At 35.4% G+C, this 69,373-nt stretch overlaps 7 protein-coding genes and 1 long non-coding RNA gene across 9 annotated transcripts; 3 read left to right on the plus strand and 5 right to left on the minus strand.

The window, feature by feature from the left end:
- Window positions 1–2,397: 2,397 nt before the first annotated feature.
- LOC136803368 (protein SPEC3-like) lies at window positions 2,398–8,464 on the minus strand. The gene is made up of 5 exons (XM_067060092.1): window positions 8,429–8,464; window positions 8,140–8,240; window positions 4,113–4,357; window positions 3,646–3,822; window positions 2,398–3,012 (listed from the first exon to the last, which is right to left on the minus strand). Exons 2-5 carry the CDS (start codon window positions 8,150–8,152, stop codon window positions 2,842–2,844), a joined length of 606 nt encoding a protein of 201 aa, XP_066916193.1. The 5' UTR covers window positions 8,153–8,240; window positions 8,429–8,464; the 3' UTR covers window positions 2,398–2,841.
- Window positions 8,465–13,679: 5,215 nt separating this feature from the next.
- Window positions 13,680–20,397, minus strand: LOC136803369 (proline rich transmembrane protein 1B-like). Of its 2 annotated transcripts, none has more exons than XM_067060093.1 (4): window positions 19,345–19,473; window positions 15,182–15,399; window positions 14,663–14,836; window positions 13,680–14,232 (listed from the first exon to the last, which is right to left on the minus strand). In XM_067060093.1, exons 1-4 carry the CDS (start codon window positions 19,358–19,360, stop codon window positions 14,065–14,067), a joined length of 576 nt encoding a protein of 191 aa, XP_066916194.1. In that variant the 5' UTR covers window positions 19,361–19,473; the 3' UTR covers window positions 13,680–14,064. The 2 variants fall into 2 exon arrangements, with proteins under 2 accessions (XP_066916194.1, XP_066916195.1); XM_067060094.1 differs by lacking the exon at window positions 19,345–19,473 and adding an exon at window positions 20,265–20,397 and having other exon boundaries at window positions 13,967–14,232.
- A 5,857-nt stretch (window positions 20,398–26,254) lies between these two features.
- On the minus strand, window positions 26,255–28,485 carry LOC136803395 (proline-rich transmembrane protein 1-like). Its single transcript, XM_067060115.1, has 4 exons — window positions 28,327–28,485; window positions 27,556–27,905; window positions 26,895–27,077; window positions 26,255–26,421 (listed from the first exon to the last, which is right to left on the minus strand). Exons 1-4 carry the CDS (start codon window positions 28,346–28,348, stop codon window positions 26,287–26,289), a joined length of 690 nt encoding a protein of 229 aa, XP_066916216.1. The 5' UTR covers window positions 28,349–28,485; the 3' UTR covers window positions 26,255–26,286.
- Window positions 28,486–29,796: 1,311 nt separating this feature from the next.
- On the plus strand, window positions 29,797–32,779 carry LOC136803370 (uncharacterized). Its single transcript, XM_067060095.1, has 2 exons — window positions 29,797–30,756; window positions 31,459–32,779. Exons 1-2 carry the CDS (start codon window positions 30,270–30,272, stop codon window positions 32,499–32,501), a joined length of 1,530 nt encoding a protein of 509 aa, XP_066916196.1. The 5' UTR covers window positions 29,797–30,269; the 3' UTR covers window positions 32,502–32,779.
- A 77-nt stretch (window positions 32,780–32,856) lies between these two features.
- On the minus strand, window positions 32,857–36,861 carry LOC136803371 (hatching enzyme 1.2-like). Its single transcript, XM_067060096.1, has 6 exons — window positions 36,675–36,861; window positions 36,204–36,323; window positions 35,276–35,411; window positions 34,409–34,669; window positions 33,830–34,089; window positions 32,857–33,473 (listed from the first exon to the last, which is right to left on the minus strand). Exons 1-6 carry the CDS (start codon window positions 36,790–36,792, stop codon window positions 33,208–33,210), a joined length of 1,161 nt encoding a protein of 386 aa, XP_066916197.1. The 5' UTR covers window positions 36,793–36,861; the 3' UTR covers window positions 32,857–33,207.
- An 8,821-nt stretch (window positions 36,862–45,682) lies between these two features.
- On the plus strand, window positions 45,683–57,884 carry LOC136803372 (fumarylacetoacetase-like). The gene is made up of 15 exons (XM_067060097.1): window positions 45,683–45,871; window positions 48,384–48,494; window positions 48,727–48,813; window positions 49,069–49,103; window positions 49,450–49,499; window positions 49,894–49,984; window positions 50,783–50,877; window positions 51,109–51,161; window positions 51,510–51,563; window positions 51,750–51,795; window positions 52,176–52,309; window positions 52,884–52,959; window positions 53,323–53,369; window positions 56,264–56,365; window positions 57,357–57,884. The coding sequence occupies exons 1-15, from the start codon at window positions 45,791–45,793 to the stop codon at window positions 57,549–57,551; spliced, it is 1,257 nt and encodes a 418-aa protein (XP_066916198.1). The 5' UTR covers window positions 45,683–45,790; the 3' UTR covers window positions 57,552–57,884.
- Window positions 57,885–62,466: 4,582 nt separating this feature from the next.
- Window positions 62,467–64,281, plus strand: LOC136803376 (protein phosphatase 1 regulatory subunit 3B-like). The gene has a single exon (XM_067060100.1). It carries the CDS (start codon window positions 62,758–62,760, stop codon window positions 63,844–63,846), a length of 1,089 nt encoding a protein of 362 aa, XP_066916201.1. The 5' UTR covers window positions 62,467–62,757; the 3' UTR covers window positions 63,847–64,281.
- Window positions 64,282–67,498: 3,217 nt separating this feature from the next.
- On the minus strand, window positions 67,499–69,051 carry LOC136803377 (uncharacterized). The gene is made up of 3 exons (XR_010846140.1): window positions 68,933–69,051; window positions 68,414–68,514; window positions 67,499–68,087 (listed from the first exon to the last, which is right to left on the minus strand). It is a non-coding gene; the product is annotated as an uncharacterized lncRNA (long non-coding RNA).
- Window positions 69,052–69,373: the final 322 nt, after the last annotated feature.

A 69,373-nucleotide genomic window follows, 5' to 3' on the forward strand; every position in this document is an offset into this window, starting at 1 on the left:
CGGCAACGAACAAAGTAACACAAAAATATGCTGGTGGCTAACCTTGTTTGATAATCGATCTCGCCGATTCATCGCTCTGGTTCTCTTTTGACATGCGCATTCCGATAAAAAAAAATAATTCGAAATTTTCCTTATCTTTAAATATTCAAAATATTTTCAATTACAGATTCAAATTATTCCGTTGCGTGCAAATTCATACAAATTCATTCGAATTCAGTTTATTCAGCATTTAACAATAAAAACTTTTTTTTAGAAACACAATTTCAACACATTCAGCAAGTCAAAAGATGATCATGCTTCTCGATTACCTCGAGCATTCACACTTCCACTCAAGAGATATTACCGAGTTTATGTATCGAATGATATCGAGGGCGACGGTAAGTGAAATGATACAAAACAAAGTCGATAGTTGCTGTAAGGCTCTATATCGCCTTTGCTCACCTTAACAGATGACGGTACTTTGGTGTTTTTACCGTCGTCGAATACATAAACTCGCTATTGATAGGGGGTCGGCGAATATGACAAATTTTCTAGGTAGTCCCCTAATTAAAAGCCTATTTTAAATGAAATATGAAATACACTTTAAACACCTCTGCCACTGCTTACTCCACCCCGGGCTAACCACCGTTTTCAAATTTATCCCGCCTCCTAAACTATTCCCTTTTTAGTGGTCTTCTGTAGACGATAGGATCACCTATTCAAAATAATAAAGTTGACGCTCTATAATTCAATTTTCAAGGGGAATTGGAATCTATCGGATAAAGCTTATCGAATAAGGTAGCGTCGTTTATGAGAGTTTCTTGCAACCTCGTCCCCGTGTATCGTTCCAGGCTTTATCTACGTTACTGATTGACGGCAGAGAGATATCTAGCGCTATCAGTAAGAATCAAAAAGCTGATAATACGCAGAGAACGAGGTTGAGTTTCTTGTTGACGGGGACTTCAAATTTCATCGAATAAGGGAGCCTATCAAATAGTAGAACGTCGAATTAGAGAGCGCCAACTGTACACCACTCTCAATAATTTTCCCTCGACTGCTTTATAATACACCTTTCCCGTAATTTGTAAAACAGTTGCTCGCGCATAATTTGTTGCTCTCCGCCGTTTGGTCTCTGGAAGGTAAACAAACCCGTTTTTACCTGCGTTTCCTTAGGGAAATTTGACTTTGTGAGCTTTTCTTATGTTCTGTCGAACAGGATCCTCTCAAATTTTGATGTGTTCTTTTTATTTATGATATTATACTACCTGGAAAGTTTTTTCCCAAAAAATATCGGTATCAGGAGAAATGAAGCTGAAAATCCATCACTTTCCCCCTAACCTTTTGCCGGCCGCCTGTTTACCTCCTAAACAATTTTTTACACAATAGTGGAGCGTGCTATTTTCCGCGCCATTTCTGAGAAGTTGGAATTACGGGAAATTGTATTATCTTAGATTCAGCCTTTACTACATATTAAAACTTCTCAAAAATCCGTGATTTTCAATGAAAGTTTCAACAGTTTACTACTGAAAAATGATATTTTAATGTAAATTGAAGCATAAAAAGCCATTCTAGCAAATTTTGGCGTTATTTACGGCCCTAATTGGCGTAAGCCCAAAATCAGGCTGTGGCGTAATAAGGGCCGGCGTAAAAGGGGCCGACGTTAAATTAGGGCCAGCGTAAAAAGGGCCAATAAGGTAACATAATAAGTTTAAAAAATTCTCTCCCCGAAAGTGGTTGATATCGAAATAATAGGGGTGTGGTAACTAAAAGTTATTTTTCTCACTTTTTCTTCTTCGAAAACCCTATTTTTCCAAGAAACAAAACTTTCGGTCAATTCTCACTGTGGAAAACACGATAATATATATCTAAACTAGAAACCACTGGGATTCGTCAAGGGTGCATTTTTGACTGAGTTTACCTAGATGATGAAATTGGGCTATGTCAATGGTCAATTTATAAGATTAACGGGTTTGAGATTTCCCTTTTATCTTTTGTTGTTCCGTTATCTGATATTCCAATGGTGGATAAGTGGCCGCCCACGTTAAAGCTCTAAAGGTGTGAGTCAATTTCGCACCGAGAGGAAAGGTAGTCGGCTTTTGATTTTCTTCATCCCCAGTCGGTTTAAACTACCCTTTAGACATGAACCCGGAAATTTTGGTTGGACCGAACAGTTCCCGGAGATGGGATATGGTACAGGCATCCTGCTGCAAATTCCGTGACACGGCTTGCTGAAATTCCGTAATTCAAACCTTTTTTCCAAATTTCCCGACCTTTTAGCGTGTCTGAGAAAGTTTTCTTCATCCGTACAAGATATGTTTTCCCCAGGCTTATCTTGTTACCTACCCTTGGCACCAAGACAGTGGCCTTGCCAATACTTTGACAGTCGAATACCTGAGCCTTTAGAAGAAGACGAATCTATTTAAAAAAATATTTTTCTTTTGTAAGATGTTTCTTTCAGAAAAAATAACAACAAAAAGCAAATCCTTAATACTTAAAATTATCCCAAAAATTAAGTGTTTAAAATATTTACAAGTGAAATCCACTTTTATAAGCAGTTAAAATAGTAGCAGATTTTTATGGTTAAAAAAAATTATCCTTGATTATATCGAAACAAAAAAGGAACAAATTATACTTACAGTCTGTAATTCTTTAAGAAAAGTGACAGGAAAAATGACGAATACGATTAAAATACAATTGAAACCACTTTGACGCTTTCGATTGAAAACGAGGATAGAGAAATTTAAAGTTCTCTCTTTGATTACAAGAAATTCAAAGATGCTCTATTATGCTCTAATGTATATATCATTAATAAACTATAAATGATTTTTATATACTCCATAAAAACACCAAGTATCGTCCACATTATTTGCTATAGTAGCTCGAAGAAGTCGAATTCACGATAACAGTGAAACGTATCACAATGATAACAATAATGATAATTCCACAGACCAGACCAGCTATTCCCAGACCCTTTGCTCGTGATGATTGACTTTGTGCTTCAGCATAGTTGCCAACTGCTACGGCCGAATCAACCTGTAAAAACAACAGAAGTAATGTTTTGATGTTTTGAAGCAATTTCAATTTGACACTCATGTGTCGCAGGGGTGCGCACCCACTGGAAAAATTAGCAGAAATTCCGTTCTCGGTGAGACAAATACCCTACAATTTCAGCCCTATTAGCAGTATTTCCATCCCTATTTGAAATTCAAAATAAATAAAAAACATGTAGAATTTTCGATCTGTGAGACATGTGATGGTGTAATTTACCATCCCTGTTACAACACCCATCGTTTGACGTTTTAAAGACCTTAACTTGGGGATCCTAATTTTTGCCAGTGACATAACGTTAGAACTGAGTGAAAATAAAGAACCATGGTTTAACTCATTAAGGATAAATTACGTCTGCTTAGTGGATGAAATAATTTAGTGAGTCAAACCATAATGCATTTCATTAGCTTAATAAGTACATTGCATGATTTGCCGTGACCGGGAATAAAATTGCGACACGTTTGGCAAAACTTTTTGAAGCCATCATTTGTCAAGTTTATATTTTAAATTTTTTACATAGGGTTTAGCAAAAAGCTTTGCATCCTCAGAGCTAGGCTTTCATTAGTTTTCATCAATTAACAAACAGTGACCGCATCTTTGTTACATTTGTTGACTTACCCTCGAGGAAGCCATAATGGCAGCGATACCAATTGGCCAACAACAGAATAAACAGACAATCCATGATAAAGCCATGTAATTTGGTGGTGCCGCTTGGTGCACAATTTGCGGTTGTGGAGCCATACCGCCAGCCATGATGACAGTGGTTGAATTGGTGGTCATACTATTCTGTTGATGCTATAGAGAAAAAGGATTATTAGATTTTAAACTAGAGAAAAAACCACAGGCTTGGGCACACAACGTTTAACACTTTATATTGGATTCTTAGTGAGGTAAACGGCTAACTTTCATGTCACATGCCTCATTGCAGGTGAAAGTGACAAAAATGAATATTGTGATGGTTTGATATCAAACAGATCCTTGCTCTGGCTTTAACCCATTCTAACTTACTATCTAGCCCTAGGAAAAAGAAAAATGAAGCACTGAAGTACTACACAACAGAAAATGGTAAAAAAGTTTCTACTTACATGTTGTTGGGGCATGGGTTGTTGAGCGGTATACCCTGGTGGTGGTTCAGGGTATTTTCCACTGGGTGGTGGTTGCTGGTGTGGTGGGTACCCATATCCTGGTTGAGAGGTGGGTGGGTACTGCGGTTGAGAAGTGGGTGGGTAGTAGGGTTGAGAGGTTGGTGGATATTGAGGCTGAGACGTTGGTGGGTAGGGTTGTGAGGTGGGTGGGTACTGTGGTGCTGCTGCAGGGTTGTATGGTGGTGCTAAAAAAGAAAATAATGTTTTTTAGTGAATGGTTCAGTGTGGGCTGTTTTGAGGGAAAAGATCTTGCCTAAGGTAAAATCTTCATAATTTCATGGAAAAAATACTTCTTTATTCAATAGAATTCCCAGGGGTAAAAAAAATGGTAACCAACTTGGGACTCGTTTTTTGGGAAAATTTTTTCCAAAATTTGCGAAAAAGTGGCCCTGACTGGGACTGAAATTCCAAAGTTTTATTAAGTTTAACTCTATTTTCTAAATTTTCCCAAAAAGGCAGCCTACGACCGGCTGCTTTTTCTATTTTGGCGTTTTTGTGACCCTACCTGGGACTGATGGAGATGAAAATGGTACACTGACCAGCGGTACATCTCTGTACCCCTTTTTGCCCAAATAAACCCCCCCCCCCTTCTGGGCCTCTGTGAAATTCCAGTTCCTACTTCGTTTATAAAAAATGGTACAAATAAAATGATTACATCATAAAAAGTAGCACAATTATTACGAATTTTTATTGATAAATTCTCTGTCGATTTTCCGGACACACTGTAGTAAAATGTATGAAATACAGTTGACTCTCGCGAATTCGAACTCGGGCGGGGATCTTATTTCATCAATTTACAGAGAGATTCAAATTCTAGAAAGTATTTTAGAGGGTTTCTCCTTGACAGGGACTGGGAATAAGTTCGAATTATAGAAAGATTCAAATGATAGAAGTTCAAATAAGTGGGAGTTGACTGTACAAAGAAAACGCCTTTAATTATTTCCAATTAACGTTAGAGGTGATTACTTTGCATTTAAAATTCTACGAAAATTATTCTTAGCAAGTAATTTATAACATCCTTTCTGTCAAGACTAATGTGTTGATGCTTGCATGCAAATCGTTCTATAGTAAGAGACATATTACTAAGGTAATGTTTGCTCCCTCATTTTTTTAAAATGCTGAAAAAGTAAGTTTAGGCGAAGAAATGTGCGATTTTTTGAAAATGTATTATTTATTTTAAGCTAAAAATTGACAGATTCTCCCAAAGTATTTTTTCTAACTTTTTACACCCTTACAGTGTACTTTCTCTCATTTCAACCCTTGATGAAGAGCACTTTCGAAAACGGACATATAATGATAATGATAATGATAAGTTAAAATAAGCGAATAACGTTTTATAGAATATTTGTATTAGCAGAAAAATTATATAAAAATTACAAAGAATTTTCAAGGTTGGTTAAGAAAAGGTCAATGCAAGAACTTCGTGGTGCTTAAAACTATCCTGGAGATCCATGCTATGATTTCTTATTCTATATACTGATGGCGAAATATATAGCATGGTATGGGCTGACAGTTTGAATTTCCCAGATCCTAATAACGGTTGAAAACATAGCCAATCAAATTTTGTTTTTCTTTTACTGGTCACACTTTCTTAGAGAAAGCGCAAGTTCCGAAATTTGTTTTCTATTTTAGTAATTGAGGACAGCGCTAAATTCGAATTTCCCACTGTAAATTTTTTGAGGCACAAATCTGCCTAACAGGTCATACCCGTCCTGTATACATCAGATTATAAAAATACAGGACGGGTTTCCTGGCTAGCTTAAAACATGTCGAAGATGTTGACATGTAAGAAAGACCAGCAGCTTTGAATTTGGTTTTGAGTCGGCTAATTCTCTTGCTGTGCCATTCACGAAACAAAATAGCACTAATGAACTATTGACAATATTCTTTACATCTCATTACATTATGTTGGCCTATGTTCGAATTTCTAACCTTTCGTGTAATGAACTACTCATTATATCCAAATTCTGATCATTAAAAGCCACAATTAATGAACATAAACTCGATCACCCAGTAAACAAGGAAATGTAAGGAGAGCTCTAACGCAATTTTATAGGGGAAAGAAATATTTTAGATTTCTGAATATTTCTACACTAGTAGTCCTTCTTATGACTTTATGGATAAACTTTGAGCAACAAGGAAATGTAAAACATAACGAAAAAAATTTCCCCTAACCCTAGACTAGTAAACTAGTCGGTTATTACTTATAACCTTATAATAAAACTGTCAATCAAATAATTTAAACACTAATTAAATATTCAGCGCGCATGAGAGAAAAGGAAAATAACCGACTAGAAGCTACTTCCAACGCCTTTTTTTCTTCACCTAAAATCGTAAGGAGAGACATACAGATTTCTGTATGTCTGACCCGTGCGGAATTGCATTTATTTTTCTTTCTGTTTATTGCGTTTTTAGAAATTCTCATTTATTTATATGTTCTCATGTTCAATGCTACTATGAAATATCATTTAGTCAAAAAAGTTGGATGGATTCTCAAAAACCTAAAAAAAGTTGTAAAATTAAACAACGTTTTTTGAGGGAAGTAGCTTCTAGTCGTTGAAATTCAGAAAAGAGACGCAACTTCACTGTTTCGATTCTTTTTATTTGGAGCTTGATTTTTTGTATATGGGTCTGTTTTCAACGACTAGTTTACTAGTCTACCCTAACCCACGCAAAAGTCATTCAATTGTAGTATAATTCTAAAAACGATCAATTACTTTGATTGTTGCAAGTCATCTTAAGGTTTACCAAAGAATTTCACAATTGACTCTCTCTATGTCGATCTTCAGAGGGACCAAGAATTTTCTTCAAATTAAAGAAAGATTCGAAATACAGAAAGCATTTTATACTAATTTCTAGCTGGAAGGACCAATATTTTAGTTCAAATTACAAAAAGAGTTTTATTTTTATCCTCATAGGCATTAACTTTTTACGACCATTTCAATAACTTAACTTTAAACTTGTCATATTTGATCAGTTTATGAAATTTTTCAATTCACTATTTTCACAACTGATGATTGTAGATGTAGAAACATGAAACTCAGAGTCTTGTGACAAAAAAAATTTGTCTTTTTTTATTGATTTTAGTTCAAATTATAGAAAGATTCGATTAGTAGAGGTTCGAATTAGGGAGAGTTGACTATGTAAATCATTCCCAGCTGGCACACATCGTTGTTTCAACGTTCATCTAACGTTATATGGATGTTGTGAACGTTAGATAAACGTCGAAAAACAACGTTGTGTGTCAGCTGGGTTCCTACACCCCTGTCTCACAGCCCCGGTGAAACCTTTGCTTTATACAGCAGGGATAAAAATTTTGATTGAAATCTCAATGGGGATAAAAATTGTGCCAAGGTTAAAAAATCCAATGGTGATGGTTTTGGGATGCAATCTCTAAACAATGAATTTCTAATGGGGATGAAATCAAAGTCAATTTCTCAGTGGGCAGAAATTCTAGGGTATGTGTGACTTTTAGAAATTTCGATTGAAATCTCAATGGGGATAAAAATTGTTCCAAGGTTAAAAAATCCAATGGATATGGTTTTGTAATGCAATCTCTAAATAATGAATTTCTAATGGGGATGAAATCAAAGTCAATTTCTCAGTGGGCAGAAATTCTAGGGTATGTGTGACCCTGGTGACCCTGGTTTTCCTAGCTTTCGTCGTCGGGCCGGGCTTTGTAAAACTCTCCAGACAGATTATGAAGATTATGAAAATTATGGAGACTCAGCTGTATTTGTCCCATTGGTGTTACTTTTCGTTAATTCTTAAAACCCTGTCTGAATTTACGAGCTTATGTTAAACTACATAATTTGAAATCACACGACGTTAAAACGTTAAAACAGAGAGATGTTATAACAAGCAATCTTTTATCCCCACTGGTATCAAACTTTAACATTCCACCCCACTAAAAAATCACCGGTTTATTGAGACAGGGCTGTTCGTTAATTAAGCATTAAACATTCACCTTGACTACCCATAATTCTTCTTTATATCTCTTTCTTTGCCAACAAAAAAACCAAACTCTTTTTCTTCTTGGATTTTTCTTCTTCTTTAGTAATAGTTTACCTAAAAAATGTATGCACAAACATAGTTCAATAAAAACACTTCTAAGCATCAAATTTTCATACATCAAACAAAAGAAATATTTCTCAAAAAAGATTTTTGTTTAAAAAATTCGACCGTTTTGAATTTTACGAAATCTCAGTCGAAAAATATAAATCACAGACTAACGACGTTGTAAAAGTGAAACCTACCTCCCTTTAAACTACACGTTTTTTTTCAACTGACTGAACAAGTAAAGTCAATACTGGAACAAACAAAAAGTATTATTTTATGATGAGGTTTACTTTTAGAAATTCTTTCTCAAAACAATGCTCTATGGTCATTACAAAATCACCATTTTTTATAAGAATATTTCTTACTCCCATTTTAAATTTATTAACCATTTGAATGAGAGTTTTAGAGGTCGATCATGTACTACTATCATTTCTCGATTTTGATCGGTATCGATCAATATCGATAACATGGTTATCGAATGCGACCGTCTGGTTTGAGATTCGATTCTTAATCGTTAAAAAGACAGTAGTGATATCGGACGCCCCATCCCTGTCTCCGATATTTCTATCAACCGAATGAATATTTTTTGATGGGAATCTTCCAAAACATTATTAATCACTATACCATTATAACCGCTGGGGCCCAAAATGATTTCATCATCAAATACACCCCTGTCTCAAAGAACTGCATCGACCCAAGCCAACCCCACTTGAAAATTTCTATCCTCATTAGAATTTCAATAGGAATGTTTATCCACACTGAGGAAAAAAAATCCATCGGGGCTGTGAGACAGGGGTGTTAAAACTATAAGGCTTATGTTATGAACTTCAGGACGTCAGCCATTCACAAAATTACAGTATTTCTAGAATTTTGGAAATCTTGATTGATTAAAATTGCTATATCAGACTTTTAAAGATTTTGGTTGTTTTTACATTATAGCCATCAATGGGTTGCCAAAGCTACGGATGCATTGATGCAAGTAAACCAGGTTGCAAAACAACACACAAGAATCCAAATCAAAAATACCCAGGTACAGTAGACTGCCGCTTATTCGAACTTCTAATATTCGAATCTTTCTTTAATTCGAACTTATTTTTAATTACCGTGAAAGAGAAACCCACGTAAAATACTTTCTATAATTCGAATCTTCTAATTCGTACAAATAAAATTCCCCGTCAAAGCTCGAATTAGCTCACGTCGACTGTAGCTTGCTCGTTCACGTGGATGTTACAAACTATAAGAACTGTTTGTATTCTTATATGAAATATTACACAGTGCAAATATTAGCAATTCAATACTCGTCACTTCGTCACAAAGTGGTTGAAAAAGGGTATTCAAATCTGGTCTATTGTTTTATCGAATAATTACTGTAATTCATCAAACACACAGCTCTAAGCTTCCTATTGTATTATGAGTTTAAGTTATTCTAAGAAAAAAGTTTTTTGCTTTCATCAAAAATGCTTTGATCAGCGAGGATGTGCTGAAAGAGTTTCAACATAAGAAAATTCCTTTTTTTGTGTGTGCTGTCCCAATTAATTGCAATATAGTGTAATCCGACCTTTGTCCTTGAAATCAAAAGAAGCTATGCATACACTTTACATAAATCAATCTTTAGATTTTAAATCATCTTATCTTATTGAATTTTAATCGGATAAAAACATATTATAGTTGACGTTTTGTGAAAAAAGTTCATACATTTTTATTTTGGTTCAGAAGGGATTGGCCCTATTTAAGTACGGTATTTGACAAAAAATGAGACGGGAAAACGGTATTTTAAAATCAGACGGTGACGGTATTTAAAGTCTGTCCAGATATAATTGGCAGTGGAAACAAGAATGCCTGTAACTTTTGATAGTCAAATATAATTATGGAAATTTTTTTTGCTTGTTTTAGAGAATCAAAAGCGCTATATTTGAATGTATTTTTGGTTGAAAAATTCGCGATTTTTAGCGGTTTAATTTGCGATTGTAAAAATTGAGCTTTTTTTCTACTTAAGCTATAACGTTCATTTTTACACCAGTGGTAGTTCAACCTTAGGTTAAGAAGTTTGTTAAATTTCAAGGCAAACAGAAAAGTCCTTCGGAAGATATGGGACCCGAAATACCCCTTGGTAGCACTTTTCTGTGAAATATCAAATCTCCAACTTATTACTAAAAACGGGGGTAGTGATATGATTGATGAAACAGTTTTTCGATCATATAACACATTTTACAATCTCTTTAATGACCTCATAGCCAAACTGTGTTTAGTGTTTTGGGAATTAGCAAAATTCTTTAATGACTTAAAAATAACAAAGGCAATATAAGTTCATGCTTATCCTTTCAATAAAAACAATTATACTGTATGATTTCACTTCGTTTCGAAACAATCAATGATACCAATAATTCCAATGCACCAACACTTATAACATTTTCCAACTTTTAATTGCAATGTTCAAAAAAGATAACATAGCCCCCGTTTTTAGTAATAAGTTGGATATTTGATATTTCACAGAAAAGTGCTACCAAGGGGTATTTCGGGTCCCATATCTTCCGAAGGACTTTTCTGTTTGCCTTGAAATTTAACAAACTTCTTAACCTAAGGTTGAACTACCACTGGTGTAAAAATGAACGTTATAGCATAAGTAGAAAAAAAGCTCAATTTTTACAATCGCAAATTAAACCGCTAAAAATCGCGAATTTTTCAACCAAAAATACATTCAAATATAGCGCTTTTGATTCTATAAAACAAACAAAAAAAATTTTCATAATTATATTTGACTATCAAAAGTTACAGGCATTCTTGTTTCCACTGCCAATTATATCTGGACAGACTTTAGTGTTATTTTTTGTCATCATGCCGGTATTTTAACCTCTACAAACCGGTGTGCCGGTGTTATTATTTTTTTCAATTTTCGGGATTCCGGGATTCAGCAAAAATTTTGATGGGGAAACGGTACAAACCCCTACAACCCCCCCCTTAATTTAGGGTCACATGCTGCCGAGACTAAGTAACGGAGTTTGAGGTGGATTACAATCAGGGGAGGATAGTGAAACCTAGCTTTTGAAAACCAGGGCCGATAAACGATTCTGCGACGCAAAGAGGTCAGTTTCTTGAATTTAGATGTATCGTTTTGATGTTCCCCTTAAAAACAAGTACATCAGAATCATCAAAATATCGTCCCCGGTGGGAAATTATCCTCAAATTTTTGTTCTCACTGATAATAATCAAATAAACCAATCCTCACTGCAAAATATTTGATATTTTTCCCATCCCCACTGAATTTTCTGACCAGAAAACAAAAGAATATCAATCCCAAGCCATAAAAAATATGGGAATATCAATCCCCATCGAGTTTCAGTCCGTTATTTTCATCCCCACTGGATGGAATAATCCTACCGGGTCTGTGAGAAGGAGGTGTGATAAGCCCCCTGGGTTCGAGGGTGCAGATTTCATAAGATTTTTACAATCCTTTAGTGGGATTCTGATGGACTAAAAAAACAGCCTTCAGAACGGGTACGATACCCTTAAATTAAAAATTTATAAAGGGTATTTCTTTTAACCAGCGCCCTCAATACCAGGGCGAACATCGGTTTTTTTTAGATGTTATCTGATAATGATTAAGCTGTTTTTGTTTAGGTAATGGCAGGGGTTAATCGACAAATAAATAAATAAATAAATAGATAGAGCATGGGAACGAGGTTGGCTGTTAACAAGATTACTAATCCTTCGCTTAATCGCTTGAGATTCGCCAATGACTTTTATATACCATTCTTACACATACTCTAGCAGCATGACTCCGGAAAGCCTTTAAGTCCTTTAAGCTAATAGATCGCATTTATCATAATACACCTTTCAATCGTAGCCGCCAATTGCCGCGCGGGCATTCTTTGTCCGCTTTATTCCACTAAAACCGTCCCAGTCCTTTTTTCGCACCTAAAGACAATAGAAAAATGTGTCAAAAAAGGATTGGATCGAGTTTAGAGGGATAATTAAATAATTTGAGTGATAAAAATAGATTGGCTGACTGGTACAGACTAATAGGAACCCTGCCAATCTTTTAACCGTTTGTTTTTATAGCCATTCTGATCTGATGATGTTGTAATGAGCTGTTTTTCTTACTCTATTTCATTAAAAGGCCTAGTCAATGTTCGCGTCTTTTTTATAAGAAAAAACTGTATATAAGAACATTATGGGTTCGATGGCTTATCAAGAACAAGTTAAAAAAAAATTAAGGCTTAAGTAAAATGCCCAATATTTTAGGAAATTGGGCAAAAAAACTCTCAAAATGGTGAAAATAAAGAATATTTTAAGAACATTTGTAGGCTTGTTACTCAAAAAGTGAAGAACATCCGAAAGCTTCAAATTTTTTGAACATTCTTATAAAAAAAACGTGTATGTAAGATCACTAGTTGAAAGCTAAGCTCGGAGAAATAGGAAACTCTAATCGGCTGTAATTGAAAAACAACCTTTTTGCTGACATCATCAAAAGTCATGATGAATTTCAAAGAAAAATTTAATGATGTCATCTGAGATGCAATTGATCGGCATTAGGTTTTTGCTGAATAAGTACTTGCGTAATGTTTTGTTAACCTCAAACCAAAGTGATGCTTTTGCTTTCAATATTTTGATGATTAAGCATTTTTTTGACTTGTTGTGTTTTTAGAAATAGCATGTCTATAATAATTCCATGGCAGTACCGGAAACGTTAAAAATCAACCTATCAAATTTTTAATTTAAATTTGGCAATCGCAATAGCCTTTACATGAAGAGCATTTTTCAATAACTAAACACGTAAATTTTGAAACTGAAGGGTCGAAAGGGTTTAAAAGGCTCAAAATCAATTTAATTTACTTTTACCGAAATTTTCCTCAGATCTTTGGTTCTAGACTGGATAAAGTTTATGTACCTCGAAACCCATATTTGATGTATTTTTATCAATTTTATAAGATTTTTTGGCCTTTTTCGACGAATTTTCTTCCTTTCATTAAAATTCAACCTTCCTTTATATAATAAAAGGTCATTTAGACAGCTAATTATCATTTTTAATGACTGAAACGAAGATAATGATGTATCATGTAAGTCTATCTTTCTTCTTTCCAATGAAATAGGAATGGTTCTTTTAAAATTTTTATTTCGAGAAAATTAGTTTTAAAGAGAGAAACCTTTTTGTGGCGCACCCGGTAGTGCAGTCTCTTGAACCTTACAATGCCTTGTAAACCTTACTCCATAACTCGAGAACTTAAATAATTTTGCGTTCTCCGGCGTGTTTGAGTTATAGAGACTCCACTGTATTTCCATGGAGTAAATTTGATCCCAATTTCCTCAATAGATGCTTGAATCACCCTCGAGGCTTGAATCTACTGATTGAATTCATTGCACTGGTAAATCTGTTAAATAGCATAACGGGTTTCATTGTATAAATGGTTCTAGGAAGTCGTGAAAATGGATAGCCAGATTCTAAATTGTTCAAACTTATAGATGAAGCGATTTTTATTACACAAAAACTTGTTTTGATATTTTGAATCTACACATACAAATCACAGTCAATATAATACCTGTTTTTGTATGTATGCTGTCGTTTAGAAAATATTTACAAAGCTAACGAAAAAAATGACGGAAAAATTTAAAAAAACAAAATATTCCTTGACCAAATCAATTATACATGATAAATTCTTTGATGGTGAAATTTCAATGGGTACCAACGGGGTCAGTGATGCAAGAGTCTTTTAAATACCATAAAATCAGCTAGTGCATAGTTGTTTTTTACGAATTACATAAATCAAAGTAAGCCTTGTTTTCTTATAAAAAAAAACTGTGTAAATCTAGTCCCAATTTTTATGTTTTTAAGCTTTTAATTATAGTAATTATCTGAGTAGACAGACACCAAAACAGTGAATCTTATGATGACCAAAGTGATGATGACAATTCCACAGACCAGACCAGCTATTCCCAGACCCTTTGCGCGGTTTGATTGTGCTTTAGCTTCGGCGAAATTACCAACGGCAACTGCAGTGTCGACCTAAAAAATTAATCGAATGTGTGAATGATCTCGTTAATTACAATTATACAAGCCCAAAATACTCTTTGACTAATCGATATAAGAATAATTTTTTCTAATAGACCTTTTCATAAATTACGCCACGAACATCACTTGCCTCGTTTTGAAATTATTGCCATGGTGATTAACTCCCAGCGGATTTTATTAAAACTACTTTCTTTTTATAAGAAAATCATTTACTGTCTCAAGCGACATAATCACCATGGTAATTGTTTGAAAACGAGGCAAGTGATGTCCGTGACGTAATTTATGAAAAAGTTTATCGCAAATGTCTCAAACAGCTGTCTTTTAGCACCATATGAATGAATCCTTAGAGCTCTAATCCAATAAATAAAACTAGATAAATTAAATTTTTAACAAAGTGTATGTATTTCCCTTAATAGGCGCTTACCCTTGATGAAGCCATAATGGCGGCAATACCGATTGGCCAACAACAGAACAGACAGACAATCCATGATAAGGCCATATAATTTGAAGGGACTTCACGGATAATTTGTGTTTGTGGTTGTGGGGCGGTCATACCGCCCGCCATGATAACGGTGGTGTTGTTAGATGACATTTGACTCTAATAGGTGAGAAATTTATTTGTAGAAAGCCGCACTGTTGGATGTGTGACAGTATCTGTCTCAGGGAGATTTTGTAGAGGGTTTATAGGTCATTAGTCAGGCCTGGCGGAACAACTGTTTAGGTGGGGAGACTGAATGCTTAAAATGAGCTAGGAATTTGAGAAAAGAATCTCATTTGCTCAAAAGTGGGGAGGACTAATCTACTTTGTGAGGTCAGGTGTTTTTGTTTTTTTTTCTAAGATTATGAGCTTGGATTCCCAGGCTAGGTCTAAACGAATGACTTTGTTTGGTCAAAAAATGGAAAAGAAAAAAAAGAAGAAAGCTCGCAATTATGATCGATATACCTGTTGCATAGGTTGTTGTACAGGTGCGTAGCCTGGTGGTTGTGGTGGGTATTTCACATCCATGGGCGGTGGGTATCCGCCATACCCAGGTTGGGAGGTGGGTGGATACTGCGGTTGAGAGGTAGGTGGGTACTGCGGTTGAGAGGTGGGTGGGTAGTAGGGTTGAGATGTTGGTGGATATTGAGGCTCAGATGTCGGTGGGTAGTATGGCGGTGCTTCTAGATATGAAATAAAGGTTAAATGAAGCGATGTTTACACCGCAGTTACAATAAAAAATTACTACCGCAATCGAGAGATTTCCTTGACTTGCTATGGGACAGGGGTAATCGGGTCGTTAGCTAATAGGTCAGTTTGAACCTGCTTGGGATTGGTTGTTAACTATGTAGATTAATACAGTACTTCAAATTTACAGTTTTATTAGAAAACTGAGGCTTAAGATCGCCAAAAAAAATAAGAACAATTTAAGAACAATACTTACTGAGCCTGGAATTACTAAATTTCAAGCAATTTAGGAGTAAAAGAAGTAAAGATTGGGTTTAAATCCTAGAATACCTTAATTTCACATTATAAATAAGAACAGGATAAGAACAATTTAATGCTTCAAGTTACAAAAAAAAATAAGAACAGTCGAGCCTCAAATTTACTGGTTTGTATAAAAAAAGTGTATTGATTCGAAAAAATCACCAAATTATTGAGGCCTATAGAAATTTTTGCTTTTTTCCCTTTTTATTTAAGTTTTTTTTTAATCTCGTGATCTCATCTTCTGTAATCAAAGAAGGAAATTCTTGAACCGCCCTTGGAGATCGAATTAGAGAGATATACATAATCAAAAAGTTATTTAATTAATCGAAAAGTTCTAAAAGTTTTGGATTTAACACAGGTTAAATCGCGGTTTAACTTTTATTTGATAAGCGCTACATCATTCTAATGGTGGTTGCCCTCCCCCAACTGAGTCTACTTTGCTCATAACCACGTGACGTCATGTTCATAATGGCCATCGCAACCTTGCTCAAGTCACCTTTGTAACTGAAAGCTGAAAGCATAAAATATTTTTTGCCTCCCTCCCTCCCTGTAGTTATGGTTGTAGGTGATCCTCACATATGTTAATATTGTATTTATTGAGACAAATTTTCCCCAAAATCTATTATTCGAGGATTAGCCATACTTTTGCGTCAAACTTACTGAACTTATATCTACCGACTCACATTCATTTTTCAGCCGACTTACTACTTGATTGTCTTCTAACCCTAATCTAAGTCACAGTCAAATGAAAAGTTAAATAAACCAGCCGAGGCTGGAAGGTCAGCCAAAAGAGCTAAGAGGGTTAAGGGTTAGAGGGTCAAAGGGGTGAAAGGGATAATTTTGATGAGATGCGAGCAAATGTTAGATCAGCGTTCGATACAATTGCAATTAGCTGCCGGTTGTAAAACCCAGGAACCTCGCTCGTTTGGGATGTTAGTTAGTCTAGTGTAATTAAACTTTTTGTTCATTTTAGTCAGTTTTTTAGCTGTTTCTCTTCTTAATTTTATTTTATTATTTAGTTTGTTTATGTGTTTGGAACTGCGGGTCGGTTTTAGATATTGCCTAAGGGAGACTGAGTGTTGGGTACCCGTAACATGTGTAAAGTCGCTTTGAACCCGGTCACAAATCCGGGACTTCAGGCATAGTTTTTGTTTTCTATTTATATATGTGTGTTGAGAGTTGTTATTTGGTGGTTTTGTGTTTCTTATTCTTTTAAATAGACCTTTTCGCCTTTCCATCCGCCATATTGAATTGTATGCAAAAATTATGGTTGCCGAATTGCCGTGGTGAAATTCCCTTAGAAAGTATGCAAAACATATGCAAAAAGAAAGTATTAAATAAAAACTTACATGCATAATTGGCATTACATTAAAGTGTAATCTTGTAGAAGAAAGATTAAATTTGCTTCTCTTGAAAACTAAAAACAATTATATTCACTCATCTCTTAGAACAAGCACTTCAAAAGACTATAACATTAGACAGAAACTCAAACTGAAAAATCACCCGCGAAGGTAAAAAACAATCCTTATTCGGCTGACGGCAAATTATTCTCCTGGGAATAGAGCCGCCAAATGATCAAATCAAAACATTGATAAAGTGTGACGTCATAATTACTGCTTTCAGTTTGCGTGTTTTGAAAGTTTGATGTGTGTACTCCGTCTTCGTGGAATTTTTTAATGGCATGAAAACAGAATATGCAATGTCTTTAAGAACAAATTCCTAAAAGGCTCTTGTTGTTCTGTAGATATTTCCTTTTTGATTGAGAAATTCCATCTTTTATTGTTCTAATGATTATAATATTTATTTATAAGATGCTTTGTTGTCTTTTTAATCTTTGTGTAAACTTGCATATGTTTTGCATACATTCCAACTAAATCCAACCACGGCATTTTCGTTCCTGTATTTTTGCATACAATTCAATATGGCGGACGCAAAGGCGAAAAGGTCTATTGACCATCTCTCTTTTGTTTCAAAGTCAATTTTTCTTATTGTATTTTTCATCTGATATTGGAATGATTTCAAAAAAATAATAAATCAAAAAATGTATACTTCAAAAATACAAAAACATTCTTGTCATTTTAATTTAGATCTTTTTAAGCTGCTTATATATCAAATCTTTTCCTTTCCTTAAAATGACTGATATTACATCTTCAGTATATATATAACTTTGTGAGAAATATTTTTATCCTTCATAAATTTCTAAAGCAGGAACAATTTTAGTCTGTATACTTTACCAAATTCCAATATATAACACCTTGTCACAGGGTTTGAAATAACGGTCGGACATGTAGTCCAGCAGAAAAACAATGATAAAACCATGCATAATTATTACAATATGCATGATACAGTAATTATGCATCGCTCTATCATTGTTTTTATGGCTGGAGTACATAATTATTCAACAGGACGTCCTTTTTAAAAAAAGGTCTATTCCATATCAATCGGTAGATACTCTACCTGCTGCCGTGGTACAGTAAGTCTGAAAGCTTTTCCGCTGCTTTACTGGATTCCCAATGTCAACCTCTGCACGCTCTGTGTTTACAAGTTTTCAAATCGAAGTAGCGAGCCGCGTGCTAAGGGAGAGTAAACCGAAAACCAGTTTACCCACGGTTGACGGTTTCTCAATTTTTTAATTCGGACAAGTCCACGCCGATTCCCTTTCAACAAGATGTAGCTGCTTCTTTAATAGAAAAATATTTTCGATCGACTGACCGGACGACCCACTTTTTAAAGTAGAAATGACGGGAACCAAACAATTTTTTGCAATACGCCTTATATAATATGACTGAAGCCACAACCTTGCCGATACACAGGACATTCCGGTGCAGTTTGCCAGGTGCGCAAATATATGGATAAATCACTGGACAAAAGTTCCGGTTTAGTGTCTGGTGTACTTTGTTTCCTCCGAGAGAAAAATGTACCAGACAGTCCGGTGTAGTCCTGTGTGCACTTTTGAAAATTTAATGAAGAAAATACCAGACAAAAGATACAGTAACGCCGGAATGTACGGTGTATCGGCAGGGTCGTCTGAAGCCAACGTCCAAGTCCAAAAAAACACGATTGCATCCAGTCTTTATCAAATTTAGACAGTAGCTGTACTTTTGTATACTTTATCAAATTCCAATAGCATTATAACACCATCAATCCCCCCTCTAGAGGCAAACAAGAATAATATGTTTTTATTGCAAAAAAACTAGCTACAGAAAATTCAACATAAACAAAAACTTGAGCAAACGGCTTTAAACCTTCAAAAGATGTAGAAAAAGAATCCCCTTGATGAAAATAATGTGTTTGATTTGCCGAGTTAGAAAAATAAATGACAGAAATTGAAGCTTGCAACAGACAAACAGATTCACACTTGAAATACTTTGGAACAACACTTTATCGGCTTGAGCCGCCATCTTGAAACACCACTATGATCGTTAAAAACAACACACGCTAAAAGTACCCAAAAAGTTAGCCCGATCGGAAGAAAGTTTAGAAATCAACGTGAGATCGGTAATCGGATTTCGGAAATCGGTTTTAAAAGTTTCAAAATTTTGATCCAGAGCTTCACCAGCGGGAAAAAAATCGCGGAACCGATTTGAAGGGTCACCGAGGCTGACCAATTAATAGTTTGATAGTTAAATAGTATATCTTACCTCCTTTTTGATCCATTTTTTAAAATTTATTTTTGTCTGCTCAAAGTTTGTTTTGAACGTTTAAGAGTCGCTAGAATAAGACTTTTGAACTAATCGTGTTACATCGTGAAGAATCAACGAATTTGTTCTATTTGTTTTTTGTTGAAAAAGTATTTACACAATAGTTTACTTTATAAACAACATTTTAAGGACCTGAATCTACTCATAAGAATCATCTTGCCTTTTTTTACTAAGAAAGTAATTTATGTAAGTGAAATCGGGTTACACCTCAATATTTTATCCCAAACGCCCCCCGGGGGGGGGGGCAGTCAGGCAAATTGACCGAGCGACGGGTATGTGCGGCGGTTAAGGGTATGTTTTTCAAAATATCATAAATGCACTGTAAGGGTGGGCTTTTGATAAATGCACTGTATGGGTGGAAATTTCAGCAAATCTAGGAAAAATTGCTAATTTTTGCTCAAAAATCTTGATTTTTTTTGCTCTAAAAGAGTTTAAAATTTGAAAGAATACACTGTAAGGGTATGAATTTCACCGATTTTTTTCTGCACTGTAAAGGTGCAATTCTAAAAGCCATTTTTTTCCTCAGTTGGTAAACTGACGGTATGGTGCGCAAGGTGCGCAAGGTTAAAGGTTCGATCCCCGGCCGGATCATACCAAAGATGGTATTACAAATGGTACTTGATGCCTTGTTGCTTGATGCTCAGCAACCAAAGAGAAGAATCATTGGTAAGTGGGACCATCTAGGGAGAATGAGTGGCGCCCTCCCTAACTTTGGGTAGATAGCTAGTCGGGTCACCCTCGACTGGCCTCGACTGTGGTCTTACTTAATAGATTCCCGACCGCCATAAAATTAGCCTAGGTGTTCCTCGTTAGCGTTCTTTGACGTCAATTTTAAAAGAGCTTCTGCCAGGTTAACATACCTTCATCCCTTGTGATGTTGACAGCTGGAAACTTGGATAAATGCATTTGTAATAGTAAGTCACAATTAAAACCACCTCTGAATAGTTTTATGGTATTGTTAAGATTTTTCCTAAGAAAAGAATAGGAACGGGATCTATATTCTTGTAGAAAAATAGATTCCTATGTAAAGTACATACGAATTCTATGAATAAGTGGGGAGGTATCATGTTACAAAAAGTACCATAGACAGACTGTTTATTAGTGCTGATTTTAATATTGAGCAATACCCTATATATTAGAAAGACTTTATCACGACTGCGATGGAGTCCGAAAAGTTATCAAAGCGTTCCTTATACGGAAGAATATATTCTTTCTTGTGGAGGATTTTTTGGAAGATTTTCACTTCGTGTCATCATGTCAAGTCACGTGAAGGGAACGACTCAATCTCGTGTGCAAAATACACGAAGACTCTCTTAAAGTTTTGCCTAGTTATTCATTTTGTAAGAGTACAGAAAATAGCTTTCGCTTAACAAATTTCTCCAAATAAGTCTCAAAACTAGTGGAAAAACACCCTTGTCAATTTTCAAGACGATTTTTATAAAAAGTGCCTGCTCAAACAAACCTATTGTAAATTTCCTCCTTTCTCTCAGTTATTGCCGACCCCAAAAAAATATAAGTGTTTTGATTGGTCGAGAGCATCGAAATATCTGCGATATTTAATATTTCACATGTGCGAAATATGACCGCGTTGACTTTTGGGAGACTGGGTAAGCGGCGGGAGAAAAATCAAAACAAAACAGCTGAAAATAACTGAATGGGAGTCAAAGGGAAAATGCAACAAAAATTCCATAAAAGACACTAAAATCAAATCTGATGAACTGTAAAGAAATGTGTGATAACCAGACAGTTTTTTCATAAAATATTTCTCGTATTGCACTCAAAGTCATGCGATAACTAGCACATACCACGAGTAGAACGTTTTTATTTCATATTTCTAACTTATCTTTATACCGGGTGGTTCAGAAAAAACATGTCGAAAATTAATTTTTAAATTACACAAAGAGTTTTTTATGTAGGTCTACCAAAATTTGCACAGTTAAAATTTGGGCATATTTAAAACTTCGTGCAAAAAACTGGGCTTAAAGGATCAAAATTGAGAGAACTGCAAGTATTTTAAGAAATAGTACAATTTTTCTATTGCAGGAAAATGAAAAATTGACGTCAAAAAATGAAAATAGATCTGATAAATCCAAGTTTAACAAATCAGCAAATTGAAACTTTCATTCAGCAATTATTAATTAGTGACATTTTAACAAATAGAATAATACCATTATAATAATGTTCATTTAAAAGTCATTTTGATGCAATTTCCTTCTTTCTCAGCAACCTGCTTCAAGCGAGGCACAAATTGTTTTAAGGCCTTACGAATTTCAACAACATCACTAGCCATTTCATTCCAAACTCTCTTTATTCTTCTTTTCAGTTGTTTTTCATTTTCAAACGGTTCATTGAATCGATTTTCGTAAACCTTGACTTTAACTTTGTCCCAGAAATGGTAGTCTAACAGGTTGCAATCAGGTGACGCTGGGGGCCACTCATTTGACTTGACAAATCGCTTCCGTAGCTTTTCTTTCAAGTAACCTTGCACGAGATTCGACCTATGTGATGGAGCGCTATCTTGTATGTAAACCCAATCCTTTCTGCTAACCAAGTTATTAATTTCGGGAATGAGTTGTTTATCTAGATGTTTTTGATAAGATACAGCGTTCACCTTCATTCCATCATCACTCACGAAAAAAGGTTTCGTCGCACCGTACCATGAAACGCAAGCAGAAACCATGACTTTTTTACTTTGTTTGTTCTTTTGATGGAACAAGTTTTTATCAGGAACATCACTTTTCTTTCCTTTACCATACACACGACTATTTTGGCTATTAAAAGGAACTTCAAGTGTGAAATCCTTTTCATCCTGCCACACACAACGTTCGATACTCCTTTTGCTTTTTCCAAACCTTTCAGCCAAAGTAGCGGCTCTCTCTGCTCGTCGCTGTTTGGTTGCTGAATTTACTCGAGGAGTTTTCAATCGCTTGTACTGTTTATAACCATTTCTCTTTACCATTCTGATAACTGACGATCTCTTAATTCCAGTGTATTTCTCTATTTCCCGTGGTGACAAATGTGTACCAGGGTTGTCCTCTTGAGAACATATCAAATCATCAATTAAGGCTTCATTCTCAGGTGTTGTAACAGTTCTTAGTCTCCCAGATCCGGGTCTTCTGTCCATTGAACCATACTGCTTAAATCGATTGATTAAGTTTTGAACGGATGTTTTGTGCCATTTCTTTGTAGGGTGCTCGGTACAAATTCGATAAGCTGTCCATTGTTTTTCTTCGTAATCATTTTTGATAACAGCCTTGTCTTCGTCAGAAAAAACCATTTCAGCGTCAAAAAAGAGACTCCGATACCATCGATGTCAGCAGAGCTACTGATAAACGTTAAAGCCCAATGGAATGGCATCTTTTTTTTTAAAAGAAGACTTTACAATGTTATTCCAAAAATAGACCAGAGCTGACAGGACTTAAAAACAAAAGACAGTAAAAAATTCCTCTAAGATGTTATCATAGTCATAGTCATAATTTGACTTTTTGGTATTTCTTAATCTGTATTTTTATTTTGTTATTGTATCTAATCTTCCATTTTGTGGGTAGTTTATTAAAATATCTACGTGATGAAACTTTTATATTTCCTCTATTTAAAATCCAAAGTTATATCACAAGCTGTATCGGCTACAATCATCTTTAAAAATTGTGAGATATTTTTGCCCCATTCCCTAAATCAATAGCGAGTTTATAATTTCAAAGGTGATATAGAGCCGTACATCAACCATCGACTCCGATACATAAATTCGGTAATTCTACTTTCATAAGGTGTAATCTTCCTCTGCAAGGTTGGTCTTATCCAACCAACACTGCCTTCGGGAGGCACATCTACACATCTTTCAACCTTGGCGTTCTAAATTTTAGCAGAAAAGAAAATTAGAAACTTTTAGCTTTAAAAAACGGAGACATGTTGTATATTTTTGGAAAGCTCTCAAAAAATTAAGATTAGAGATATATTGCGAGTATAGGTGATTTCTGTACTAAACTCGAGATATTAACCCTTAAAAACAGTGTTTTCAGCCAGAAACAGTTGTTGTGTCCAATTTTTGCGCTTTGCGAAATCACCTATACTCGCAATATATCTCTAATCTTAATTTTTTGAGAACATGTTTGCATGTGACGGTTCCGTTTCGCTCCGAAATGAAATGAAGCCATTCTATTGGTTGCATTCAAGTGTTACGTCACTTCTAACCAATAGAATAGCTTCGTTTCGTTTCGGAGCGAAACAGAACCGTCACGTGTGAACATGGTCTGAGAGCTTTTCAAAAATATACAAGAAGCCGTACCAGCAATGTTGGCGGGACTAATTTCGGGCGTTTTTGGGTCTTGCGAAAAGTACCAAATTTATACTCTCGAAGCACAAAAATGAAAAGCCAAAAAACTTTGCCGAACTAAATATCAAAACAAAAGGATGCGCTAAAAGGTCAGCAATGGTCAATGAATGCGAGTTTAGTGTGAAATGATGGATATGACCAGAAGAGTATTACAAAACAAAAAAAAACAAAAAAGCTATGCTATTACATGCCAATATTATGTACAAAATAAATTCATTTTATAATTTGATACTACCGTCAAAGTGCAAAGATTTTGCAAAGATTCCTTTTCCGTAATCATTCCGCTAATTTTCCTGGGTATACTGGCAATCATAATTGCTAGAAATGGAACAGAAAAGCTTCTGTCTGACCATCTAAATTTCTAGATTTCCTTCTTTGGCTATCCAAAATTTTTTGATCTTTTTCCGTTTTCAAGTGGCAAATGCAAAGTTCAGGAACTGGAATTTTATGCACTTTGGCGCAGTGCCGTAGGAAGCATTTCGATATTAGGGGGGCTTAAGTTTATTGACCGGGAATTTTGAAATTTGGAGCCTTAGATTTGCTAGAAAACTCACTCAAAAAACTAAAATCATTCGAATAAAGGCATAATTTAAAGGCAAAATATTCAATTTCAGGAAAAAATCACTTCCAAAAAATTATTGGGGGTGCCGGTAGCTACGGCACTGTGACGGTAATATGAAAGAAAAATGGTTAGTAAATTCAAGCTTCCCATGTCACTGACCTTCAAAATGATCAAGAAAGGATCATCATTTTCACACGCTAGAATCATGAAAAATGTTTCAATCTTATTCAATTTAACACATAAGCTGCATTTTAGTATCCGTTAACAAATTTAAGAATTAGTTTACTTGGAAAAATTCTGTGTCAAGTTTGAAAAATCCAGCCACCGGCCGTTAAATACGACAGATCCAGAAATGACCATTTTCACGCATAACACCATCAAAAACATTCCAATCTTTTTCAAATTTACACATGAGCTGCATTGTAGTATCCATTAACAAATTACAGAATCAGTTTACTTGGAAAAATTCTGTGTCAAGTTTGAAATGTATGTAAATTTCAATCCATCTTGAAAATAACCATGTTTTCACCATGTTTTCATTTCATCTCACAACCAAAAATAAAAGAAATTTGACCCCTTAGCTTTCCAAAAATGTATAACAAGTGCTTTGAGTAAAAAAATCGAGCGATTTTACAAATTTCTCCGTCGTAGAAAAACACACATACATAAAGTAGATATTGCCTCCAGGGGGAGGGGGAATGGCTCAGTCTTTTTTCAGCGGTAGAATGTCTTTGTTCTAGGAAGTCGATATGCAAAGTATTCCAACGCTATTTCGGATAAAAGCTAAAAGTGATTTTTCGACCCCTAATCAGTACAGTTGAAGTTTGAAATTAATCCGGTGAAATACATCTACAAATCTTTCAACCATGACGTTCTAAATCTTCTACGACTAAATTTCTTGCCCGTGCTATATTTTCTACTAGTTGTAAAATGAAGTCTTCAACAACTTAAAAATATTGATCACCTACAAAATCGAACTCACTGCAAGCTTATTAGGCAGGTAGATAGATAGGTGGTGAGACGGGGCTAGAGTTTGTTACATTGAAATTCTCATAGACACAGAATTTCGTCATTCCTTTCTGACACCCCTGTCTCACAGCCCCGGTGGAACTTTTTTCCTCAGTGGGGATTAAAAACTCCTATCTAAATTCAAGTAGGATATAAATTCTATTTTTGGTTAGCCCATTGACCTTTATATATCCCTGGACCAAGCTATATCCACCATCTTTGATTGAAGTTTTTTTTTGAATTGGTACCCGTAAAGAAGCCATTGCAGTGTTAAAAATAAACTTTCGCTACACCATCAAAAGTTTTCGAAGGAAAGTAGGTCTAGCGCTCTCGATGCATTTACACCGCTATTGAGTAGTGCCGCCATTTGGGTACCACTTTTCAAAAAACTCGATCAAAGAATTTGCTTGGCCGGGATTGACAAACTTGGTCCAGGGTATATAAAGGTCAATGGATTAGCCCTGTTGATATTGTTGATATTATTGAAATTCCCGGGTATTTCCTACCGGGGACGAAATTTTTGCCAAATTTTCCTGTGGGGCTGGGGTCCCAGCGGGTCTGTGACACATGGGTGTTTTCTGTTAAACTCATATCCAGTCACCTTATTCTTTAAGCGTGTAGGTGTGTCAAATTCACCAAGGAGAATCAGAAATACTCGAGATTTTATGAAATAGAAGGGAAAACTAACATTCTTTACATCAAGAAAGATTTTTTTAAAGTTAAAGAGACATTCGAATAATGATTTGAAGAATGACTATCAATATTATTCCTATGATCCCGATAATGATGGCAGCAGTTGAAAACTGTTTGGCGCGTTTTGAATTGAGTTCTGCTTCTATGTAATTGCCTTGTCCTACCGCAGTATCAACCTGCGGAAATAAAAGTAAAAGACACATAATTATTGCCACCGCAAGGAGCTTAAAGTGCAGAAATAAAAGTAACAGATATATAATTATATTTTTTATATTTCTATCTTGAATCATGCTTGTAATTGGATGGCTATTAATATTATTCCTATGATCCCGATAACGATGGCAACAGTTGAAAACTGTTTGGCACGTTTTGAATTGAGTTCTGCTTCGATGTAATTGCCTTGTCCTACTGCAGTATCAACCTGCGGAAATAAAAGTAAAATACATGTAATTATTGCCACCGCAGGGAGCCTAAGGTGCAGAAATAAAAGTAACAGATATATAATTATTGCCACTGCAAGGAGCCAAGTATCTCAATCTCAACGCTTTTGGCTTGTTCCGTCTTGGATGAGCTTCTGTAGTGTTTGGCTAACTTTTTTCTGTATGTAGTAGTTTTACATCATTAGTTAGCTCATTAAAACATATTCATGATGGCATTTAAATTATATCTAAAATCTGTGATTAAATATTGTGGCAAGAATTCCCTTCCCCCGCTAGTATCAATGTTGATTGGTGGAAAGGTTGCCACCATGCTCAGAAAGAGCTCATATCAACAGTGATATTAGGGGGAAGGGGCTTTTCAAAAAATTGCCACATACTCAATCACTATTTGACGAAGACCATTATTCATTCTCTTATAAAAAAGAGTGTATATAAATCAGCTGCATAACATTACCTTATATGAGTGCCAGACAGCAGCCAAACCAATGGGCCAAAAACACAATGCACAAGCAAGCCAGGAGCAAACTAAATGATTAGGCGGTGGCTGTACGGCAACACCTGCTTGACCAATAGGCTGCTGTTGAAGGGGTGTTCCGTTCTTGGGCATATTAAGTACCACGCCTTCTGGGCTAACTACCTATAATGGAAAAAAATTCAGCATTTTAGAGAAAATCCCGAAAATCTAGTTTTAAACAATCTTCAACTAAACCCCGACCAAACTAAAACCTATTTTGAAGTAAGATAAACTCGGTAAACAGCAATATTATGCAGACGTTTAGGTAGGGCTTTACAAGATTGAAAAATGTGTGGTTGAGAATGAGCATGAGATTATCATAAAAACAGTGAACACGTATAAAAATTGTTATCACAGGAATCCATTCCTTTCGTCCGTGCAGGGCCCACGCCATTAAATTGAAAGTGGGGGCAATGAATATAGAGTCTAAGGAGGCGCAACCAAAAATTTTTACTTTGCAAAAAAGGGGGGACAGGGCTCCCTAGCCTTCCCGGTGGCGTGGGCCCTGCTGTGGTGACTAACATTTAGCAACTCAAGAGAAAGGACAGGTCTTTGCAATAACGAGAAAAGTTCCCGATAAAAAATGAGATGAAGATATTACCTGTTGTTGGTGTGCCATTGGCTGTTGGGAAATGAACGCTGGCTGTGCAGGTGTTGGTGGCTGCTGGTAGCCGTAACCAAGAAGCTGTTGTTGCGGCTGTTGCTGTGGTGGGTAGTAGGGTTGTTGTGGATTGGGGGCAGGCTGTGGCTGAGGCTGAGGAGACGGTTGTTGCTGGAAAGTTTGGTGCTGAGGAGGTTGACTGACCATATTAGGGTCTTGTGTTGCCTGGTTATCAGCTATTTGAGTATATAGAGGAGTTGGTTGTGCTGTTACAGTATTGGGTTGTCCATTGTAGCCTTGTTGAGGGGTTGGATTGTTATACTGATAAGCTGTGGGATCTTGAGGTGGAGCTTTGGTAGAACAATTCAAAAGAATTTTAAGGTATTGTGGTGGTATAGTGGTTATTAACCCCGGTTGCTGCACATGTGACCGAGGTTCAATTCCCACCCGCTTGACAAGTGCGCGAACCTTTGCCTGACTGAATTTCGCTTCCTGATGATTTTGATGGAGCTGAGTCCAGTGAAGTATATACTAGATAAAGGATATCGATATCTTAATATTTTTTACTATCGGTTAAATCTGTTTGTTTTTCTCCAAAAAGGGACTGGATCTCGTGGAATAAATTCACTACGTGCTCAGAGCAAAGCCGAAAAAATGGAGTCTACCACATTACGCCGGGCCACTTGTATATTAAATAGCTATAAGTGGCCCCTGGGCTAAGTCAACCCAGGGTGCCGACGAGGTGCTCATCGAAAGCGTCAAGATACTGACCTTGTCCACCGTTGTTATCCATCTGGATTTGGTATTTTTGCAAAAAATTCAATCTTCAATGTAATGTGTCATCATTCTTCGGTAAGGGGTTACCTTTTCTGGCGATCGAACATTTTTCTCGCAACCATCTCTCCTATCGCCATATTTTTACAACGACATAAAATTATTTTACATTGTGACGTCACTTCATTTTCAGCACAATGTCTTCTTTCGAACCTCAGTTTTGACGTCGATTTTTTGGCGCCCCTTCTCGCATCGAAAACAGCGAGTTTATTTATTTGCACTTTTGAGGACGATAAAGTGACTGAAGCGATTTGGAATAACCTGCACGGTATTCATAAAGACAATCACGCAACTTTGTTGTCATTCCCAGTTCTTTTAAATGAACACGGTCCTTACGATTTATTTGAGATAGCATATTCGTCAAATTGTTATGTTTTCATCCATCCCTTTAGAGCTTCAGCGTGGTGGGCAGAAAACAATCACAATCTAATCTCAGGGTATGAATGTCTGAATTTAAGGGAATTTAAGGTTCTAAGTAGTATCATTAAAATGTCTCAATTTTATACTAAGTAAAGAATGAGAATAGTTTAAGGACTATTTGAGGCTTAAATCACCATCGAGGCTTAAATATTTCTCTTAGATTAAACTAGCCTTAGCTACGACATACTTGCTTCTTTTTTTATAAGAATGGTGTAAATACATTTCATCATGGCTATTCTTAACTTTTTTGGGAAAATCATCCTAAAATATTCTTACAGCATTCTTAGGATCCTAATTCAGACTAGATTTGACATTTAGTACATATGTCTCAAGCTTAAAATTGCATTTTCGTGAAAGGAGTGGGCCTTACTTGGGGTAATTGACAATTTAAAATTAATTGGAAATGCTCTAAAAATGACATTCTTAGCTTCAGTAGCCAATTTCCACGATCGTGGTATTCTTAGCATATTCTTAATTGGACATTCTAATAAAGTGAATACTTATAAAAAAAGCGTGTAGTCTTGACGTCTAGCCCTTTCCGTGCCAATGTCGTATATATCCGACATGCAAATTTTCACTCTACTTGCCAATGTCGGATATATCCGACATCAAATTTTTTTACCTAATTGCCGAGGCCTTTAAAAAAGAGGGAGCTCTGTCGTATGTTTTTATTGTTCGTAGAATTTGATAATCAAAGCCTTATGTTCTTACATAGTTTTTTCTTATAAAAAACCGTGTATCTGTGCTAAAAAAGCAAACGGGAAGATTTTGACAATTATCAATTAGCTTTTCTTTCCTTTGGTTTTTGTTTTTCAACAAAACATCTCTACTGTTGTGTGTTAATTTAACATTATTAGCCTGATTGTTGTGGGAAAAGGACACTCCACCCCCTAGTTTCTCTTAGTCGTCATTTATCAATAGACCTTATCGGAGTTTTTTATTTTTCTATAAAAGCGATGCATTGTGGGATTGTTTCGAATGTATTACAATAGAAATCTCTTAGAAATTCCTCGAGGGAATTCTATTGTAATACACTCGAAACAATCCCACAATGCATCGCTTATTTAGAAAAATAAAAAACTCCGATAAGGTTTATTATCAGGGTGTCTCGAAAAAATGTAAATAAAGAGTTATGGCGAAATCATAGCTTATAACAGTCATAAAGAGATGATTAAATTATAGAAAGTGGTATAAAGTTGAAGTTTTCATGTCTATTATAACAAAGAGCATAGCAGGGAATCATTTTTATAACATGTGGACAATCTTTTTAAAGTATTATACTATGGACTTTTGATATTGATATTATTTGCGTAGCCTGTGTGTGAGTTGCCTGAAGCTTGAAAGTTTTAACATTGAATCGTCAAGAGAGAAGACCCCGTCGGGAGAAGACATTTCAAAACGAAAGTCGTGGCAACAAATATACACTCTGAATCCAAAATAGTGAAACAGACTATATAATCATGGCAGACAATCTTGAAGAAATCTATATTAAACCTGTTGCCCACCGAGACAACAAGCGAACATTGTCGGCAACCGAATCTGTTTATCACCACAGTGCGTTATTGAATCCACCACAGTCTTTTGCAATCTTTGTTGTCATTTTGGAATCTTCGAATCCTATTCCTCCAGATATGGTTAGGAAGAGCTTGAACGAGGAATCCAAGAAACATATGTTGTTACGTTCCCGAATAAGAACCAATACGGATGGATATGATGAATTCCAGGAGATTGAAGATTTAGATATGGAAACAGGTCATTGGATTGATTTAGAATGTCAAACAAATGATAATATACAGGATTGGAATGTAGCGTTGAGAGATAATATCAAGAATAAGCCATTTGATTTTGCTGAAGGCCCTGTATGGAGAGCTCTCTGGATTGAATCAAATCTTACGGAAAATACTGATGATGTTGATGGGACGTATTCATACACCCTTGTTTTTATAAGTATGTCATATTAACGTATTAACTGGAATAGCTTTTTGACTTTCAAGGGGGTTGGACCATATTCCATACTGTTAGGAATCAAAGGAGTCACGTACTTTTGTTTAAAAACACCCCTGTGTCACAGACCCGTTTGGAACCCAGCCCCATACTGGATTTCGTCCCCGGTGGGAAAAAACCCTGTAATTTCAGCCCCACTGGGATATTGATTTTGATCTTATTCCCTTTAGACATTCAAAGTTTAAAAATTGCACTCCAAAACCATCCCCACTGGATTTGTTAACCTTGGAACAATGGAATTTCTATCCCCATTGGGATTTCGATAGGAGTTTTTATCCCCATCGAGGAAAAATGTTCCAGCGGGGCTGTGAGACAGGGTTGTTTGAAAATTCATGGTTGTCTAAAATGTATTAACAGAAAGACTATTAACACCAAACCAACCAAAATGTATGTACTGTCATTTGTTCGACAAAGGAAAATGTTTTGAATGAGATGAGATATATTGAGTAAATTTAGGAAAGTCCAAAACCTTTTGTCCAAAAGAAAATACTATTTGTTCTAAATGATAAAAACACCTTAAAAGTATAAATTTTCACCAATTTTTTTAATAGATTTGAAAATTTAGTTTTACACTACCTTTAAGGAAGGGGAAAGGAAAAGATTGTTCCAGTGTTCATAGATCTCAAAAACTTTTTTCATTGACAGGTAGTCATGCTATACTGGATGGTTTGTCCATATCTGATTTCGCATTTGCTCAATTCCTACCTACTCTAAACAATCTGCTGAATGGGGATGAACTAAGCATTAAGTCAATTGACCAATCAGATTCGATACAGCTTACGAAATCGACCACTGAGATTTATTCGAATCTAAAGGCACCGCAAGAATCATATCAACAATATCCAGTACCATTTTTGAAAGAAAAAGCTCTTGGTGTTGGAATCTCCTTGATCTCAATGTTGAATCTGAAACCTAAACCTCCACCAATGAGGGTCTTTGAAAACAAAAATAACAACGGTTGTACAGAGTTTCATCAATTTGAGATCGATGAAGAAACAGCATTTAATTTTCGCCGTGTTTGTAAAGAAAATTCACTATCCTTCCAAGCTATGTTGATGCTGTTGATTGGTAATGCTATGAAAGAATGCGAGAATCATTTTCCGCACTTTAAGGCTAATATACACGAGATACGATATCCAGTTGACGTTCGTCGCTTCAATAAGGCCCTGTCTACATCACCGTTACCGGTAGCAGTTCACGTTCAATCTGTGGCGCAGAAAATTCGACCACAACCAACAGAGAATGTAGCAGAGTTTCTCAAATATGCTCACGAAGTATCAGAAAGTGTTCGTAGTTTTAAGGGACCAGCTCCAGCCAGTGATCTGATTGACTCTGTAGTGATTCTTCAAAGAAACAATTTCTTCCAGAAAGGAATTCAGTATGCACCTCAAGGGATCCTTTTTAGCAATATTGGCAATTGCGATGGTTTCCAGAAACTACAGTCAACAGATATAGTAAAGGCCAAGCAATGCTATGCTACTAGTTTAACACATAATACAATTTTCGCAAGTGCTGCTGCCCTCAACAAGAAAATGTTTTGTGTTTTATCTTATAACAGTGAATGGTTAAACGCAGACTTTGCAAAAGTTGTGGAGAAAAATATGAGATCTTCAATGAAGACATTAGTGAAAGGCTTATCTGTTATGGCAACTAAAGGGCGTGGCATATTAAAGGTTTTTGACTTTTGAGCTTATAAAAAGACAAATATACCAATTATTTTTTTATAACAATATAATGACCGTTTCAAAAATGATTTTTTTGAGAATAAATAAAATAATGAAAATACTAAAAATTGCATGGTTTAAAAAATTCTAGAAAATATTAAAAATTTGAAAGATATCACAACTTTAAAAAGTATTATATTAAAAATATTAGAAATCTGGAAAATATTAATTAGTTGTATGGATAAAAGTTGTGAGCTTGAAAGTCATACTTTTTCATACTCAAGCCCTTCACTCATCTTTAACAGTTTTTTAAGGCTGAAAACAGATTTCCTGTTGTTTTTGTTTTAGGTTGGCCAAACCTTTGAAAAGCAAAAACTGCGTCGTAAAGAAAGACTACAAAAAATAATTTCTCGAGGATACTCAAATTCATTTCATCAAAGAACTCCTATTTTTTAATAAACGTGAATGTTAAAATGAATTTCAGAAACTTTCAATCTAATACACATTTTCGACCGTAGTCGCGCGGTCAGGCGCGTGTGACTTTATTATTTAATTATCCCCCTAAACTCGATCCAATCCTTTTTTATATTATTTTCTATCGTTCGTCTATAGTTGCGAAAAAAGACTAGGACGGTTTTAGGGTGGTAAAACGAACAAAAAATGCCCGCGCGATTAATGGCGGCTACGGTCGAAAATGTGTATCTAACCTTAAAGTTTCCTTATAACGTACTTATTTATAAAGCTCACCACGTTCGCAACATGTTCTTGGACAATCATTCTTCATTCTCCATTTTCGACGGTAATTACGGATTCGACATTCTCCTTTTTGTGATTTCCTCAAACAATTGTTTCGCTGGTCTTTCAAGTTCAAACATTTCTCATCTTCGGGCCCAGTACATTTTCTGCATGATCTTGGACAGAGAAAGGATAATCGAGTCCCGCAACGTCCCTGGTATCGGCGAGCACTGATACAAAATCCTGATTTGTCACCACAAACTACGAGTAGAATAGATTATTCATACAGTAAAAAGTAAGGTCTTTCTTTCTACTTTTACATTCTTACAGAAGAAGGGTCTGGAACGTCTTTTAAGAATTTTTCGTTGGGGAAGAATTTTTCAGCAAAAAGTTTTTTCCGATCTTATGATAAGTGAAATGTTCTTTCCTGTCGTCACCGAGATCGATTTTTGTTTATTTCCCATATACCATCTTGGTATGATGCTGTTTACGATTAAGGAAAGAAACAAAAGGAAGCTTTTGTTTGGGGTCTCAAATTTATTTTACCCTCGGAAAATATGACTTTGGATTATTGAGTGCGGTAAAGAATTTTCATTTGTTGATATTTGTTGACTTACCTTCAGTTGGAGGAGCTGTCGGTCTAACAGTGGATTTTGTGGGTCGGGTTGGTCGAGTTGTTGGTCGAGTTGATCGAGTTGTTGGTCGAGTTGGTCGAGTTTTTGTGGTACGAGTTGTAGTAGTTGTTACTGGTCCTTTACAGTACTTGAGATTGATTTGTTGTTTATCACTCGCTGTTAAAACTCGTCCACCAAGAGACATGGAAGGATCGGCTTTCCATTCAATCGTTTTCAATCCTCTGCTTTTGGCGAAAGCACCACTGTAAAGTTGAGAGGTAAGAATTAAGCTCTGTACAAGTTCCGTGTTCAACGAATCTTACTCTACCACCTTTTAATATTTTTTCCTGAATTTGTGTCTTCTACTCATCGCAAAAATATAAGCCAATGGAGAAAAATGAAATTCCGATATGGAAAAAGAAAATCTTGGTACTATAATATGTATGGAAATTTCACTTTCCATGGTTTGGAGATTAAAGAAACAGGGTTGCCCTTAAAAGCTCTTTGAAACCAACAATCTCATGGGATTTGCACACGCTTTTTATAAAAAAATTTTTTACGAGGTACGGTAAAATAATTTACTTTGAATAATGCATGACACTTTTCGGGTCATACTTGATACCAAGGCTGTTGATATTCTTCTGTATATTGAAATTATGTTCACGTCCTGATTGGATGTCCCCCCAATTGATTCGGATGTATGAATCACGATCAGGTCGACTCTGCTCATGATAGAATCCAATAGCGTGAAGAAATTCATGAATTATGGTACCAGTGTAAACACAACCATTACCTAACGATAAATCTTGTTGACGTCCTGTACGGCCAACCAATGACCAACATCTAAAAAATAGACACAGGTTAGAAATTTCTGTCTAAAACTTCATAATGATTATTATAAGAGTTGATTGGTGGTATCGAAATATTGGGACTTTAGGAGAGCCATGAGACGGAGAGGAGTAAATTTGTGATTGCAGGAGTTACCCGAGATAAGCGCAGATGATCCACGGACTTTTGGAAAGAATTAAAGAAAAAGTAATTATAAGAAATTATTTAGAAATTTGAATTATCAAAGGTTTGTAAGAAATGCAGGTTTGAGAGTTGAACTCAGGGACTCAGTGTTAGAGATGAGTAAATTAAAGAAGTCTGCTATGGTTTTAAACACAGATTTTAAAAATTGAGGGGCTAAACGTGTTGATTTAGTGCCTTCAAGGCTCAGAAATATTTTTTACCAAAATAGTGAGGGACTTAAGCTTTCTTGTTAATGCCTTCCCCTATTAGATTGGGCCTTCCATGTTTTCGACAACTCATCTCCCAAGCTCGAACACAGTCCCTTAGTTTGTTTTTTATAACTCTGATTGCGCGGACGATTATCTCCACGTCCATCATTGAAGTACAAAAAATTAGTGTAAGTGGCTCTGGGTATGAGACAGTTCACTGGTACCTTACCCTGAACTTTTGATGACTCGAACGTGGGCTGTTGGTACGTTTGATGCACCGACATTGAATTCTTGGAATGTAAGACATCTGGCAGCTTCCATGATATCATCTAATGCACTTCGAATTCTCTGCTTCTCATCCGATCCTACATATGATTGAAAATTAGCGATTTAATGACTAATCTCGAGCAGATCCTGATTTTTCCGCGTACACTCAAGCACGTATTCACAGTAAAGGCTCTATCTTGTAAGAGAATCTACCTAAATTGGTGGACGGCTTCGATGATTCTCATTTTCAGATTTGGGATACGTATTAGACGATCCTATCGTCTACAGAAGATCACTAAAAAAGGGAATAGTTTAGGAGACGCGTGATAAATTCGGGTGGAGTAAGCACTTTTTTCCCGTAAACCGCCCTGACGCCCGAACTTTTTCCCGCGTTTACTGACCTTTAAACGGGTGATAGCATCGTCTAGATACGTATTAGATAAGCTTATTAGTATTATTATCATCTGAAGCAAAACAATCACCACGCAACCAAACGACAAACATAAACATAGACATTAGAACTCAGTTTCTTAAAAATTGGTCTTTATTAAAGGGACATTACAGTAGTAAAATGTAAACATTGCGCGAACCACGTGTCATCAAAAGTTTTATTTTTCTGTTTAATATCAGACAGATAATTCATATCAGGCAGTGTCTGCCTATTGTTATACTGTGCTGATATAAGCGAAAAAATGTTTTTTTTTTTTTCATTTTTCTGACCAATCTTGCTCCACATCTGTGTCAATCAAATGTGAAAAAGCTTATGAATTAAAATTGATTAGTAAGCAAACGATATCACTCTTATTTAAAAACAAAAACCATTAAAGTGCTTAGAGCTTTGAACCAATTGTTTGCAAATATTATTCATTTTAACGAGCTATAAAACTTACCAAATTGATTAGATATGGTGTAAGGGACATAACCATCTTTCCAATAACGGTTGTATTTCTTGTCAACTGCGCCATCTTGAAGTATCATCATATCTCCTTGCTCAAGATCAATTGGGAGATCTATGGAAGAAAAACAGCAAGGTCATTGGAATTATGTAGAATTATAAATCTTTAAGTTAAGTTTAAGTTAAGTTTAAGTTCTTCCTGACTGACGAAGTCTTTAAGGTGACTCTTTCTCATAAAAAAAGTCTTAGGGTCAAGCCCGGTGTCACTTCACCAAGCCTTTGCCAATGGTTTAGCTTTTAGAGGTAGCATGTGAGACTTGTTTGCAAGGTAATCCTTAATGGTGCTGAAATTTCAGAATTTTCAAAATCAGCACAATACTGGCTCCGTAATTTAAAGCTTAATTGGTATGCAAAAATGATGGGAAAAAATCAAAAGCAAAAAATTCAAAAGATAAGATTTACAAACCTTGATTTGCTTTGTTGATATTTTCAAATGCTGATTCTTCTTCGCCCTGTTCCAAGGGATGACCATGGAGAAATGCAAAGACACAAAAAGTTGAAAAAATGTAGAATATACCCTTCATTTTCAAGATTGTTTCTTTAAAACTTTTACAAAGTTATTGCGTTCACCAAACTGAATAAGAATCGAATAAGAACAAGATTCGCACAAATGCGACTAAATATTTCCCCTTACACTTGCAGTTGGACTGCCTGATCGAAAAAAAAAACGTTTCAACTTGAGGCCGTCCAGGCTTGCACACCGCACTGGGCTCGACTTCAGTAACTTTCGAATTATTTATTATTTAAAGGTCTGATTGTAGCAGTTAAAGATTTTGAAAAAAATGAAAACTCGACCCCAGGCCCAAAAATCAAAATTTTCAAAAAAGAAATATGGTTTGTCTCTTAGCCAATCAGATTGCTTATATTTTTCAAGTTCAGGAAAGGAAAACAAAATTCGAGTTATGGAGCCAAAAAAGGGGAACATTCGATATATGGAGGTTTTTTTATAAGAGTTTATTAGGAGATTTTCATGCTGCCAACGAATTTGTTCGAGGTAAGGAGACGTTCGAGTAATAGAGGAACGAGTTAGGGAGACTCTACTGTATTTAAAAAAGTAAGCTCATCTCCAAGATAAGATGATAAAAACTTCGGGCATTACGTACGTAACCATACCCTTATAAAAAAGTGTAGGCTAAAAAAATAGAAAAAAGGGCTCGGTACTGAAAGGGTTAACAGCATACACTCTTTTTTTATAAGAACAATCAGGCTAACTCAAATTTCATGGTTCTTATAAAAAAAGAGCGTAATGAGGGTTCATAACAAGAAAATGTCAAAGTGAGGAACGTTGCATATTGTAGTCATGTGTTTTAAAAATTACACTGAATGTAAACCTCAGACAGTTAGTCACACTAGGAAATCTAGCTTTCAGAAAAAACAACATCAGTCATCTACAGGATGTATTTGCACAACAAGGATGAGAGTTGCCTGAATCAAGTTCGCAAGACAATTAATTAAAACTTGAAAGTTTAAAACAAAATAAAACGTGCAGCAGCCAAGTCACAGCAGTGTGACTAACTGTCAGATTAAGCACAAAATGTTATGTATATAATGTATATTAAAAAAATGTATAACAAAAGAACAGTAAAGCTAAGTTTGTTAAAAATCAAGGAAACCAGCACAAATGGGATAGGCCAAATCAGCAGTTTTTATTGGAATCATAAAGGCAAAGGTCAAGGAATTGCATTGTGACCGTTTTGTCATTTTTTTGGCAATGACTTCTTTAAGGGGCCATTCAAAAAGTACGGTCGCTGAGGGGGGGGGGGGGAGGGGGTCAGCCAAAAAGCGAACGAAAACGAACAGGGGGAGGTGGCCAGAAATCTAAGATTAAAAACGAACGTTTCACACATTTCGTGTGCTTGGTTGAAATTGCCTTGGATTACCTTCATGTTTATATTTATGTGGAAGTTTGTTAATATATATGAATCTCTTGACACCAATCTAATCCAAAAAAGAGGAGATGCTTTATTCTGTCGACCTCTTTGTCAAGAATATATGTCAACCTGAAATATCGGACAATTAGTTTTTCTATCGACTTCTTTGTTGAGAATGTAAATCAATCTGCTCAAGCAGACAAGGTTTATATTTTTGCCGTGTACGAAACAAGGACCCTGCCGACGCACCGGACTGTCCGGTGTATTTGTCCGGTGGCAAAAAGTATCCTTTCGCTACACCGGACACAATAAGTCCGGTGTTGCATACAGGGAATTTTGGACGCCGGACATTTATGAAACAAAAAATTAAGAAACACCGGACGCACCGGACTGGTCATGTCCGGTGTTTTGATTGCCCGGTGGGAAAAAGTATCCTTCTCCGACACCGTACATCCGACTTCCTTAAGTCCGGTGTAGAAATTTGTCCGGTGGTAAAAAAAATTCTCATTTTACACCGGACTTTCGCGTGTCCGGTGTTCGTTAAGTCCGGTGCGTCGGCAGGGTCCTACGAAACATTGGAGCACTAAGGGGTTACTCACATATCGATTCTTCCCACGACTAACGTCAAATTGACGCGAAGGGGTGGGTGGGTTAGAGTCTTTGACGCTAAGAACGGTCCGCACAGCCTTTGAATTTCGCCCACGGTCTGTCTTTTTTTGTGAAATGCGACTTTTCTGTTGACTATGATTATGGAGATAATTAATTCCGGCAACTTTCTGAAAGCAGTTTAGAAATTATCTGCCTGATCACGTGCGTTTGGTTTGGGAACGCGAAACACGAACGCAAACTACCCATGTCTAAACTTTTCAATATATCTCCAGAACTAACAGATTTTTTGAAATTCTGTAAAAAGGTCTAAGTTCCTGAATAGTTTTACTATGTTCTATGGAAAAATCATAAGCATCAGTCAAATACTCGTTCATCTATTTAAGATTGAAGACAAAAATTTGCGAAGAAAAATATACCTTGAGCACAAAAAATGCTTTTTTAAACACTTTTTTCCACCGAAAAACAAATAACTTTTACAGACTTACCTTCCCCAAACATTGAAGAAGCCTCTACTAATTAAAGTAAATGAGATAAGATAAGATAAAACCTTAAAATCAACCAGAATTTACAACCTTTCGTCCAAAGCAAAAGACGTGCTTTTCTCGCCGCCATCTTGAATTTAAAATGAGAATTCTAGAGAATTCCATTCGTTTCCAGCTCCCGCGGTCTTTTTTCATCCAATCAGATCGCGCGATTTCACTTTCGCTTTCTCTAGTCCAATAAGACTGCGGGATTTGAGTCATGTGACTTTTCTATTAAAAAACCCGCGTGAAATACAGGGGGTCAAAAATAGAAATACAGGGGGTCACACTACTGGCTACAGGAACTGAAAGCAAGCAATTAAGGCCAATATTTTTGGTTTTTCTGAAGGACAAAAGGTATAGGAAGCTTTACTGAAAGAGGGATAAGGCTGGGACAATCTATTCAAAAGATATTTACATAAAAAAGGCACTTTTTTGGGTGATAATTAAGATTTTACTTAGAAACTTTAATTCTCTTACCCCCGGCTCGGCCCCCCCTGATATGAGCAAGGAAACCATGATGGCCACCCCTACTGAAAATTTCAGATCAAAACAAACAAGGAATTAATTCCTGTAACTCGAAGAAAATTGGAAAAAACTGGTTTTTGACTGTTTCTGATCCTAAAGTGCTATTTTTTGGTAAAAGCTATACAATTTATGTTTGGATTTCTAGAAAGCTTACCCATTCATTGTTGATACATTTTTTATTTGAAAGTAATCTCTTCATGGAATAAAAAGATATAGTCAAATCTTGTAGGGTCATTTTTCAAAAATTTTTTGCCAAATTCGATTTTCGCATTTCGCCATTTTACCCTACGCAAACGCACGTGCTGAGCAAGCCGTAGCGAAATTAAAGATGGCTGACGACGAAACAATGATGAAAGTGAAGGAGAAAATTTTCATCGATTTTTGATAATTTTTGAACTTTGACGTTAAGAGGTGGGGGTGGGGGGGGGTTTCAAATTAGCGTCAATTCGACGTTAGTCGTGGGTAGAATCGATATGTGAGTGACCCCTAAAAGATAACACTACAACAATCCAAACAAGTAATGACGTCGCCGTTAAAACATTCAAAAATATACTCCAAGCCAAGATGCAATATGTTTATTAAATACACGCTCACAGTATCTCTAGTCGGGGAAAACAATCACACATTCAAAAGTGTCTTTAGTCAGGAAAACAACCAAAACAATCACACAAGTTTCAAAAGTTTGGAAAATCCACAAAACCTCTGACCTCATGAATGTAAGAACCAAGCATTAAAGACTTTGTTTTGGGGTCACTCGGTAAACAAATCTCATATAACTTGTTCCAGAGATATTGTCCATATAAGAGTTTGTATTTCAAAGCAAAAATATTTCTCGTACTGCCCATTTTTCTCATCAATTCTTCAACTTGAACCAGTTTCACATCTCAATAGAATGTTAATACCATTTTCCCAACCATTTAATGTCCAAAGTTATGGGGATGTAGCGTTTTCTTCATGTCAAGCAAATGTCTCTGAAATCTTTAAGTTGGTTGGTTTGGTATTCGGAAGAGGTAATCCATGGATATCTTTGTAATCAATGATGAAAAACTCTTGAAATTACTGATGATTACAGTTGAAGTGTTAGCCTCACATTTCATGTAACTATTGGTCTCCAATTAGATGAAAATTGTATGTTTTTTGTTCGTCAGAAAAGAGTTATAACTTTTAAAAAGCCTCTGTCCATTTTGTATTTTGATCTGAATTATTCGTGTCTTGATTACTCAAAAACATGCGCGTAACATCAAGGTAAATCCGTGCGATTTTGTCTGAATAACTAAGGCAAATGAAAACAAAAACAAACTTCGCAATGTGGTGGCGGATTGCCCCTTTAAGGGCGCAAAAAGGGCGTAAGTAGCCAAGGATCGGAGAAATGCCTTTTTAACTAATATTTCCCCTTATAGCGGGGAAATATTCAATAACGAACACGACCAACTTTAAGCTGCTTTACAATCCAAAAAGTGCGATTGTAAAAATGCTCCTGATGATTTGATGCTAATCTAGCAGTATTTATACTTTTCTGAAAACATATAGAGACCTAAGTTATGACGTCATTATTGATGACTATTTCCTTGTATACGGGGGATTTGGCAAATGTCTACGGGAAACCGCGGAACTAGACGCACGTTTGCTATTTGTTTCACGCTCAATGAATTTCCTATTCCAGCTAAACCGGTGAAATTTTGGCTTCATGTAGGGAACGTAATTATCATTTTTCTTTGTATTATAAAAAGATCGATTTCCATCTTGGAAACTCATTAAAATATTTCGCAATTAAAATCAGTCATGTCAAAAGAAACAAAGAGCGCAACTGTACATTTTTTTTGTTTAAAGTTTTGCTAGTTTTTTTCGTGAGGGGAAGGTGATTTCTGTAGATGATAACCCCTTTTTTAAAAGAACATTCAATATTTTTGAAGCCTTAGGATGTTCTTAACTTTTTCAGATTTAAGCCTAAAAATGTTCTTAATTTGTTCTTATAAAAAAAACATGTATTATACTTGGAAAGAGTGTCAAACTTTTCGTCATTATTATCAGAAAACCAAAAACCAAAACTAAATACATTCTGACCCAACGTACAGGAAGACTCGAGCCATTTTACGTATGTAGTTTTTTTGCACGAGGGTATTGACCTCCCGACAGGACGCAACATAATTGCGTCAGTAATTGAAAACTGACTTTTTGGATGACAATTAACCTACGGTGATTGTAAAGTACAAAAAGCCGACATGACTTAATGGCTGGCACGCGTCGTTGTTAATTAGCACTCATCCGTTAATTAGTGTGTTAATTGAAACCATGTTTGACTTTTCTAAAGTGTTTCAAACTTAAAATTTTCACTACTGATTTTTAGCAGGTCGTATTTCAAGCTTGATCTCCGCTGAGTGTAGCTGGTGAACCACGAGGTTTATGAACGTTAACATCACTGTGTCACAAATCATGTGGGACTCCGACCCACTATGGAAAATTTGGCGGAAATTTTGTCCCTGATCTGAAAAAATACCCTACAATTCAATCAGTCCCAACGGGGGAATTGACTCCGATTTTAGAATTGGGAGCCCCCGGGTTTCAAGGTTTAAGGTGACACGGTATGGGTTTTTCTATTCGGTATTTTGAAGAAAAATATACGGTATTCCGGTATTTGAAATACTGCCGGTAACGGTAAACTGCCTAAAAATGCTTCGGTATTTTGGTATTTACCTAAGGAAGTTCGGTATTTCGGTAAATTCAAAATCTTTCTGTAATGCATTTTTATAAAAAAAACTATTTTCATAAAATTTAGAAAATGACACCCCTGATTTCTAATACCATCAACTTTGACACAGTATACCACTTCATCCCTAAAACCGTAGCGTGGTGACAGGGGGTAAGAGGGGCAACAGCTCCCCTTCAGGGCGACTGTTTGAGGGGGACCGAATATTCCATTCACTATCCTTTGAATAATAACTTTTCATAACCTTAGATTAAAAAGTGATACTATCTGCTAAAGCACTTATAAATGTCTTTTTTCCTTGGTTAGAGTAGAATTTGATAAACAATTATTAACGATTATCAAAAGCAAAATGGATGGACTAAACCAATTATGGAGCTCCTTTCCCTATTTTTACATTACAAAACGCATTTTTAGCCATAATAAAGGGCTTTTGGATTAGTTAAAAATTTTTGCGCTTGCTTTGCTCGTGTTATCTTCTTAAAACATTTCCGTATTGCGAGTTGCTTTTTTTCTATTCGCTTCTCAGTCTTGATAAAGTAACCACGCTAATACCCTTCCCCCCAAAGGAAGGCGATCAGATAGGTACTGAATAATTCTTCCAACGAACTCAAATGAGAACTTCAACATTTCCATGAAAAGAAGCTCTTGAGGCACTCTGTTATATAGTAGAACAGTCTAAATCATAGTGCTTTTAGTCAAATAAAAAAGTTGATATTTTTAGAGCATTTTAGTCCCTTTCTTCCTTAGAAATCGGGTGTTTTTGAGACTAAACTAGCGAGACTAATTTTACCGTATATTAGCGAAGCAGGAAATTTGATTTTTTTTGGATTTATTTTAGCGAATCATGATTTCAAAAAATTTCGCGTGGATAAATTTTAGCGAACACTCGTGTTACATTATTGACATTATTTCTATGCACTGAAACCCCAACCTCGTCCCCGTGTATCCCAGGCTTTATTTACGTTACTGATTGACGCCAGAGAATACCCTGGTGTTGGCTGATGCGAGTTCCCCCTCTCAGAGGGGGAACTTCTCAAAACAATACGTCATAAAAAAATCTGACGTTACAAAGTTACACTGCAATGCAATGGTTCCAAACCCAGGAACGAATGAAATCTGACGTTTTGTTCTTACGCGTTCGAAAACCAGCCAATGCCAGGGTATTATCTAGCGCTATCAGTAAGCATCAAAAAGCTGATAATGCGCAGGGAACGAGGTTGCTGAAACCCTTCCTATTGATAAAAATGTATCAAGGCAATATAACCAGAAATTTAGCGTGGATAAATTTTAGCGATCTGTCGATTCGGTGTGTTTTAGCGAGATTTATTTTAGCGAAAATAGGGAAAACTCGCTAAAACGCTAAAATTTGTCTCGCTAAAATTTCTACGATTAAAGTAGGCGAAGGGATATACCCTACAAAATTTGTGAGGGAGTGCAGACGTTTATGACATATTTATTATCTTTTGATAAAACAAAGGTAATAATTACAGTGTCGTAAAAACCGCTCTCATCCATAAATTTTGCTGGGTATCTCGCTACGCCTATGATGATAAAGCCTTATGTTCTTAACTTGTTTTGATAATTTGGTCATCGAAGCCTAATGTTCTTATATACCGTAATTTTTTTTAATTTAACGCGTGGCAATAAATAGTTATTTTGGATGCTACGCGTGAAAAATTATCCGAGCGTGCTGAGTACGCGTTAATAATTAGGGAAAATTAAATTGGACGCGCTAAATCACGTAGAAATATTTATTTAGTCAGAATTGTACAGTATATATTACATAGTATGTATCATATATTGTATTGTATTTTTGAACTCTATTTTCTCTCAGTGTTTTTCTTCTTTTTCTTTGTGTTTTTTGCATCTAGTTTCTGTATTCTGATACGGTAACTTTCCATAAAATCCGAAACCAACTCAACCAGTTGTCCGTATAATCCTTTAACATTGAATTTACCATCTTTTTTCATAAAGAAGTACGTGATTTTAGACCTTTGGGATATGACCAATTGTTTTGTCATCAGATTTAACAGCGCCATAGCATATTTGTCTTCAACAAGCGCAGCAACCCTTGTTTCGCGAGAAACTTTCAAAATGTTTCCAATTTTTGTATCCTGTTGTTGATAAACATCGTATCCTCTAATGCAAAATTGATTACGACTTTTCGCCAAAAACAGGGTACACGTAAAATTAGATTACGCGTTAAATTAGAAAAATTACGGTAGCTTGTTCTTATAAAAAACGTGTGTGTTTTATTTAAGAGAGATTTTTTTTCTCAAAATGTAATACTTACTGTACTCTACCCGTCTACTTACCTATCATGCCCTTTGTTCGCTTGCGATATCTAATATAGTACTGGGTTGAAACCCTTGGACTGGAGAAACCCATGAGGCACCATAATAGGTAGCCCTGATCGATTATTGTTTTATCGAGGAAAAGTTCATCGGGGATAAATAGCGAAGAATAATTTTTCACGAATGAAAATTTTCTCCGACCAAGTTTTCCCCGATATCGATAAGTTGAGTGGGAAAAACATCGAGAAGCTCTTAAATTCATGGTATGACTATGAGATAAGGCTATGAGGTTCGAAGTTTCAGAGAAACCATCTATTTGTTGATAGCTAATAAGTTGATATGGCACTGCATAAGGCCAATAAAGAGTCAAATCCCTTTGTAGAGTCCCCGGGGGGGGGGTACTAGGGTTGCGAGCTGACGGGGGGGGTGCCGCCCGACTTTCGAACTTTGGACCCTTACCCCTTACCGGGACTAAAAAGGAGAAAACAAAGGAAAATTTTGGGAATTTTACGACCCTTAGCAGAACAAATTTGACCAATTTTGACCAAATTTCGATCTTTCAGGGGTAAAATGTTGAAATTTTCCTATTTTTCCGACCCTTAGTGGGACTGAAATTTGATTTTCTGATTTTTCCTACCCTTAGCGGGACTTTGGAAGTCCAAAAAAGGTACCCATCTTAAGGGCGGAACATACCGTACCCTCCCTTTGTCTAAGTATCCCCCCTCCTGGGTAGTAAGTGTCAAATCTCTATTGTAGGAGTTGAAGACCCTTATTTCCTTCGCCGACCCCGGTGTGTGGTTTTCCTGGGCGGGATAATGGGCGCAAGGCGAGGCAAAAAATATCTAGCTTGTTTTTGTGTTTAATAAAATCCATGAACCAAATCCACAAATCCGAATTCACTAGCTCGTGTGCAGTTGGGAGGTGTTCCGCTGGCGTGTTTTGAAAACAAATCTTCTGATATCCTTGCTAACCTTCACTTGTTCACATCCAAAATGTCTTTCATTGAAGTATCTGCAGAATCTCACTTTCCAATTCAAAATTTACCTTATGGGATCTTTTCAACACCTGGATCAGTATGTATTTATTTTTTTCCCTTTGTCCATAGTGTGCAGGGCCAGGGGGGGTCAAGGTCCCACCTAAAATTTCAGGTCCCAGCACTTGAGAAACTCCCACCTGATAGTTGACTTTCCAAGTCCCACCTTAAATAGAGATTTTATTTAATAAAAATTTTTTAGTTACCAAATTTCGATGTGCTGACCTCCCCTTCAATTTTTACTTGTTCACGGATAGGAAATGTAAAGCAATTCAATTCAACAACAACAAACTGTGATATGAATTTAAGTTTTTAATGCAGAGTTCTTTATCAATCCTTCATTTATAATCTAAGTCTTGTAACCTAAGGTTAACAAGAATCAAAAATTTTTCTTTCAAGATTTCCATAAGAGTCCCACCTAAAGATTTCTAGTCCCACCTCAACCTATTTCCCCCCACCTGAAAGTCCAAAATTTCAGACTCCCACCTGGCTGTTTTGGACCCAAAAATCCAAAACCCCATCCTGCAGAGTGGGGGGGGGGTGCACACTATGTTGTCTCCACTCTTTACTTTCTCTTTTATTTCATCCAAACACTCTAAAGTTATGGTCTAATGCATAGCTGTCAACTTCGCCTAACAAAAATGCAGGAGAGCTCCAAGTCAGAAAAACTTTCTCTGATAATCCAATTTTTCCAAACTGGAAGATCGGTAAAGCAGGGGAATTTTCCCGCGAAATTCGATTTTATTGGAAATTTCTTTTGGGAAATCGGGGAAATTGTCGAATTTTTTGTCCCAATATTCCTAAATTAGGAAATTTTGCCATTCCATTTTTTCAAAACCTGACTGTCGGGTGCACCGGCAGGGTCATGAAACTTTTGGGAATGCGGGAGATGCCAGGCGTAGTTAATTGATATAATCGATAATCTTGAGTAATCGATAAGTAATCAATGGATTAGATATCGATTAACCGATAGAATCGATAAGTAATCGATACTCAAGATTTTTTCAAAGCTTGATTATCTATCCATCTATCTATATATTTAAGTAACATTAGGCCTGTAGGCCCATTTTCGCTACATATAAAATACAAGATTGTTTAATAAAATAATTTTATTCATAAATATCAATAAATATTAAAATCATTGTAAAAGTCAAGGGGCTAACAAGAAAAGGGGGGGGGGGTGATAAGTGTGTCCAAGCTTGGAAAGTGTAAGACTTAAGACTAAGAGATTAAAGTTATGAGATTATTTATGAGTTTGGTTGAATTGAATGCTAAGAAGTAATATCAGTTGTGAATTTTAGGTGGGTAATGATAAAATACTATAAAATATTATATTATAATTTATCTATCAATTTTAGGGAGTGGTACTTTAATTGGATTAACTTTCGCCTTCGCGAGATTAAATTTCTCGAATTTTCGCCATTTGCATGAAATTAAAATTTTTCGTAGACAGGAACCTGTCTGCGTATTTTTTTTAAATCTGATGAATACTTGACAGGTCAGAGCTGTGAGTCCGATTTTGGCCTCAAAAAAATTACAGTGGGAAATTCGAATTTATCGCTGTCCTCACTTATTAAAATAAAAACCAAATTTCGGAACTTGCGCTTTCTTTAAGAAAGTGTGACCAGTGAAACAATAACAGGATTTGATTGGCTGTGTTTTCAACCGTTATTAGGATATGGGAAATTCAAACTGTCAGCCCATACCATGCTATATATTTCGCCATCAGTATATAGAATAAGAAATCATAGCATGATCTCCAGGCTACATTTTTCGCTGATCTCGATTGGGATGTACTTTTGAATTGAATCCAATCCCCTGGTAGCATAGGGCCTAGAAAAGCTACTACACTCACTTTTTTATAAGTATACGGTAAATCTTGGCTGAAGCATTCTCAAACCCTCTGAAAGGCTGGCTGAACGAAAAAAAGTTAAAAACCAAATTCGAAAGCGGGCATTTATTCAAAGTAATAAGATCGGTATGAGATTTGGCGAATTCCAGAAATTTTCTTTACTTCATTAAATACCTTATCTTGGCCCTTTTTATGCCGGACCTTATTAGCATTATTTTTGGGCTCGTTGGTGGAATAAGGGTCGGCGTAAAAAGGGCCGGTAATGTAGTCAATAGTCGGTCACGATCGATATATAATCGATAACAATACGTGATCGAAGATGAGTAAACAATTGATAAGTAATCAATGCACGAACGATAAGTAATCGATGATTGTTAACAATCGATACATGATTGATAAGTAATCGATAGGTTGTATGTAGTCGATATGTGATCGATAAGTAATCGATAGCTTGGAAATAATCTATCGCTGATTGATACATGATTGATAAGTAATCGATAGGTTGTATGTAGTCGATATGTGATCGATAAGTAATCGATAGCTTGGAAATAATCTATCGCTGATCGATACTCAAGATTTTTTGAAGGTCTGATTACCTATCGATTCTATTGGAGTGGCGCGATGTCTTTCACATTGTAGATGTCTTTCACATTGTAGATGTCTTTCACATTGTAGAAATTTTTCCTTTTCCCTTCTTTAGCCGAAGAAGCGAATCGGTGTTGCAATCGGCAACTATGTTTTGGATTTGTCAGAAGTCAAACATCTTTTTAACGGTTCTGTTATGTCTACAAAACAAAATGTCTTTGACGAGGTAACAGATTTTTATGTAACAGTATCATTTAGAGTTTCATACAGTATTGTTGAATACAATCATGTGTTTTCAGATAAATTTGATTCTTCAATTTTTTTGAATGTGCTTTTTAACTTTAAAGAGGTGCAAATTTTGATTTTATTGTTTGAATAATATTCTATCTACTCTAGTATCTATATTTTGTGGTTGCATTTTGGTTACTTCTTTAATTAGGAGCTTCATCCTTTTCTAGTCAACTTTGAATGAATTCATGTCACTTGGTCGTCCAGCTTGGCAAGAAACCAGAGCTACATTACAAAAGATTCTATCAAAAAATGAGGTTTGTTAAGGAAAATTATGATTTTGATGAAAAATAGTAATAAAGTTTATTTAACTGAAAAATTTAACTAAGAAAGGCTGTATGAAATAAGTTATAAGCGATAAAGAAACTAACAAATTTTAAGTGCTCTTAATTAAGCAACATTAAATTGTTGATTCCAAGTACGCAGTTCATACTTTAGTTTGTGTTACTTTCCTTTCAAAGTTTTGAGTTCTAAGACTATGCTATTATTCTCTTTATCTACTTTCTTTCAAGGGAGTTCTCAGAGATGATGCTGGTCTACGAGAAAAGTAAGAAGTTATTCAAAAACTGTGGTATCCATTTTTATTCCAATGTAGTAATACATTTTGAACAGTTTTGAAAACTCTTATCCTTGGGGCGAATTGCTGATTTCACCATTGACAAATGAAAAGGTCCAATCTCAAAGTTATTGCCTGAGAAAACTAAGAATTTTTCTGTTTGTCTGAGCACAAATTTTGAAATTGAGCCTCACTATGCAAAATGAGCAAATCTCAAATTTAAGGCTAGCTAGACAGAAAAACTCTTAGCTTTCTCAGACACTAATTTTGTGATTTGTCCTTTGGATTTGTCAACAGCGATTTGTTAACTAACGAAACTATTCATTCTCTTGTTTAGAGCATTGATCCCCATGGAAAGTGTCACAATGCATCTTCCAGCTAGAATAGGTGGGTATCTTTCATCATAAAAACAAACATACAATGCAAATTGATAATGTGAAAAAAGTGACTAGTTCCCAGTTGGTCAACCATTGCTCAGTTCCGCAGTGCTGAAAGGTTTCACAGCTCAAAAGAACTATACTTGGTGATCAAGAGTAGTTTTCAGTAGTATGAGTTTGAAAACTCCCTTGGTCATCCTTCATTGAAATAAAATCCAATAGATGAGGCCCTGTTCTTCTTCTTCAATCCTGTTCTTGGCCTATGTACAGCAGCAAAACTTTGCATTGGCTAAGTTGCAAAAAGTGACAATATTTGACAATGCAAATACTGCAGAACTTTATAGCACTGAATCTTTGGATTGTACCTTATGCTTTGAGCCTTTATCACTCTTTTTTCCACACAGGTGACTACACTGACTTCTATTCTTCAAGAGATCACGCTACAAATGTTGGAACAATGTTCAGAGGAAAAGAAAATGCGTTGATGCCTAATTGGTATGATGATTTATTGTGAAACTTTTGCCGCATTGTTGTGAAATATGGAATGTAACACTAATACTTATATGTGCCATTGATTCAAAAATAATTTAGTAATCTTTTGGAGAATTAGTTTAATTTCTCTTCCACATCCCACACTGTTATTGCATGGCCTTTCTTTCATTAAAATAAAAGTAATGTTGAGACTCAAGTAAGTCTTCGTTAGGAGGTTTAATTAAATCTTCATCAAAGTTGCTTTAAGTCACCTAGTTAATGAATGGTTTCTTCCAAAATAAATACTACTTGTATTAAGAGTAAAACTTTTTGAAAGCTTTCTCCCAAAACGTCTAGTTACGTTATCTAGGGAAGAAATTTTGACAGGATGAAAATAAATTCCCAAATTAAGTTCCGGCCAAATTTAATTTTTTCTTTTTATGTCAGATATCAATGTTTTCAGCCTGATTTTTATCTGACATTCCGATGGTGGATTGGCGGCCGCCCACGCTAAAGGAGCGGGCCAATTTCCCATTGGAGAGGAATGATAGTGCCGCATCCTCAGTCGGGTTCAACAGCCCTTGCGCCTAAACCCATAAATATTTCGGTTTGACCCACCAATCCCCGAAAACAAGGGCTGGGTTACCAGACCTCCCGCTGCAAGATTCTTGATGCGGTCTTGGAAAATTCCGTAATGTAAACCTTCCAGATGTTGAGAATGAGCGATTCGTAGAGGCCCATGTGTCCGCACGGTGGCCTGCAAATTTGCAAAACTATATTATTATAATGTTGAAACAAATTTCTTACAATTTCACTCCTCAGGTTACACTTACCAGTTGGATACCATGGTCGAGCTTCATCAGTCATTGTTAGTGGAACACCAGTCCGTAGACCAAACGGACAATCACGAGCACCAGGTAATTTAATCACTGTCTTTTTCTCAGCTTGTTTTTTTTTATTATGCAAAAAATCCTTAGTCCAGTACTTTCAAGCCTAACTACTAAATTCTGTAAGCGAAGCAAGTATAGTTGTGTTAACAACTGCAAGGCTCTGTCCAAGGCTTGTTTTAGACTACAACGGATAATAAGAGACAGTTGAGTAAAGTTCATGTTTGATTAATTCTTCAATTTTTTTATTTATAATTCCAGAAAAACCACCAGCACATGGTCCCTGCAAAGCATTGGATTTCGAACTAGAAATGGTACGTCCCATATTGTTGTAAAAGGATGTCGACCGGGCGATCGGGCCTGTCTGGGAACGGACGCTTCGCAGCGGAACCTAAATTAACTAGACTCGTAGCGGCCTTTTGTTAAATTTTTACCGGTCATTTACCGGCCCCTAGAAGACCGTCTAAAGACCGGTCCTATTTTCAGGTATTTTAAATCGCTTGGGGAGTCACTATATATTTGGATAGGGTAGTTTAAAAACGGGCGTGCCTTTATCAACCTACAGTTTTTTCGTTTGTCAAATTTATTTTAAAATGCTTAAGGTCTATAAACTTATTTTTCATATAAAGTTTATGGAAATCTCATATTCGTTTTATTTCAAGGCTTTCTTTGTTGGTCCTGCTAACAATCTTGGAGATCCAATCAAGGTTGCTAATGTAAGTAAATTCTGTCATCTCGACTCGAGACGAAAAATACGAGATTTGCCAGGTTTTATTCATGTTCCTTATGTCTTTAAACCCAAACTTATTTGATGTAGTAGTATGTTTCATGTTTCCTTTTTTTCGGTTACGCAGTTTTATATTTTGATCATTCATAACTAAAACATAACTTTGTGTTCACAGGCACAAGAAAACATTTTTGGGTTTGTCATCATGAACGATTGGAGTGGTAAGATACTTGTCTTCGCTAGTGTTATGAGTTTCCCCAATCAAAATTACAGCGAATAGAATCCTTTCGTTAGGGGTTGGAGGTGACAGAGATTCTAGAAGAAGTTAATGAATGTATTATCATTATTATCAATATCACCAATATCATGAATTAAAAGCGCAATGCCACTTAGCACAAAGTTTCATACAATTGGTGTTTCCTCTTTTAGTTCTAAACTGAAGTGGGTTACGAATGATTTATTATATGACTTATGTCTCTCAATATTTTCTATGCCCACTATATTGTTATAAAACTATATCCCATATTGTACTCAGTACCGTGCACTATAGCTATTACGTAATTCTTTATCTGTTGTAGCTTCTCAACTTTTCTTCTTGTAGCAAGAGACTTCCAGAAGTGGGAATACGTACCACTCGGTCCCTTCACCGGTAAAAGCTTTGCAACCACCATCTCACCATGGGTTGTGACCGTGGATGCACTCATGCCACACGCTATTGATAACGTCGAACAAAATGTAAGTTTTCTCTTAAGGAGCTTTTTTATTTGTGTAATTTAGGGCTGTTCAAGGATCTTTTCCCAGGACCTAAGCAAGTTTGCCAGTCCGCCATAATTGAAATGTCATTTGATCCAAGTAAATCTGCGACGTCTCTCTGAAGGCCCCTCTTTCCATAGCTATCTACCTGAAGATTTAGGAAGGCGCCACTCTCTCTCCCTGGATTGCTTCACGTACCCTTGATCTTTCTCTTAATGACTGAGCATCAAGCAGAGAAGCATCTAGTACCATTTTTTGTACTAAGTACGAAATCTTGGGTATGACTCAGCCGGGAACTGAACCCACAAACTTGCGCACCATAGCCAAATGCTCTACTTTTACACTAAAATGTAATACAATTTCACCCTCTCTTCTGCGATTTCTGTTCTAATAATAAGTTAAGTATTCTTGACGAAACATCCAGATTTCCTTAAGGTGGTTCAACACAACTTCTTGAACAGTAGTTTTTGACAACAGCTAATTTGTGATCTTAAGTATATTTTTATTATCGACTTGTTACAGCTCTTTGATTAATTAATTGTTTATTCTTTTACAGGATCCAGCACCATTGCCATACCTTAAACACGATGACAAATTCCGATTCGATGTCAACCTGGAAGTCGCAATCAAGAGTAAGTGTGTTTTTCAGTTCAGTTAAAGTTCTTTTTTATTGGAAAATGAGATAAGACTGTCAGTTAACCTTCAAATTACCCTTAACCTGCATAAACCATTAAGTGAAATCACTCCGCAACAAAATTCTCAAAAAGTTTTCTGATTTCAAATGCACGTAGACACCCCAAGAAAAAATGCTAAGGTCGACTTTTTATTCAGATTGGGTCACAGTGCTTTGGTCTAACCCTACCGGTATTGGACCGAAAAATCGGGCGATCTGATATGATGTCAGTGGCACTTAATGGGTTAAGGAGGTCCTCTCGTGTTGACAGTTTGAAAATGTTTTCAAAAATTTGCCAAAATTAATTGGTTTGGTATTTCAGGTGAAAATGCAAGCGAAGCTGGAGTTGTTTCAAGATCAAATTTAAAGGTAATTAGCTCATTTTACTGCTAGTGGTAGCTAGAGGGTTTCAGAAATCTGCAAGCTTTAGAGTTAAAGTTGGTCGAGGTTGGGACCGTGAAAAACTAAGCCAGTCTACGGTTCATTGGATCTAAAAGGTTAAAAAAATCAATCTGTCAATCAGTCTTCTCACCATAAAGCGGCTATAATAACAATAACAAATCTTGAATCGTTTTCTCGCAGTACACAAGATGGGGCCGAATGCCAATTTTGATTCAGTTTCTCTGAAAGAAAAATGGCAAATATTAAGAAGAGGATTTTTTTTCATTAATTGACCTGGAACATCAATTGGGTAAAACTAAACCTCAATACAGCGGTTACCCAAAAGGTTATATTTATCATCGAGTTTATGAATGGAGAGATAGAGAACAACGAAAACTTCTTCTGAGTTTGATTTTAAAGGTAACATTTGAAAAACTCGTAATATTAATAATTTCTGGCCTTTTTGGAAAGACTTTAAGAGAGAAAAATTGCAAAACGTGTTTTTAGCTCACTTTTTTAAAATTTAGTCTTTTTAAAAGTAAGGGTCGTTTATTGGTTCCATCCGTACATACCCGACATCGTGCAAATTATGGCCACTTCCCCCATCAGTAAATTTTGACGATGAAACTTCCTGTAGTTTCGAAACTGAAAACGTAGACAAAAGAGGCGTGTTATTAGATACCTTGCTCTTTGGATAAGACTATTGTGTGGTTTCTATGCTACTTGTAATCTGACCTAAGCGTGTCTGAGAATGTGCTTTTTTACTTTTTTTTTCGTTTCACAATATTAACTGCTGTTCTATAATTAATCCCACGCAATTTTAACGTGTTAATATAAAAAATACTGTCATATTATCAGTCATCGTTAGTTTGGTGTTATAATAGCGAAGCTTTTTTACAACCCACATTTCATTTCATCAAATTTCTCAAATTTGCATCTTATATCGTCGTTTCATCGGGACTGTTCTTCAATTTTCCTTTTCTATAAAGAACTTCTTGTTAATCTGGTCCCATCATCGAGATAGTAGGGGGCCAATCCTTAGGATCCGTGACATATTTTATGCGACGCAACCGCATGTAGTTAGTTCGAAAGTAGGAAGGTTTTTAAGACTTTTTTGAGAGGGGGCCCGTGAATTAGGCCCGGCAAAAGTTTTTATGACTAAAAAACAGAGGTTTACAGGCAAAACTGTAAGGGAAAAAAATTAGTAAAAAATTGACGTTTTTCAAAACTCAAATCCCAAAGACATGAATGGGACCATCGGAAAGAGCATGAAATTCTGAGCAAAAAAGTATACTACAACAAGTCTCTTACTCGAACACACAAAGAAATACGGCCACTTAAAGTTCAAAATTATGTCAGACTCCGTACGGTTTAGACAAAATTTGACGTCAATCGTACTCTATCTGACAGAATTTCCTACTTACGAACTAACTACATGCGGTTGCGTCGCATAAAAGATGTCACGGATCCTAAGGATTGGTCCCCTACTAAGAGATTTCTCTGAGAACCCGAAAAAATGTTTTGTTTCCGGTCCACCATCCGGGTGAAAATTTATTTCGTCGTCACCCGGCCGCATTTTTTTTCGTACATCATCGTTAGGGTTAGGGTTAGTTTGTTTGTTTGGAAAACTTTCATGAATCAGTTTTTGAGCCGTGTGATTTATCGCACGTGATATTTTATATTCTACTGTAAAATGCACGCCTAGAAATCACTTGGAATGAAGGTTTTATCCTGATCATTGTTATAGAAATGAAATTTTCTTCATCTCAAACTAAACCCTGCATTGTTTTTGTTAATTCTTGCTTGCAACTCAACTTTTTAAATGTTTTTTTTTATATACAACTTGGTTTTTATAAAAGAATCATGCTGATTTGTGGGTAAAATAAATAGAAACATTCACAAAGTGGGGACTTTTCAGTAAGTAAACAGCTTTGTTTTTATAAAAGGAATCATGCTCACTTGTGAGTAAAATAAAAAGAAACATTCATAAAGTGAGGATTTATTTCTCTCACTATACTTTTTTCTCAAAAAAGTTCACTTCGTAATCACAGTTTGGAGCCTATAGCAATTGAAGATAAATATTCAAAATGAAAGAGAGTGTCCAGTTCTTAGAGATATTGTAACACAATTGAAAATATAAACGATGAAAATTAAGTATTTGAATAATCGCACGCCTAGACCACTATAAATCAAAATCTAGGCGTGCGATGATCACACGTGAATTTTTCTTATGCCGAAGCCTGTAGCGGTGTCAAGTTACTACAGATTTAAAGGTAAAGCGAGTGCTTTAAAAAATCGAGTTTTGGGATAGTTTTGGGATCGAAATTTAGCAAAAAAAAAATTTTTGCGGCCGGCCGGGTGAGTGTTTTTTTCGTCACCCGGTGGACCGGAAACAAAAATATTTTTAGGGTTCGCCTCAGCACAGCTCAGCATCATCATCAAGAGAAACGCCTAAATGGACTAGAAACATGAATTAATAATAGGCGGTATTTTAAACTTAAAATACTGATACCCTACAACCTCGAAAAATTTCTGTTCCCAAGGTTTTTCGCGCTTTTCAACCCTGAAAAAATTAAAGTACCACTCAATAAATACGCAAAGTTTGACCATTGATTTGACTTACATATGTTTGTTGGAGCAAATTTCCCCTTTTAAATTACAAAAGTGCCAAGAAAGAAATTGCTTCCCTTCCTTAGATACTTCTTCTTCTTAAGAAAATCCAATTACTTCTTCGGCTTTTAGGGATTATTAAAAAAGGGTATTCGAACTTTAATGTACAGTACCCTTTAAGAAACTGCTAAATCTTCCTCATCTATAGAGAGGGAACCTTTATTGAAGAATTTGCTTTCTATGCTATGAAAAATCTTTATCTCTTTCTTCAGTACATGTATTGGACACCGAAACAACAGTTGGCTCACCATTCAATCACTGGCTGTAATATGCAGCCTGGAGATCTTATGGGATCTGGAACCATCAGTGGCCCTGTAAGTCATACTTTTTCTCTATTTTGATTGGCTGAACGAGCATTTTTTAGGGGACTTTATTGTTTTTGGTAACATGTCTTATTGAAATAGTCTTTTATCAATTGCGTTTGGTGATTCGATCGGGCTAGGTTCATGTATGGGTTTATTTAAGGTTTAAAATTTAAAAATCAAAAGTTATGTGACAATATTTTGGTGTAATTTCTAACATTTCGGTTTCAATCTAAAAGCTCTAAATATGAAAAATCGCATCAACTAATATGAACGTATGGCTTATAAAAAATCTCTCATTTTGAAATAACGTGACTTTCTTTCCCTATTGCAACGGTTTTGATTTTAATAAGTTCGCTAGCTTGCGTGCTAGTGTGATTTTCTTTATATATTACATAAAATATTTTTAAAATCCCTTTAAGATGTCAAAGAGACTCGAATTCTTTCATGTCTAAAGTTCGAGACGTAAACCATGCATAGGAAGTCAAATCAAAACTCTATACTGCTCATAAGCCACACCCTATATCAAGTCAAGAAAATGTTTTTAAAATGGCAATTGGACGAACCCAAATCCAATTTGTAAAAATTTTGGGTATGCTAGTGGAGCCTTGTATTTTGCATTTCAATGAAGGATAATTTCATCCAAAGAAGTGACTTATCATTCGTTCTTCGTTTACTTTTTAACATCTCTTCAAACCGTAGTCTAGTGGTATGTATCGAAATATCTGTACAACAATAACTTAAGTTTCTAAGTCGTCAAACCTCTGAACATAATTATTATAACATCAAAATTAAAAGTTAAAATCCAATAAAATTGAATTAAATTCTTATCAACAGAACATGGTTTGTACTTCTAAATCATAAAAACTCCGAACATAACAATTATTATAACATCAAATTTAAAAGTTAAAATCCAATGAAATTAAATTAAATTCCATCAAAACATAGTTTCAAATCATAATCATTGAGTGACCCAAAAAATTTTCTTACAAAATCTTCTCAGGAACCTGAATCATTTGGTAGTATGTTGGAGCTCTCGTGGAATCGTACCAAAGACGTCCCAATCGGAAACGGTGAAACCCGAAAAATGATTTTAGACGGAGACGAAGTCATGATGTCTGGTTATGCTCAAGGTGATGGTTACAGAGTCGGATTCGGACTATGTGCAGGAAAAATCCTTCCAGCTCACCCGTTATAAACGAAACGAACTTGAAATAGTATGTTAGTGGAGTGGTCAACTGCTTTAGTCCGCGGAGTTAGGAGTTACCTTTATGCTTGAGAACTGAAACTTGAATCGGCTGAGATTTAGTGAACAAACCTGGCTCACATTTAACAATGTTTTATTGGTTAAAGGAACTCCAAATCTCCCATGATTGCCACCGCAAACGAAAAAACCTAAAATTTTTAACAAGTAGAATTGTTCTGTTCTTTTTTTACTCATTTTATTTATTTCTTTCTATTTTTAAAAACCTATGTAGTCTTTTTTTAAATTTGAAAATACAAAAATTATCGACGATGATGACAATCAAAATTTAACGTCTATTTTTCTTACACACCACTATGGGCATTTAGAATTAACTTCCCTATAAACCTCTTTTGTAAAATTCGACTCTCCACACCTGTGGAAAAGGGTTCTTGAAGAAGTTATATTCATTAAATTGATAGCTTTTCGCAATGTTAGTCGTAATGTCTATATTATTTTAAAGCATTTCAGAGTGCTATTTTTGTAAACTGAACGTTAATCAATTTCTGGTTCGCCTGTGCGAGAAATCACTTCCTTCCTTTGAAAAATCATTTCATCAAATATTTCATTACTTTGTAAAATTATCACTCCTCCTCCTCCTTCCAAATCTCTGTAGACAGTATCCTTCTTATCCTGTCTGCATAATTTATGCTAATCTATGTAATTGTAATTGCATAAATTATTACATCAGCTTTAACATAAATTATATCCACGATGCTGAGATAGCAGGATCGAGAATGATGCTGGGAATAAATTGTTGAGAAATTGCATTCCGCTGTGTTCTATAGTCCGCACTCACAGCATATAGCGTAGTGGTCGAAAGAAAAATGACGTGGGAGCATTAGCCTGCCATTTTTATTTCTGTCTTAAAATGCAGGGTATTGCAAGCATGTCATACCTAGCTTAACAAATGTTTATATAAGCAAAATATTTTTGTTATATTTGTTACTTCCGTCTTATCAAAGAACTTTTATTTCTGTAAAATTTCATTTATTTTGAAACTTTGATAGTCCTTTTTACGCTACGGGGTTTTATCGCGAACTTAAGTTAGAAAACGAATTTCACAAGAAAACTTTTAAATTATTTTCTTATAACCGAAGTACCATAAAATCTGAGTGATCAGTGCCCACAGCTGCTTTTGTTCAGATAATCAGAATAAAAGTTGATTTCCAATGTATGTTCTATACTGCACAACCAATTGCCCGCCCTTTTAAGGACGCAACGGAAGCAACTTCTAAATGTGTAAAACATCGATGATTGTGTCAAGTAGCTAAAAGTACAAAATAATGCCATCGATGACGATCTATGAATAACGATATATTTTCATAATAATTCCTTTCAGTCATAAATACCTAATCTTAGAGTCGTAAACATTGGTTTTCTTTTTAAAAGCGTGGTCTGAAAAGCATTGTAGTATGTATTTTATGGCATTTTTTATCATAAATCAATCACGCTTTCTCTGATTGCCATATGTAAAAGTGAAATCGTCTTTCTAATATTAGTTTTAGTAGCATCATTTCCTAAACCATCTCTCAGTATTATTTTCACGTGAATTTGAAACTTCTGTTTATTTACACATTGTAGATCAGTGTAGATACACGTTTTGATTATCAATCCTTAATCCTTTCTGTTTTGCAATCTCACAGTGACAATAGCAACTTTTTCCTGCTATGTCATCACTTGTCAAATCTTCTTGGAATTTCAGTATATAGATATCATATCTTAAACTGTACGTCACTTGAATTTTTAGACACTCTTTTAAAACAAACCAACCTACAGAAACACCTCCAGTAATGTCTGTAAATACTTTGTCGTGTCTAGATTGTCCAATTGTGTCCAAGTTTGAAACAAGCTCTGACAATTAGTGAGAGCCACTATGTTCTGAAAACATTCTTCGTCTGCACCGACTTGTTAAAAGCAAACTAACTTTTTTAAATGATCAATTGGGTCCATAAAATCACAAAAACGAGTGGTGAGAAAAATTTTGACCATTTAGCTGGTCCCCATGTGACGTCATCACTTTTGCTGGGGCTTGAAAATGAAAATGAAAAATAGAAGCTCAAATATGGCTCAAATGAAAGATATTTAACCAAGGATTCCAAAAATTATCACAACATATACAATCAATATTTTAGAAGCTATAAAGGAAAATAGCGTATAAAATGACGTCATCGCTGACGTCACCGACAATAAAAAAAAATCGTCTAAATCGAAAAATTTTTCTTTCGTTTGAAAGAGGACCATCTAGTGAACAAAAAATATGTAGCTCTCACTAAATAGTGAATTTCTGGCATCACACTCTTCTATTTTCAGTTGATATTTTGCATAAATAGATCGGAATAGATTATCAGCTAAAAAACAGACAATTTGTAACCATAGTAACAAATCGACGATTGCTTTTCATTGACGTCATTTGATATCCTTAGTTTATGCACCTAGTCATGAGTTTCTTGAGATGAGTGCACTAAAATTTTGGCATTAAGATAAACACTGATGGTGGTATATAATTGCTTGGGAGAGCAATATAAATCAATGGGGGTCATTCAAAAAGTACGCGAATAAGGTGTCATCCATAGTGTCCTCCTGGGTTGGTTCCCCCCACTAAAAATCCAATTTTTTCTCCATTCCCCCCTCTTTTCTTTCCCCCACCATATTTCAAAATTTTTCGGTTCCCCCCTCTTTTTTGAATTTCCCCAGCTATTTGAAGATTTTGCGGTTCCCCCATATGGTTAACATAAAAATGCCTTAAATCAAATTTGAAATTTTGGGAAAGCTTGAAAATATAGCCTTGAAAGTGCTGGGAAAATGAAATTGTATTGAAAAGTTGGTTTATTTAAAAAGGTTTGCTGATTTTATTGCTTAAACAGGTTTTGCAATAAGATAACCTTGAGATCAGTGAAGTTCCCCCAGTCAAAATTTCCTAAATTTATGGTTTTCCCCCCTCTTTATTTCCCCCCAGCAAATTTCAAATTTTTCATTTTCCCCCATACTTTAAAAATAGGGCCAATATCAGAATCCCCCCCTTTATAAAGGGGGGGGAGGACACTATGTCATCACAAGCGATTTGCAGTGCCAATGAAATGGAACGTTTTTTAAACGTTTTATGAGCATTAAAGAAGCGTTCCAGAATGTTCGGGAACGTTCAAACGTTCGACAATGTTCGGAACGTTCCTTGGCGATCGCGAAGTATTCTTTGTGCCAAAAGGGTAATATTTAACTCAATAAGAACGTTTGGGAACGTTTTGGAACATTCATGTACGTTCTACAATGTTCTTGAACGCTCTAAGATACTTTTTAACTACTAATAAATAGAGGGAACGAACAGCAACGTTCTCTAGTGTTCTTAGAACGCTCCTAAACGTTCAAAAACATTCCGTATCGTTCGTTTTACTGGAACATGCAATTTCATTTGCATTCAAACCTTCAAAGTCACTTGTGATGACGCCCTACAGTTGACTGTGTTTAAAAGTTATATACAAAAAATTTATTTCGCAGTATAAGAATGTCCTAAAGTTCCGATTCAGTGTACGATGTCAAGCGTTTAGAAATTAGTATCGCTCGTGAATTTCAACTATTTCTTTTCACGACTGTGTCTAAGCCCACTCAACGACCTCTTATATCAATCATTAGGTAAGCAGAGATATGGACCCACTTGCTGAGCTTTTAACGCGTCATCAATTATAGGTTTTACTGTCCTAAATTTAATACAATATATCCAGTTCTGTTTGGCAGTTCTTGAACCTTTTAGTACATGAAAATGAAAATTTACTGCTGTATCTCTTTTGACTACAGTACTTAGAAAAAAATTTAGACTATTTGTTGGACCTGGAAGAAATTTTTTAGTTTTGACCTTTTTCGTTTTATAACATCACGTAAGAAGTTTCGGCTCCCGTATTGATGTATTTCAATCATTCATATGTTTTGTTTTACGACTGGTTTCTCGTTTTAGTCTATCACTAGGACAACCTGTTTTTTATAAGAACTATTAAATTATTTAAGAATTTGTGGAACGACCTCAAAATTCTAAGTATAACTGCGTGTAGTCTTTTTTAAAGACTTTAAACATTATTTTCTTCGTTTGGATTCAAAATTTTATTCAAAATTCTTTATTTTGAAATGCCTTAAAACACTCAATATTTGTATTGCCCTTGGATTAAGTTCTTACGACAACATAGTAAACTATTTATTTACTTAATCAAACTGATATGAAAAAAGTATATTCGAAATTTCTGACCACTTTACAAAAGATAGCGTTTGAACTGTTTCGCTTGTTTCTAGGTTGTCTGATATTTGATTGAAAAAAATTTCCTCTTTTTCTCGATTTAGTGTGAAGAAACATTATGCTTCGAGTAAAAAGAAATTGAAACTTCTTTCTATGACAGTTAGTTTTAATAATAAATTAAGACTCTATTCTCATTTGAAGATTTTTTTCATAAGAATAATTGGTCCTTTTTTATAAGCACTCTGTATTGAGGCCAAAATTCATAAAAAGAATCTTAGGATTATAATTTAAAATTTCTTCATAACAAATTTTACAATTTTCGTTTTTTGAGGTTTGTCTCTTTTAGGTCAAGATATGCTAACGAACATAACTAGTTCATGATTCTCTGCTCGTTTCTTCTCATGATGGTTTGAATAATTTATGCTTATTATAAAAACTTTTTTCCAGACGGGGGTCATGTTATCTACAGCTAATACCATGTTTTTATTGATAAATTAAAAACCTCATGCCAATATCTATAACATGATGTCATATCTCTTTAGATAATAGGTCTATTAATTTATGTTAATTCATGCGGTTATGATAAGCAACAAATTTATGCAACCATCATGCTGACTTTAGCATTTGAAAATATTATAGTATAAAACCCCCTGGAATACAGACATCTTTTACATTCGTTTCTCAATGTTTTTTTCTTCTTATCCTCTCTACATATCTTTGAGATATTCGTGGAACTGAGCACGGAGTCGAATGGTACCGTGGCTGTTTGCTCGTCGACTGATATATTTAATGTGGAAAGAAATATGATCAGATGTTAGTTGTTCGCCGGCTAGTTTCCTATTTTATTGGTTAAAACTCTGGTAATTTTTTCATTGAAATTTGTTGTTATTTTTGCCATAAACAAAGTTGGCTGAGATAGCAGACGAGATAAATAAAGACATGACTTTGATATATACTCCTGGTTATCGAGCTGCAAACACAGGGAGCGGGTCTCCCTTACGTTGCTCAAGTCCTATCAGTTTTCGATCAGCCGCTCGCACCGATTCTTCAAAAGATATGGATGGTACGCAGGTAATTAGCACATCACCTCACAGTCGAGTCTTGGCTGAACGAATGAAGGAGATTCAAATTTCGCTTTCCATTGAAGATCTTTCTTCATCTATAGAAAACATTGCGTCAGCAGTAGCCTCGAATTCGTGCTGTTCTCATGACAACAAACAGCCTCGTTCTCAGTCCTGCATTATTGAGCAATCGAATAAATTCTCCAAGATGGTAGACAATACACCACGAAGTATTTTAAAGAAATCTGTTAGTGCTGATGCGGCGTCCATTGCTATTTTGAGAGAAAGTTTACTGGAATCGAAGAGTTTGTCTATCAGCCTGTCAGATACAAATATAGCCCTATCATCTTCTTGTGACGGTTTCACGACACCAGAGGAGCCAAAAACACCAACCAAAAATGTTACATTTGCTGACGACAACAATTTATCTTTATGCAAAGTTCATAATTTTGTACCGAGTAGTGAGAAACTTGATCAGTGGCAATTCAACGCCTTTCATCAAACTCATTTCAAGACGGACCGTTTATCCGGAAATCAACTTATGAATCCGGTCAAAGGTAAGAAAGTAATCCGGAAACCTAACGAGTTGCTATTATGTTTCAAGGAGCCTTGTTCGAATGATGATTTCGAAGAACGCTTTAAATATAAATGTGTGGCTTTAGAAAGATGTGCTACTCGTAATCGGACCTTGACTGGTATCATTCTTGTCAAAAATATCGAATTTCATAAATACGTTGCTGTTCGATACACGGTTGATCGTTGGAAAACGAGTGATGAGGTTGAAGCGTGCTACGTTCCGAATTCTAACGACGGTGAGACCGACCGTTTCTCTTTCACGCTTGCTTTACCGAGAAGTTACAAAGAAATGGAATTTGCGATTTGCTATAAAACGGGTGCTCATGAGTACTGGGACAATAATTATAATAGGAACTATAAAGTGAAAGATGCCCTTTCCCCTGCTTCTTAACTTCAATTATTAAGTAATTTTCTGGCATGATTTTTTAGGCTAGTCTTAGTTATTTCTCATATTGTTAATTATCTTTTTAGCGTTTTTCACTAAGATTTAGGTTGTTTTCTTAATTTAGGGTGTTTTTTTTAAATCTCTTAGGAAGAATTTAGTACTCGTCCACTCAAAATTACTTTTCTAACTATTATTTCTGAATTCACTTAAAATGCTAGGAAACTTTCTTTCAGAAAATTCTTTAACTTTTTTCTCAGGACCATTTTCATTTGTTATGTTTTGTGAAATATTTTTTTCTATTTTGTAAGTATGTTGATATTGTTTCTCTTTTTCGAAATGTTGGACCTTGAGAAATGTATTTTTTAAAAGAACGAAGTTTTATTAATATTTTGAGAGTTGTATTTAAAGTGAGTTTCTTACGACAAAACGAAAATTGACAAAGATCCTAATTTTTGATTTTTTCGCTATCACCTTTACCAAACGCGGACAAATTCCAACCTAATAAATACACGTATTTCCTATTAACAGATTCATGTAAAAAGGTCATGAAAAAACGTCGAGTAAAGCTCTGATTGGCTGAATATTGCACACATAAGCATATTTTTTGAGGTAATCGTTACATGTCTCAGCCAATCAGAGCTTTACTCGTATTTTATTCGTGACTTCTTTTATATAAATCTGCTAAAGTAATAGGGAATTTGTGTGTTATATAAGTCTCCGTTACTCTAACCCGCACGGGGAGTACAGATTTGTTCAAGTTAAAGTAGAGGTTTGAGTTTAAGATGTCCGAGTATATGAGACTCAAATTTATTTGAAATAATTGCGGAAGAAACCTTAAAGTATTTTTTCCCAGTTAAATCTTCAATGCTTTCACTTTCGAAACTTCTTTCACCTTCTGAGCAAAGTGAGCGTCTAAATCTCTTATTCAATTCACGTGTAGGTCTGTCATTTTATTTTCAGCTTAGTATGTTTAAATTCAAGAAAAGCGGTTTAATGTCCTCTACTCAAAACTTTCGTATCTTGAAAACTTAAATTTCATAGTGTCAATAACATAAAGTTATTACGCAATCTTTAAAACGAGTCTAGACCTCTTCCGCGTTTGTCCGCTTTAGCGATGAAGTTGTCCGATTTATAACTTTAAAGTAATATCAAAAAGAATATTTTGTGAAGCCAAACTTCCTGAACAATTTTTCAATGACATCCAAGTAGAACAAAAGCAAGAGATAAGTAAACTTTGGGCTTTGACAAACGCAAGACTAAGTACTCAGGAACTGGGTCATCTTGTACTGATGACATTGTTGAAATTTTTTTACTGATTTATATATCCAAAAGCAACCTCTATTACACATACGCCCGTGCATATGACCTATTGGGTTCTTGCAAAAATTACACATTTTTTCAACCCAATGTGTAATCTTACGCTGGAATTGACCCCAATGAAAACAATGAAAAATCCACATAGCCACCTCAATTTGAATTTGATTTAGACGTACTTCAGTAAATTTACATACAGAATCCTATTAACAGGATCACCTTTTAGAATATTTTTCTTCTAGAGTCTCTCACCCCAATGAAACTTAACATTTTCTTAACCCCACCTCACTGCAGTGGGCGAAATAATGTCTTTCAAATCGTCGGAAAGATGTAGGAAGGTCACATTTCCACACCTTTCGACAGAGTTGAAAGTTGGTCTTTCAACAAAAATTGGAAAGATGTGCACCTTACCTTTCAACATCTTTCGACCAGATCATCTTCCCATCTTTCCAAAAAAGTTGAAAGACCACATTCTCAAACTTTCAAACAGGCTGGAAAAATGAAATTCCCAACTTCCTAATATGTTGAAATTTCATATTCTGACATCTTTCGACAGGTTTTAAAGTTGGTCTTTCAACAAGGATTGGGAAGTTGTGCACCTTACCTTCCAACATCTTTCGACCAGATCGTCTTCCCAACTTTCCAAAAAAGTTGAAAGACCACATTCTCAAACTTTCAAACAGGCTTGAAAATTAAATTCCTAACTTCCTAATATGTTGAAATTTCATATTCCGAAACTTTCTAAATACTTTGGAAGATGATTTTTGCTTTTTTCGAAATCTTTCATTAACAAGTCTTCAAAAGTAAACGAGAGATCTTTTAATATTTGTGTTTATGTGCGGATAAATTTTTTCTGTGACATTAAAACGAACAATTCATATATTTACAAAGCATAGAAAACAGAAAGAAAATATGAAACAAAATAGTACGGTAGTGATGACTTTTTGCTAAAAAATTAAGTAGTCTAAATAAAATAATTCTGAATGACAAATTAACGTTTTGTATAAGAACAATTTTATTAGAACACGAGGCTGAAATTTGGCCAAAACCTAAAAACAATTAAGAACAATCTGAGCCTCAGCTTTCAGAAATTATTAAACACTAATTCTAACAGATTTTAACAGATTTCTAAGTAAAGAAACTAAGCGGCTAAGAACATCACAAGAACATTTAAGCCTGGAAAATTGCAAAATTAAGAACAGCCCAGCCTGAGCCAGAATTTACTGGTTCTTATAAAAAATGCGTGTAATTTCTATAATTTAATTTCATTTTCAATAATATAATAACTAATCTAAATTATAAGTTTTTAGAATCTTAGTCCCTATCAAGGAATAGATTGGCCATAGGGCTTCAAAGGACATTAAAGGATACATTGAAATTTCTATTCCCGTAAGTGCGAAATCCTCGTTAAATACTTTGGGAATGCTTTCTACAATGGAGATCAATTCTACTAAATTATAGACATTTTTATAAGCATACTGCTAACAAGCATATCCAGACTGATCTCTTGGAAAAATTAAACATTGCCTATAAAGCATATGCTGAGCCTCAGTTAACAAAGTTTTAAATAATTTAATCTCCTAAATCACAAAAAAAAAAATATAATGTGTAAATTGCACTATTTAAAATACCCTTATACATAAGTATAAAAAATTGTGTGATCCCTTTGCGAGTTTGAGAGAGAGAGAGAGAGAGCAAACTTTCAATGTTTGGGAAACTGGAATTGATTCCTCACATCGTCGTCAAAAAGGTTCAACTTATATACCGGGTGTTTCAAAACTATTTCTAATATATTTTTGATAATTAAAACAAGACTCTCGAATCCGAGTGGTAAGTCAAAACTCCTAGAAAAAAGTCAAAAAGTTCTTGAATGGGCGGATGGTGGAACAAAATTATGGGCGGTGGGGTTTTAGGGAAGATTAAAGCGCCTGAGGTATTAGCCGGTATTATAAATATAAAAACTAATGAAGTAAAAAATATGAAAAATATAAAAATACTGTATAATAAATTAAAAAATTATGCAAATCACTCTAAAAAGATGACACTATGAATAATGAAAGCTATGCCAAATAAACTCTTTTGTGCTCAATTATAGGGGAGGGTAGAAAAACCATATAGTACAAGTCATTATTAAAAACTGATATTAAGATGATTTTACAAAAATGCCCTCTAGTCTGAAAAAACGTCCCACCTACTTTGTAATTTAAAAAAAAAAATTGTGGACTTCAACATTTTGAAAAAATTAATTTCAGGGGTAAACCAAAAGTCTCTCCATTTTCTCAATTTAACATATTCTGGGATATTTTTGAATGCTTTTGAAGAATACTTTCAAACCTTAATAAACACATTATCCAACGAAAAATCTACACAGTAAAAGAAGCATAAATCTGAACAAGACCGAAAATTTTTAAACTCCACCTTGTTATTCAGACCCCCACTTTTATTAGATTTTGCAATATTTTATCATAATTTATAATATACTTGGGACCTAGAGTAGTCGAAAATGAAGGTTTTTAAGCCCTTTTCAGAAAAAATTCATAAAATGGGAGGGGGTCTTATAAAATTATATTACAGTGATATTTTCCAAAAATATGACCCACAATCTCACTCCAGTCCTCAGTTTAGTTGTTCACTTATTAGACTGAGGTTATTGTGATATACAACACGTGATGGTACAGTATTGTTAATCCCTTGAAGATGGTACAGATTGACTCTTACAATTAAGCATTAAAGAGTACAAGAATACCTTCTATCATTCAGCAACCAATTATTGCAATGAAAATATTACCAAGTTATTATTTTCGAAGTTGAAACGAACTACCACATGAAGCATATAAATATCTTGATTGCATGGCAGCAACATACATTTTTGTTTTGCAGCATCGTTTTCAAGTGCATTTCAAAAAGCCAGTAACTGTCCTTACGTCATGACCCTAATAAAACAAATAGAAATTGAATCAGTATTGAAATCCAGGCATACAAAATGGTGTATAACTAAAAGAGGTTTGTAAAATTGTTGATAAGTTATTTACAGCTTTCAGTAGACTATAGTAGAAAGACCCTTAGTAAGACAAATTATTCAGATTGTTTCTATTTCTAAAGAGTTCCAAAAAAGGTTACAAAAAACCTATTTTCAAAAATCTTTTGAACTTAGGTCAAGCTTTGTGTACTGTAACAAATTTTAGCTTCTTTTGATGTACAATGGAATAGTATCATCAATAGTCTTGTATTACTGGATTATATTACAAAAAATACTTACCGTGTTGTATTTTGTTCCTTGTTCAATGGATAAAATGAATCTATTTTCAATGAAATCCCCAAAACTTCAATGGCTCAATGTCGACACACATTCAATGTATCCTATAAACATGAAAGTTTTATGAAAATTTGACACACTGTAAGCTTGCCACCTCAGAGTTTAAAAAGTAATTTCTCTGTTCTACACATTTTTATAAGCAATCAGTGCTACTGCTAAGGCTTGAGGCCTCAAATTTGTCATATTTTCCACTATCTCGAAAGTGACAGCTGTTTTTAGATTCTAACCATGGCAAATTAGCCCTTTGACCCAATACACATACAATATGGTAAATATTATGGGTATTCAAAGCAATTTTTCAGAAAATGGACCAGAATGCTAAGTAACCCTAGGCCTGACCAGAAAATTGGAGTTGCTTATTAAAAAATGTGTATTTAATCATGTCATCTTTTCAGTTCCATAGCAAAACAAAAAACGTCCACATTTCTTGTTTTTAGACTAAAACTATGTCTAAAGGCCTACCTTCAGCTATGTTATCATTTGATATTCCACGTTGAGTTTAATTTAACATCCATTTTTACTTCAACCATGTTATGACAAAATCTTCATTAATTCTAACAGGGAAGTCAGAATAAGAATTTCCAAAATAAAATGATCTGACAGCTTGCATTCCAACCAACCAACTGTTATTTTATCTCCTGAAAATGGAAAGACAACTAGTTAAAACAAAAGTGACCAGCTTTGGTCCAGGGGGATCAAGCAGTTAGTACAAGACATCATCCCAGTTGGTACCTGGTGGTGTGTTATGTGAATTTGATTTCCTTACAAAAATCTTAAAATTGGTTTGCGGGTTGTCAGAGAAATTATTATCTAAAATATTCTCAAATGTTGTAATCTTCCTATTGAAAGATGAAACATTTCAAAGGTTTAAAGGGACCAGATATTATTTTATCTGATTATATT

Source organism: Clytia hemisphaerica, unplaced genomic scaffold, assembly GCF_902728285.1.
Source record: "Clytia hemisphaerica strain Z4C2 unplaced genomic scaffold, Clytia hemisphaerica genome assembly, whole genome shotgun sequence".
NCBI lineage: Eukaryota > Metazoa > Cnidaria > Hydrozoa > Leptothecata > Clytiidae > Clytia > Clytia hemisphaerica.

Coding starts and splice junctions, on each gene's coding strand:
- LOC136803368 (XM_067060092.1), bottom strand. Junction 3,823..4,112: donor AACCCATGCCCCAACAACAT/GTAAGTAGAAAC, acceptor TTTTCTCTATAG/CATCAACAGAATAGTATGAC. Junction 3,013..3,645: donor CCATTATGGCTTCCTCGAGG/GTAAGTCAACAA, acceptor TTGTTTTTACAG/GTTGATTCGGCCGTAGCAGT.
- LOC136803369 (XM_067060094.1), bottom strand. CDS start 20,310: ATGCATTTATCCAAGTTTCCAGCTGTCAACATCACAAGGGATGAAG. Junction 14,837..15,181: donor TACAACAACCTATGCAACAG/GTATATCGATCA, acceptor CTCACCTATTAG/AGTCAAATGTCATCTAACAA. Junction 14,233..14,662: donor CCATTATGGCTTCATCAAGG/GTAAGCGCCTAT, acceptor TTAATTTTTTAG/GTCGACACTGCAGTTGCCGT.
- LOC136803395 (XM_067060115.1), bottom strand. CDS start 28,348: ATGGATAACAACGGTGGACAAG. Junction 27,906..28,326: donor GGATAACAACGGTGGACAAG/GTCAGTATCTTG, acceptor GTTCTACCAAAG/CTCCACCTCAAGATCCCACA. Junction 26,422..26,894: donor CTGTCTGGCACTCATATAAG/GTAATGTTATGC, acceptor TTATTTCCGCAG/GTTGATACTGCAGTAGGACA.
- LOC136803370 (XM_067060095.1), top strand. CDS start 30,270: ATGGCAGACAATCTTGAAGAAATCTATATTAAACCTGTTGCCCACCGA. Junction 30,757..31,458: donor ATACACCCTTGTTTTTATAA/GTATGTCATATT, acceptor TTTCATTGACAG/GTAGTCATGCTATACTGGAT.
- LOC136803371 (XM_067060096.1), bottom strand. CDS start 36,792: ATGAAGGGTATATTCTACATTTTTTCAACTTTTTGTGTCTTTGCATTT. Junction 34,090..34,408: donor AGTGTCATGCATTATTCAAA/GTAAATTATTTT, acceptor TCAACTTTACAG/TGGTGCTTTCGCCAAAAGCA. Junction 33,474..33,829: donor GACAGCTCCTCCAACTGAAG/GTAAGTCAACAA, acceptor TTCTACTCGTAG/TTTGTGGTGACAAATCAGGA.
- LOC136803372 (XM_067060097.1), top strand. CDS start 45,791: ATGTCTTTCATTGAAGTATCTGCAGAATCTCACTTTCCAATTCAAAAT. Junction 48,814..49,068: donor AGATTCTATCAAAAAATGAG/GTTTGTTAAGGA, acceptor CTTTCTTTCAAG/GGAGTTCTCAGAGATGATGC. Junction 51,162..51,509: donor TGGATTTCGAACTAGAAATG/GTACGTCCCATA, acceptor TTTTATTTCAAG/GCTTTCTTTGTTGGTCCTGC.
- LOC136803376 (XM_067060100.1), top strand. CDS start 62,758: ATGACTTTGATATATACTCCTGGTTATCGAGCTGCAAACACAGGGAGC.